This window comes from Helianthus annuus, chromosome 4, assembly GCF_002127325.2.
Source record: "Helianthus annuus cultivar XRQ/B chromosome 4, HanXRQr2.0-SUNRISE, whole genome shotgun sequence".
NCBI lineage: Eukaryota > Viridiplantae > Streptophyta > Magnoliopsida > Asterales > Asteraceae > Helianthus > Helianthus annuus.
The window spans coordinates 51131104-51203192 of record NC_035436.2 but is presented as its reverse complement, the minus strand read 5'-3'; the positions used below and the strand labels follow the sequence as shown (position 1 = coordinate 51203192).

General features: G+C 38.9%; 1 protein-coding gene and 1 long non-coding RNA gene across 9 annotated transcripts; one reads left to right on the top strand and one right to left on the bottom strand.

The window, feature by feature from the left end:
• The first annotated feature begins 22301 nt into the window (after positions 1 to 22301).
• Positions 22302 to 24856, top strand: LOC110936675. Of its 8 annotated transcripts, XR_002590193.2 has the most exons (6): positions 22305 to 22681; positions 22765 to 22839; positions 22923 to 23808; positions 24166 to 24198; positions 24325 to 24495; positions 24590 to 24852. It is a non-coding gene; the product is annotated as an uncharacterized LOC110936675 (long non-coding RNA). The 8 variants fall into 8 exon arrangements; XR_004891097.1 differs by having other exon boundaries at positions 22302 to 22681; positions 22923 to 24198; positions 24590 to 24856; XR_002590192.2 differs by lacking the exon at positions 24166 to 24198 and having other exon boundaries at positions 22306 to 22681; positions 24590 to 24851.
• Positions 24857 to 62919: 38063 nt separating this feature from the next.
• LOC118491490 lies at positions 62920 to 63588 on the bottom strand. The gene has a single exon (XM_035989310.1). The coding sequence runs from the start codon at positions 63586 to 63588 to the stop codon at positions 62920 to 62922; it is 669 nt and encodes a 222-aa protein (XP_035845203.1).
• Between the last annotated feature and the right edge of the window lie 8501 nt (positions 63589 to 72089).

Below are 72089 nucleotides of genomic sequence, written 5' to 3'. Positions count from 1 at the left end.
AAATAAAGTATTTTGAACTATGTAACCTGATCAGAAAACTCAGATTTCCTGTTTAACCCGGAAATCGCTTAAAATGGCTTTTTACGCGTATTAAACGCCTAGTATAGGTTTAAAACCATTTTGTCATATAAAGACTTATTACCTACTGATGTAACTTGTTAAAGTAAGTGGTTTTACTGATCACTTCAGACCCAAACATCAGAATTATAAATAAACTCTTTTATAACCTTTAAAATGACCAAAATACCTTCAGCTACTCCTGCTACTACTAGCGAAAGCAAAAGAAAATGGGATGGAGATTCCAGCAGGGGTTCAGCGACTGTTCAGCCACAAGCTCAGCAGCAGAAGATCGACCACTATCAGAGTCCCAGTCAGCAATCCTCTGGTGGTCACAGACAGAGGAGATATCAGGGAAGTCAGCCTAAGTGCCACAATTGCCACAGACATCACAATGGCCCGTGTAACAAGGGTCGTTGTCAAAGGTGTCTTAAGATGGGTCACGAGGCCAAAGACTGTAGGAGTCCACGGCCTGCGAATCAGAATCAGCAGCCTCAGCTACCAGCTCCACAGAACCAGCAGCAGCAGCAGCAGCCACAGCGTGGAAACCGGGGATGTTTCCAGTGTGGGGCTGAAGGTCATTTCAAACGCGACTGCCCTCAGTTGAACCAGAATCGCAACAACAACAACCAGGGCAACGGGAATAACAACAACGGGGGAAACAACAACAACGGCAATGAAGCTCGTGGTCGTGCATTCGTACTAGGTCGAGGCGACGCAGTGAACGATCCCAACATAGTTATGGGTAAGTTTCTCCTCGACAATATTTACGTTACTGTTTTGTTTGATTCGGGTGCGGATACAAGCTATATGTCTGTGAAAATGTGTCAACTGCTAAAACGTGCACCAACACTTTTACCCACCAAACATGTAGTAGAGTTAGCTAACGGTAAAAGTCTAGAAGCCACGCACGTAGTTCAGGGTTGTAATCTTATCCTAGCTGGTCAAGCTTTCTCTATCGATCTCATTCCCATAGTTTTGGGTAGCTTCGACGTCGTGATTGGGATGGATTGGTTGTCCCAACACCAGGCAGAAATCTTATGCAGTGAGAAGGTTATTCGCATTCCTCGTTCTGGTCAGGAACCTCTCGAAGTCTAAGGCGACAAGAGTGGTGCTGTGGTTGGCATCATCTCTTTCTTGAAGGCTCAGAAATGCTTACGTAAGGGTCACACTGCCATTCTGGCACTCGTTACAGAAGCATCGACGAAGGAAAAGAAATTGGAGGATATTCCAATTGTACGTGATTACCCTCAGGTGTTTCCTGAAGACTTACCTGGCTTACCGCCTCATCGTCAGGTCGAATTTCAGATCGAGCTCGCTCCAGGAGCAGCACCCATAGCTCGCGCACCATATCGTCTAGCTCCATCAGAATTGGAGGAACTGTCAAAGCAGCTGCAAGAGCTCTTGGAAAAGGGCTTCATTCGTCCAAGCTCTTCGCCTTGGGGAGCTCCAGTGCTCTTCGTGAAAAAGAAAGACGGTACGTTCAGAATGTGCATCGACTACCGTGAACTCAACAAGGTGACGGTGAAGAACCGTTATCCTCTTCCGCGCATCGACGACTTATTCGACCAGTTGCAAGGGTCGTGCTACTATTCGAAGATAGATTTGAGGTCGGGGTACCATCAGCTGAGAGTCCGGGATGAGGACATCTCCAAGACAGCCTTCAGAACTCGTTATGGACACTGCGAGTTTCTTGTCATGCCGTTTGGGTTAACGAACGCGCCTGCTGTATTTATGGATCTTATGAATAGGGTGTGCAAACCCTATCTTGACAAGTTCGTCATAGTTTTCATCGACGACATCCTGATTTACTCTAAGAGTCAGGAGGAACACGAGCAGTATCTACGCCTTATTTTGGAACTCCTTCGGAAGGAACAGCTGTACGCCAAGCTTTCTAAATGCGACTTCTGGCTTCGTGAAGTCCACTTCTTAGGCCATGTGGTGAACAGGGATGGGATCCATGTCGATCCATCCAAGGTAGATTCGATCAGAAACTGGCCTGCACCGCGTACGCCAACGGAAATACGCCAATTCTTGGGTTTGGCAGGTTACTACAGACGGTTTATCAAAGACTTCTCCAAGATCGCGCAACCACTTACGTTACTGACACAGAAGGGTGTCACCTATCGCTGGGGAGAGCCCCAGGAGACTGCTTTTCAGCACCTAAAGGATAGACTTTGCAGTGCACCTATCCTCTCATTGCCAGAAGGCACAGACGACTTCGTAGTTTATTGTGATGCATCCATTCGGGGACTTGGATGTGTGTTGATGCAGCGCGATAAAGTTATTGCCTACGCCTCTCGTCAATTAAAGATTCACGAACGGAACTACACGACGCACGATCTAGAGCTGGGAGCTGTTGTTTTCGCGCTTAAGATATGGCGACACTACCTGTACGGTACCAGGTGCACGATTTACACCGATCACAGGAGTCTCGAGCATATCCTTAAGCAGAAGGATTTGAACATGCGTCAACGAAGATGGGTTGAATTACTGAATGACTATGAATGCGCTATCAAGTACCATCCAGGCAAAGCCAATGTTGTGGCTGATGCCCTCAGTCGGAAAGACACCGTACCTCGACGCGTGCGAGCGCTACAGCTTACGATTCAGTCTAGCCTTCCTACACAGATACGAAATGCTCAGACAGAAGCACTGAAGCCCGAAAACGTCAAGGCTGAAGCCTTACGCGGCTCACGACAACAGATGGAACAGAAGGCAGACGGCGCCTACTATGTAACGGGGCGTATTTGGGTCCCACTTTATGGCGGTCTACGCGAACTTGTGATGGACGAAGCACACAAGTCTCGCTACTCGGTACATCCAGGGGCGGACAAAATGTACCACGATATTAGCACTACTTATTGGTGGCCTAGTATGAAGGCCCATATTGCTACGTACGTAGGAAAATGTTTGACCTGTGCGAGAGTCAAGGTCGAATATCAGAAACCAGCTGGCCTACTTCAGCAGCCTAAGATACCGCAATGGAAATGGGAAGAAATTTCCATGGATTTCGTTACAGGCCTACCTAGATCCCAGCGGGGAAATGATACTATATGGGTTATCGTAGACTTACTCACCAAGTCTGCGCACTTCCTACCTATAAAGGAAACGGATAAGTTCTCCACTCTCGCAGACGTCTATCTTAAAGAAGTTGTTTCGAGGCACGGGGTGCCCATCTCCATCATTTCGGATCGCGATGCACGATTCACGTCAGAACTATGGCAAGCGATGCATAAATCTTTCGGCTCACGGTTAGATATGAGCACAGCATATCATCCTCAGACGGATGGGCAGTCTGAGCGAACGATTCAAACTCTAGAAGACATGCTTCGGGCATGCGTTATTGATTTCGGCAACGGCTGGGAAAAGCATCTCCCTTTGGTGGAGTTCTCGTATAATAATAGTTATCACACCAGCATCCAAGCCGCTCCATTCGAGGCATTGTACGGGCGTAAATGTCGGTCACCTCTCTGTTGGGCAGAGGTGGGGGATAGTCAAATTACGGGTCCAGAGATCGTAGTGGACGCCACAGAAAAGATTGCACAAATACGACAACGCATGGCGGCAGCACGCGACCGTCAGAAAGCCTACGCGGACAAGCGTAGAAAGCCATTGGAATTTCAGGTCGGGGACCGGGTTTTATTGAAAGTCTCACCCTGGAAGGGTGTGGTACGTTTTGGCAAACGGGGCAAACTGAATCCGCGGTATGTCGGACCATTCGAAATCATAGAAAAGATTGGCAAAGTAGCCTACAAGCTAAACCTACAAGCTGAACTCGGGGCAGTTCACAATGTCTTTCATGTGTCGAACCTAAAGAAGTGCCTATCAGATGAAAACCTCATCATTCCTTTCAAAGAACTCACTATCGACGAGCGGTTGCAGTTCGTCGAGGAACCAGTTGAAATCACGGACCGGGATGCGAAGGTCCTCAAACACAAGAGAATCCCTCTTGTCCGAGTTCGTTGGAACTCCAAACGTGGCCCAGAGTACACCTGGGAACGCGAAGACAGGATGACAGAAAAGTACCCCCAGTTATTCGAAACCAATGCAACCACTACTGAGGCTGAAGCTACTACTTCGGAATTTCGGGACGAAATTCCAGATCAACGGGGGGAGGATGTGACACCCCAGGAAAATCAGTGAACAATACAGTTTACCTAGCTTCCTCAGTGAGTGCATACCAAATTTCGGGACGAAATTTCAAATTAGTTGGGGATAATGTGACAACTCGAACTTTAGACCTATTTTGTGTAACGTTATGAACACGACACAACTATATAAACTTGATTGATTAAGTGAATATTTATTGAATGTTATGTGACATGTGTGTTTTAATGAATGTTTCGTTATTGAGTGCATGATGTAACGTATGTATGTATGTAGTAAACCGATCGCACAACATCACACATCCACTCGACCGCTCAAGGCCATTGGGCCATATCACTTGTACGCGGACCAATAGGGCAGCCCATGTAAGGGCCGACCCACCCCTCTATACCGTGTAAACACCTTAGGGACTTGGTTACTTTCTCATTTGTTACACAACACAAGAACACACACACACCAAGAACCCTAGACGACTTCTCTCTCTCGTTGCTTGGAAACCGACGGCACAAGAACATCTCCATTCGGATCACTCTTGTTTCTTCTCTAATCCGGTTAGTACTTGTTATGTTAGTTGTTATTTTGAATGTTGTTGATGAATCGGTTGTTATATGATGATGTTCTTGTGAGTATTGTTGCCATGCTTGATTTTGATGTTAATTGATAAGTGTTTTGTTAAACCGGCTCACATGTGCACCTTATATTAAATCGGATGTTACAATTAAGAACAACCGAATAGATGTTAAATCTGTTGTTATGATATGTAATTCGGATGGTGTGATGCTAATCGGCTGCCATGTATTGGTTCGGGTTGTTAGATTGAGTATGAATGTTAATGATGTTCTTGTTGATTGTTGAATCAAGATTAGGGTTCATAGGAAATTCAAAATAAAAACCCTTGTTTGATCTGATATTGTATAAGGTAGTAGATGTTAATTGATAGAATGATAAGTTTGGAAACATAGGAATAATTGTAACCGAATGCATGATTCACGGAATCTGTTCACCGATCGCACAAGGGTTGATGCATCGAACAAGTTGTCCAATTGTTCAACTGTTGGGCTTATCCTACCGGTTGGGCCGTAAGGCCCAAGACCCACTCGCACAAGCTGTTACCAGACGCACAAGGTGCCCGAGTCGCACAAGTGAGTTGTTGGTCCGGGTGTACAGTTTGGGCCGGACTACCTTAGATCGCACAACCCGTTTCCTGATCGCACAACCCAGCTGAATCGTACAAGATCAGCTGGATCGCACAACGTCATTATGTGTTATATTGGGCCGTAGGTTGTAATTGGGCTGGGTATTATTGTTGGCTATTTCTATCAGGTCGCACAACATGAACTGGATCGCACAAGATGCTTGTTACTTGTTCTATTTTGGGCTGATTGTTATTGGATCGTTTATGAATATTAATTGGGTCGGGATTGTGTTATCAGTTTGTTATAATATTTGGGCCGTGAATGTTTAAATCATTTAACGATATGATAGGCCGGGTATAGATTGGGCTTAGTCTTATAATCGCACAAGATGGTTGGGCTCGCACAAGCTCTTTGGCCCAACCATCCGAATCGCACAAGTGGTGTATTTAATGTGTTGACTGTTTACGTGCATACGTGTTTGCCATGATGTATACGTGCACTATTTGAACCGAACCTGACTTGTGTGGTAACCCTGTTAGGACGTGGTTGACCACCCTTAGTTCAAGAGTCTTTTATTTGTGTATCTGCCGAGCAAACCAAGGTGAGTTCACACAGCCAAGGCATGGGATTCCCGGGTTGGGAATTGGGTTGGATATGTTGATATTGAAAGAGTTACTCGTACTTACGCAATCACTAGACTATAGACCATCGTCCTCAGGATAGTCAGGACACGTTACGTAAAGCCTACGTAACCCAGTATTTGCCATTTGTCTCCCGGGTCGGGAGGACACGTTACGTAAAGCCTACGTAACCCAATACCTTCTACTGTCTTCCGGGTCGGAAGGACACGCTGCGTAAAGCCTACGTAGCCCCCGCGCGTACCACTGTCCTCGGGGAAGGGCACGTCACGTAAAGCCTACGTGACCCAGTACGTATTCCTGTTCTCGGTAAAGAAGAACACATGGTTGGAAGTTAGTCTAGTAAGTACCACTAATGAGAAGCCCTCATTAGCAAGGATAAACGTGGGAAGCCCCCACCGATAATATAAACACAAGGTTTGGGAAGCCCCCACCTTTAGTACACACACTAGTATGGGAAGCCCCCACTAGTTATACTTATGCACTATGTTATGAACTTACTTTCTGTGAACTCGCTCAACTAGTTTGTTGATTATTTGCCGCATGCCTTGCAGGACCTTAGGTATACTTGGAGCTTGCACCAGAGGAGAAGCGGGTCGTTGTGGACAAGAACACGTGAATGCTTATTAAACACTTTTACATTCACACATTGATGCTTATGTTTTGGGTTTTACCTTTAATGCTTCCGCTACATATATAACGTTAGGTTTTGAACCTCAGTCGTATCTATTATTATTATTAAATGCTATGTTTGATATGATTGATGGCTTGATCCTGGTCATGTCACGCTCCCAAGCGGTGGTACTCCGCGTGTGGGATTTTGGGGGTGTGACAATAACCCTCTGTGACTGGTTCATTGATTGTCCGCTTCTTTTACAAGTTTCCGTTAATTGCCTAATGTTTGACCATAATGCCCTTTTAACCATAGAACGAGAATTTTGGAAATGTGAAAGGACAATAATCTTCGTCACTGATTATTAAGAATGTCCCTAAAGTTTTATAGCAGTTCGAGGTCCAGAATAGGAGTTATGCTAAATAGCGCAATTAAGAAACTTTTGTTAATTAAACGGCGCACTTAGCATAAAACCTATCTAAACCCAACTTTTGGCACCAAACCTTTTACCCACTGATGTAATATAATATTTTGAGATTTTTTAAAGATTTTAAATTATTTTTAAACTGCTCATAACCTAAGGTTATGGCGTTGATTCGGTAAATACCGATTATACCCTTTTCGGGCATAAAATGAGTTCTACATAGTATTTTGACGCAAATCCAATTGCTACTAATTTTATATAACAAATAAAGTATTTTGAACTATGTAACCTGATCAGAAAACTCAGATTTCCTGTTTAACCCGGAAATCGCTTAAAATGGCTTTTTACGCGTATTAAACGCCTAGTATAGGTTTAAAACCATTTTGTCATATAAAGACTTATTACCTACTGATGTAACTTGTTAAAGTAAGTGGTTTTACTGATCACTTCAGACCCAAACATCAGAATTATAAATAAACTCTTTTATAACCTTTAAAATGACCAAAATACGCTACGGGGCTTATATGGAGATTAAACTCGTTTTGGGCATAATGGAAGGTATCCTACTGATATCACAACATATTTAGGGCATATTAACTTAGGAAACCTGTAAATGACTCTCATGGTTACCCGTTACGCTTCCTACGCGTTCGGTTCGGTTTATGTAACTAGTTTACATAAATTAGCCGAAACGGGTCAAGCCTTATCGTTCTTATCTCAAAATCCAGAAGGTGTTTAGTTCACCCATATTATACAAGTCTTTAAACTTGTCGGGACTAAAACACATTCTATTCCGGTCTTCGCCTAATCGTGCGTTTGAACCGTATCTTTCGTTAAAACTAACCGGTCTAAGCTTAGGCTTAATTAAAGACCCATTAGGATTCTAATAGGTTATTATAAACCTTCGTTCCAGAATAGGAGACCCGGTAAAAGCTACACGCACTTGCTATTTGTGATTGATACTTGCAAAGGTAAATACTTTTAACTTAATTTTCCTTATACGGGCTTGGGGTACGGTATATAAAAAAAATACCGCTTGGTCCAACATTGATTATTTAATCGAATATAGATTAAATCATTGATATGCTTCATTTTGAAATGTTTTGTTTGCTTAAAGCCTTTGATGGTTAATGACCATGTCTCGGATATCCTTGGCATCATCTTACGAGATGGCCATGACCTGAGCACGGGGTGTAGGCGTACACCCGTCAGTGCGTAAATGAATAAATAATGTGGTGTGTCTATTGATCTTTAACCCAGTCTACGGACCGGGCTACTGAACGCATAAGAAACATGTAATTCGTTTACAAGTATTATATTCAAATAATTATCCCAAGTTATAAAAGTTTGTGCCACGTGCATCCAAATCAATTTTATTAAACTTTTCAAACTGAGTCGGTTGAATGTATTTACCAGTGTAAACTGACGTATTTTCCCAGAAAGGTTAAGTGCAGGTACTACGCGAACTAGGCTGGCTTTCTCCTAGCGTCCACAATAAGTCTCGCAAGCTTGGATGTCAAAACCGTTGAACAATGTCTCCTATTTATTTTTGATTAACCTGTGGATTATTTTCAACTATTGTGATACTTGATATTACAATTATATTCGGTTGAAATATATCTATCTTTTGCTTCCGCTGTGCATTTAAATATTGTGTTGTTTGACTGTAATGTTACCAACTACGTCATGATAATCCTCCACCGGTGAAACGTGGAAATATCGGGGTGTGACAGGTTGGTATCAGAGCCAACATTGAGTGAATTAAACACTAGCCTTATGTGTTTAATCTCAAAGACACAATTGCACATACTCGAGTCTAGACAAGAACTTAGGGCGAATCCAAATTATTGCTTTAGTTTGTCCTTTATTGTTTGTTATTTATTTCAATTGTTTAATCAGGAAATATGCCACCGAGAATCAGAAGAGGAGGAAGAGGCAAAGGGCCAATCACTACCCACAACGATCACGAGTCCGGGCCTTCTCACCTGCGAACTCCTTCCACTACAATGAGTGCCGAACCTCAGAGAAACAGGAGGAACCTTTTTGAGCCCGCTAGACGGTCTATCTCGCACAGTTTAACACCTTCTTACCGTCACTCTTTTGGGCTGCACTCGGAAAACGAGCCCGATAACCCTCAACCTTCATTCATACCTCTCCAGCGTACCGTTTCGCACCGTTCCTTTGGCGACCCTACTCCTGTCTTTCACGGCCGGTTTAACCCGGCAAACTTTATCCAAGAACTAGTGGGTTTTAACCCATTGGGACCGGAGGACCATTTCTCAGAAGACAATGCAATGGACATGGACGAGGACACGGATCCCGCCGAACCTGCAAGAGGTACCCCCAACCATCCCATCGAGATCTCTGATGGATCATCCTTCCATGGAACACCCTATCAGGGTCCAGACAGTTACCAAGCAAGATTCAACCAGTGTGAGTGGTACTTTACACCCTCTCACCATTTATCGCCTCATGAGCAGCAATAACAGCAGCAGCAGGATCCCTCCGAGGATTCGCGTTTCGTGGCAGTCACGCCACCGCCTCCACCGCCGCCAGTTCATCAAGCACCTCCAGAACCACCAAGGCGTAGGAGAACAGGTGCACGGATATCCGCACGAAGAGGGGATTTTCACTTTAGCACCCCTCGACACTCCAGTGGCAGTCATTATCCGCCACTGCATGAAGACCCACAAATGGGTGGACCTTCTAGCCCAACTGCAGAGGTGAATTCTGCACCAGTTGCACCACCTCCGCCACCATTTGGTTATGATAACCCGATACCTACATACGCCGGTTCCACGGCATATAACCCATTTGAGCAGCCAGCTCACACTCACTATAATTATATTGATGCCGACCCATACCTAGTAGCGGCGGCAAACTACAACGCCCTTCATCCTGAAGGACCACATGGAACTCCCTGGGGAATGGGATACCCAGCTCACGGGTATCAAACACCTGTTCGACCTCTGATTCCACAACAGTCGTAGCCGCCACGTTTTTCCCCACCGGAGCAAGAAGAGATCCTTCACCGGTTAAACAGGGTGGAACGAGATTTTGAAGAAGAACGTAAGAACAACCGTGGATTCCTTAAGGGCCTGGCAAACCTGTTAAAGGGAAAGAAGAAGCGAGATCATTAATCTCTATATGTATTATTGTAATTCCTATTTCAATCAAGTCCGTGCGTGGACATTTATATGTGTATTTAGTCCCTGCGTGGACTTGTCTTTTAGTCCCTGCGTGGACCTATCTTTCAGTCCCTGTGAGGACATCTATCCTATTATTGGTCCCTGCGTGGACTTGTTTTCTAGTTTAACCTCTGTGTGGGTAATTCGTCTATTAAAAGTCCCGTTTAGGGCAGTGTGTAATCCTTTTAATAACTAATGGAATGTTAAGTTTATAATCTTTGCCATTATATGCATAAATACGTTATATATGAAATAAACAAATCAAAATCATTCCTTTTAAAATAATCTGCCTATCATATATTAAATAAGAATCTCAAGGGTATAACCTAGCTTACATGTCTTCATAAGACTTGGCCAAGATGGTAAAACCTGTTTAAAAGATTCAAATCCTTGTTAACCTCTAAAAATATGTTAACACTCCTGGCAGACGTGATTTGTTAAAAATCACACACGTCATTCTTATATAAGGATCCTTCAAAGGATTCCAAAACCTCACTTAATGATCTATAAATCAGGGGTTTAAATCATCAATTAAGATGATCATATGTTAGTAGTATAGTGCCTACGGGCCATACTCATTGTCATATAAGACAAAAGACGGTAGTAGTCTATGACTCCCTGTTAGAAAAGGTAAAGAACTATGTTCAAACCCTAATGTTTTGATTCTCTGAAATCATGGCTTATGAATTGAAATGTCCCTGTGACTAGGCCTTTTGTGCTAATAATACTATTGTTGTTTTGTAATTAGGATAAATTATAATAAAAATCCTAAATAAATGTGAGTAATAAATTAACCAAATATGGCATATGTTTACCATGGTTAATGAATTGCCCAAAAGGCAAATTCCATAATAAACTCCCAAATAAAACTTTGCCGATATCTTATGTAACAGTTCAAGATACAATGGCTAATTCGGATGAAATAAATAGTCACCCAATGGAGAACCAGAATGATGCTCGGATTAATATAGCGGGTGCTTAACTGCAAGCATTAATTGACAATGTTGTTACAAAAGCCTTGGGCAGGCAGTATAGCGAATCGAGCGGTACTCGGAGTAGGACCCTATCCGCACCGCATTCTAAGCCCAAGACTCATTCTGAGGCGCATAGCAAGCCTCCCTCCAAGAAGGAAGAACTAAAGAAAGATGATGACGATCGTCACTCTTCAAACCATCATAGTGTCCCATCTCGAGGTATCGTGCTGAATCAAGGACCCCGTGATAAGGGTTGCTCCTACAAATACTTTGTGTCATGCAAACCCAGGGATTTCACCGGGGAAAAAGGGGCTATAGACTGCATGACTTGGTTGGATGAGATGGACACAGTGGTTGATATCAGCGGGTGCGCTGAGAAGGATGTAGTAAAGTTTGTGTCTCAATCGTTCAAGGGTGAGGCCTTAGCCTGGTGGAGATCGTTGATTCAGGCTACTGGGAAGATTCCACTGTACAGTATGTCATGGGAACAATTTGTTGCCCTCATCCGAGAGAACTACTCCCCTCAGCATGAGGTAGAGAAGATTGAGTCGGATTTTCTGTCATTGGTTATGAAGAATCTGGATTGCCAAGCTTACCTTACGAGCTTTAATACAATGTCAAGGTTGGTTCCTTATCTGGTGACCCCGGAACCCAAAAGAATAGCTCGTTTCATTGGGGGCTTAGCCCCGGAGATCAAGGCAAGTGTGAAAGCCTCACGGCCAGTCACATTCAGATCTGTGGCTGATATATCTTTGTCCCTCACACTGGACGCGGTCAGGCAGAGATCGCTGAGGAACACGGATGCCGAGAAAATAAAGCATAATGATGACAATTTACGTCGGTCAAACAAGAAGCACCGAGGAAACAATGACCATAAGAAGGGATTTGGTTCAAAGAAGGATGGGCATCAATCTGGAGATAAGCCAAAGTGTAAGACTTGTTAGAAATACCACTTTGGGAAGTGCAGACTTGACTCAAAATCCCAATCTCAGTCGAGACCTTGTGGGATTTGCAAATCTTCGGAACATAAGACCCTGGAGTGCAAGAAACTGAAGGACGCAACGTGCTACAGTTGCAACGAAAAGGGGCATATTAAGATAAATTGCCCAAAATATGCAAAGAAAGCTGATGAAGGAAATAAGACCAATGCTAGGGTCTTCAGAATGGATGCAAAGGAAGCTGTGCAGGGCGATAACATGATCACAGGTACCTTTCTTATAAATGATGTTTATGCGAGAGTGCTATTTGATTCAGGAGCTGATAAATCATTTGTAGATAATAAGTTTTGCAAATTGCTGAATATACCTGTTAAAACCTTAAGTGTGAAGTATGAAGTGGAATTAGCAGATGACACCTTAGAAACCGCCTCAACCATATTAGATGGATGTTTCATATCCATTAAGAACCACTCTTTTCCGTTGTCCCTACTTCCTTTGAATTTAGCCGGTTTCGATATAGTTTTAGGCATGGATTGGTTATCTCATAACCAGGCCCAGATTGTCTGCAATAAGAAGCAAGTGGTGATCAAGACTCCGTCTGGTGAATCACTTACCATTCAGGGAGATACCCAGTATGGACTGCCTGAGCAAGTGACTATGCTCAAGGCCTCTAGGTGTCTGAAGAAGGGTTTTGTCATCTACATGGCACACGTAACTATTGATGAGCCGAAACCCAAGATTGAGGATATCCCCGTCATTTCTGAATACCCTGAAGTTTTCCCTGAAGAACTACCTGGGTTACCCCCAGATAGGCAAGTGGAGTTCAGGATTGATATTATTCCTGGGGCAGCACCTGGTCAAGAGCACCCTACAGATTGGCACCGACATAGATGAAGGAATTAAGAACACAATTGGATGAATTACTAGCCAAAGGTTTCATTAGACCCAGTTCGTCTCCTTGGGGAGCACCAATCTTATTTGTCAAGAAGAAGGATGGATCCATGCGTCTGTGTAATGACTACCGTGAGCTTAACAAGGTCACTATCAAGAATATGTATCCATTACCCAGGATCGACGATCTGTTCGATCAGCTTCAAGGGGCAAGTTACTTCTCTAAGATCGACTTAAGGTCAGGTTATCACCAACTGAAGGTTAGAGGTGAAGACATTCACAAGACTGCATTTAGGACCCGTTATGGTCACTACGAGTTCCTAGTGATGCCTTACGGGCTCACTAATGCTCCAGCGGCATTCATGGACCTCATGAACCGTGTTTGTAAACCATACTTGGACAAATTTGTTATCGTCTTCATTGATGACATTCTGATTTATTCAAAGAATCAGGCTGATCATGAGAAGCATCTTCGATGTATTCTTTCACTACTTCAACAGGAGAAGCTTTACGCCAAATTTTCGAAGTGTGAATTCTGGCTTCGAGAAGTCCAGTTCCTTGGACATGTGGTTAGTGAGCGTGGTATCCAAGGGGATCCCGCTAAGGTGGAAGCCGTCATGAATTGGCAAGAGCCTAAAACGCCCACAGAAATTCGCAGCTTCTTGGGATTGGCAGGATATTACAGGCGTTCTATTGAAATTTTTTCAAGGATTGCGGCACCCCTAACTTCTCTGACTAGGAAGAAAATTAAGTTCGACTGGGGACCGAAGCAACAAGAAGGTTTTGATATCCTTAAGCAGAAGCTAAGCAATGCACTAGTGTTAACATTGCAAGATGGAATAGAAGAGTTTGTGGTATATTGTGATGCATCACACACCGGGATGGGATGTGTGCTTATGCAGAAAGGCAAGGTTATTGCCTATGCTTCACGTCAGTTAAAGGTGCATGAAAAGAATTACACCACCCATGACTTAGAATTTGGTGCCGTGGTATTCGCACTGAAGCTATGGAGGCACTATTTATATGGCATCAAGTGTGTGATCTATTCTGATCATAAGAGCCTCCAACATCTGTTTAACCAAAAGGACTTAAACATGAGGCAGCGACGATGGATGGAAACTTTAAATGATTATGATTGTGAGATAAGATACCATCCTGGCAAGGCGAATGTAGTCGCTGATGCCTTGAGTCGAAAGGAAAGGGTGATGCCTGTAAGAATCAATGCCAAGAGCATTGAGATAAGGAATAGTTTAAATGAAAAGTTGTTAGCTGCACAGAAGGACGCTGTGCTGGAAGCTAACTACCCTAATGAAAAGCTAGGAGTAACTGAAGAACAGTTATCCTATGGCAAGGACGGAATTCTAAGGTTAAATGGACGAATATGGGTTCCAGTTTATGGAGGACTTCGAGATGTTATCCTCCAGGAAGCCCATAGTTCCAAATACTCCGTTCATCCTGGAGCTGACAAAATGTACCAGGATTTGAAGGCAAACTTTTGGTGGATAGGCTTGAAGAAGTCTATAGCTACCTATGTAGCTAAATGTTTGACATGTGCGCAAGTCAAAGCTGAACATCAGAAGCCGTCAGGTTTGCTACAACAGCCCGAACTTCCCACGTGGAAGTGGGAAATGGTGACGATGGATTTCATCACCAAGTTGCCAAAGACAAGAAAAGGAAATGATACGATATGGGTGATAGTTGATAGGTTGACTAAGTCAGCACATTTCCTACCCATTAAGGAGACTTATAGCTCCGATATGTTAGCCCAATTGTACGTAGACAAGATTGTATCTCTACATGGCGTACCTGTGTCTATTATCTCTGACAGAGATACTAGGTACACATCTCATTTTTGGAAAAGTTTCCAACAATCTTTGGGCACGCGCTTAAACTTCAGTACGGCTTACCATCCTCAGACGTACGGGCAGAGTGAGCGTACAATCCAAACCTTGGAAGACATGATTCGTGCATGTGTGATTGACTTAGATGGTAATTGGGATAACCACCTGCCATTAATCGAGTTCTCATACAACAATAGCTATCACACCAGTATCAAGGCCGCGCCTTTTGAAGCCTTGTACGGTAGAAAGTGTAGAACTCCCGTGTGTTGGGCGGAAGTTGGAGATGTCCAACTGTCAGGACCAGAAATAGTCTTTGAAACGACGGACAAGATTGTCCAGATTCGTGAACACCTGAAAGCTGCCAGGGATAGGCAGAAAAGCTACACAGATCTAAAGCGTAAACCTCTGAAATTCGAGGTAGGTGATAAAGTGTTGCTTAAAGTATCACCCTGGAAGGGAGTGACACGATTTGGTAAGAAAGGTAAGTTAAGCCCGAGATACATAGGACCATTCGAGGTCATCGAATGTGTCGGATCAGTTGCTTACAAGTTAAACTTACCTGAAGAGCTTAGTGGTATTCACAATGTATTCCACATCTGCAATCTGAAAAAGTGTGTCGCTGATGATTCGCTAGTCATACCACATACAGATGTGCACATAGAAGAAAGCTTGAAGTTTGTTGAAAAACCCGTGTCGATCGAGGATCGACAGGTTAAGAAGCTTCGAAGGAAGCATGTACCGATTGTAAAGGTTAAATGGGATGCCCGTAGAGGTCCCGAGTACACATGGGAGGTAGAATCCTCAATGAAAGAAAAGTACCCTCATTTGTTTCAATAAATCTCGAGCTCGAGATTTCTTTTAAGGGGGTGAGGATGTAACACCTCGAAAATTTACGTCCTATAATGTATTGACACGTGTCATAAGCTTGAACGTGAGAAAGAATACTCTAGAAGGACTAAAGTTGACAAACATGGAAAGTATGTGAATATAAGGGTTCAAAATGTCAACGATGGATAAATATACTCTAGAATGGCCCTACAAAATGTATATACCTTCAAACAAATAAATCATGGATCATACGGGGCTAAATATGAAAGAAGGTGCGAGATTACAAACTACAGGGGTTAAATGTGTCAACATGTTTAAGTTATACCTCTGAGTGACCTTTTAGCAAACCCGAAGCTTTGTAACGATTAATTATGCTCACTAGAATGCATGATAAAAATTTCATAAAGTTTCGTTACGATATGAGAAAATTATGATCAATTTCGTATACGAGGGGTTAAAGCGTCAACGTTGGAAATTATTACCTTTCGGGTAATAACAAAGTGACCAAGGACTTATCAAAGTGGGTAAAAGTCTCGAGGCCCTTATACGTAAATAAGAAGGGCTCATAATGCAAAGAATACCCTTTCGAAGAGCCAAGAGCCAAGCTGTAATAATTGAAAGATTTGAAATCTGACAGCAGGTCTCAGGCGGGCCGCGTAAGACTTAACAGAATCTTACGCGGGCCGCGACAGACGCCCAGATACAGATAACGTAGACAGCAGCACTGTTCAGCCTGTTAACCGACTTTAACAGATCTTTTCAGCAGCATGGGCGACCCCTAACAGTTCCTAGGCACTAGGAAACACTTGTAATGATCTGGGATCCATGCTAGACTTGCTTGTCATGATCATGATGGATTAAGAACACTATAAAAGGCCCTTGTGTTGCAACATTGTGTTCACTCATTCCATCTGCATTCTTGGAGCTTCCTGGAGCATAAGAGCAGACCCTAAGCATCCCAAATCGTGCATAGGACTTCAGTAAGTATGCTTGACCTTCCTTAATTGAGTTTTTCTTAGTTTATAGCTTAGAAGTCAAACCGTCGTAATTAGCGGTTGACTTAACGATTAATCATTAATGGTCCAGTGATTAGTTGAATCAAAGGTAGTTATAAGTTGGCAATTATGTGGGCATTAAACCCTCAAAAGGGCACCCTCTGATTCCCGCTCTAACTAGATCAAATGTCGGGTCAAAGTTGTTTAGAAAAAGTCAACAGAATGCTAATTTTTGAATTAACGCATAATTAACAATGTAGAAGGCATGTAACCTATTTTATCACTCATATAACTTGGTAATAAATATAAGAACTGGTCTAAGCTTGTGTGATCCGACAATTTTCTGTTTTGACCCGGTTCGGAACCGAAAGTCGCAAAACTTTGACTTTTGCTTTGACTTCAGTTCTGACCCGTTTTAGTAGAGTTTAGAAATGCCTTAGGACTTTCTTAGGACCAGGTTACACGATAGTATAACCCTCTGTGACTGGTTCATTGATTGTCCGATTCTTTTACAAGTTTCCGTTAATTGCCTAATGTTTGACCATAATGCCCTTTTAACCATAGAACGAGAATTTTGGAAATGTGAAAGGACAATAATCTTCGTCACTGATTATTAAGCATGTCCCTAAAGTTTTATAGCAGTTCGAGGTCCATAATAGGAGTTATGCTAAATAGCGCAATTAAGAAACTTTTGTTAATTAAACGACGCACTTAGCATAAAGCCTATCTAAACCCAACTTTTGGCACCAAACCTTTTACCCACTGATGTAATATAATATTTTGAGATTTTTTAAAGATTTTTAATTATTTTTAAACTGCTCATAACCTAAGGTTATGGCGTTGATTCGGTAAATACCGATTATACCCTTTTCGGGCATAAAATGAGTTCTATATAGTATTTTGACGCAAATCCAATTGCTACTGATTTTATATAACAAATAAAGTATTTTGAACTATGTAACCTGATCAGAAAACTCAGATTTCCTGTTTAACCCGGAAATCGCTTAAAATGGCTTTTTACGCGTATTAAACGCCTAGTATAGGTTTAAAACCATTTTGTCATATAAAGACTTATTACCTACTGATGTAACTTGTTAAAGTAAGTGGTTTTACTGATCACTTCAGACCCAAACATCAGAATTATAAATAAACTCTTTTATAACCTTTAAAATGACCAAAATACCCCTACGGGGCTTATATGGAGATTAAACTCGTTTTGGGCATAATGGAAGGTATCCTACTGATATCACAACATATTTAGGGAGTATTAACTTAGGAAACCTGTAAATGACTCTCATGGTTACCCGTTACGCTTCCTACACGTTCGGTTCGGTTTATGTAACTAGTTTACATAAATTAGCCGAAACGGGTCAAGCTTTATCATTCTTATCTCAAAATCCAGAAGGTGTTTAGTTCACCCATATTATACAAGTCTTTAAACTTGTCGGGACTAAAACACATTCTATTCCGGTCTTCGCCTAATCGTGCGTTTGAACCGTATCTTTCGTTAAAACTAACCGGTCTAAGCTTAGGCTTAATTAAAGACCCGTTAGGATTCTAATAGGTTATTATAAACCTTCGTTCCAGAATAGGAGACCCGGTAAAAGCTACACGCACTTGCTATTTGTGATTGATACTTCCAAAGGTAAATACTTTTAACTTAATTTTCCTTATACGGGCTTGGGGTACGGTATATAAAAAAAAATACCGCTTGGTCCAGCATTGATTATTTAATCGAATATAGATTAAATCATTGATATGCTTCGTTTTGAAATGTTTTGTTTGCTTAAAGCCTTTGATGGTTAATGACCATGTCTCGGATATCCTTGGCATCATCTTACGAGATGGCCATGACCTGAGCACGGGGTGTAGGCGTACACCCGTCAGTGCGTAAATGAATAAATAATGTGGTGTGTCTATTGATCTTTAACCCGGTCTACGGACTGGGCTACTGAACGCATAAGAAACATGTAATTCGTTTACAAGTATTATATTCAAGTAATTATCCCAAGTTATAAAAGTTTGTGCCACGTGCATCCAAATCAATTTTATTAAACTTTTCAAACTGAGTCGGTTGAATGTATTTACCAGTGTAAACTGACGTATTTTTCCAGAAAGGTTAAGTGCAGGTACTACGCGAACTAGGCTGGCTTTCTCCTAGCGTCCACAATAAGTCTCGCAAGCTTGGATGTCAAAACTTTTAAACAATGTCTCCTATTTATTTTTGATTAACCTGTGGATTATTTTCAACTATTGTGATACTTGATATTACAATTATATTCGGTTGAAATATATCTCTCTTTTGCTTCCGCTATGCATTTAAATATTGTGTTGTTTGACTGTAATGTTACCAACTACGTCACGATAATCCCCCACCGGGCCTACCGGTGAAACGTGGAAATATCGGGGTGTGACATTGCAGCTAAGACCACTCCTATCTGAGAACAAGCTCTGGTGTCGGTAACTGCAAGTTGGTACCAATATAGTTGTTGATGTTATTTTGAAATTACAACATTTTTGTCTTCTTAAATTTCTACAGATACATTTTGGTGGATGATAACAATGGGCTGGGAGTAAATTTTAGTCTTAAAAGTAAATTATAATTGTTGTATGACTCCATGTCTTAATTGGTATTTATTGCTATTTTAACGTATTTGATAGTTAAATGATATGTTGTTTTTAAAAACCAAACGTCTTACTTTTAACCTTCAAATTTAACCTTCAAATTAGCAACCAGAAGTATTATGGTTAAAAATAAAAAAATGACATATGTGTTAAACTTCATTGTCACCGTCCTCTTGTGCGTGTTTCACCTATCTATCTAAATCTTGGTGATTACGATAAGCTATTACATCTTCATAGCACCTCTACCAATGATAATAGTGCCGAAGAAGAGCCGACGGTATCCATGTCTCTAATCATACATTTAAGGTGTGAGTTAAAAGTTTCAAGCTATATAGTTTTGATTTTATAACACCAACTTTTGTAACAAATAGTTATGTAATGTACCATATATTATATTTTATGTCTATTACGGTTAGACTCAATTTCAATTTCAAAATGATAATTTACTTTTTTATTTTTAGTACTTACCATTAAATATTTTCCTTATATTATATTTTTAGTGCTCAATTACCATTAAATACTTTCCTTATATTTTATTTTATCTCTATTACGGTTAGAGTCATTTTGAATTTTAGAATGATGATTTATTTATTATTTTAGTAGTTAATTACCATTTAATACTTTCCGTATTTTAAATTTTATGTTTATTACGGTTTTACTCAATTCGAATTTCAAAAATGTAAATTATATTATATTTTAGTAGTTAATTGTCATTCAATACTTTCCGAATTGACTATATTTTATGTGTATTACGGTTTGACTAAATTCAAATATCAAAATTATGATTTTATATTTTGTATTGGTTTAACATGTGATGATGAGATTCGATTTGTTGTGAAGAATGAATATAATAATGTTTAATGTCTTATTACAAGTCAATTACATACCGGAAATATCAAGCAGTAAATGCTATACCGGAAATGTGATATCTAATTTATTTTTAGTTTAATGATATTACGATACTTTTTTCCTAAACATATGTTAACATTTAATTCTTAATTGTTGCATACGTTTACAAAATATTTTTTCATTATAATTCAGATACATTAATACCTATAGTATAGATACAAAATACATGACAAGTTTGTGTATAACATTGTAAGACCCGTATTAAATAAACGACAATTGTTTTATAAAAGATGCATTACATATTACTAACACCAAAATGTATAAGTATAATTCAAAGTTATTTAAAGCTTCACGAGTTCTGAAACGGAGGTCACTACTTAATCGCCAATTTGCTCCCCGGTTTTAACTCCATCCATATTGTATGTTAACTGAAAATGTATTTTTGTAATTTCAAGTTAACATACAAGATCCAAGTACCCTTAAGTTATACTTGAAACCAAACGATTAAGTTATACTCATCTTGCTTTTGTATGTTTTTATGGCTCTTTATAACTAGAAAAACTTTAAGAAACCGAATTAAAAATTTGTGATGGAGATAAGGGAAAGAGGATATTTTAGAGGTTAAAAATGTTATTTATAGACTTTTATTTATTGTAAATTAAATTTTCCTACCTGGAAAGTTTTCGGGTTATAACCTTGTAATATATACTAATATATACTAAAATTTTACTGGTGTTAAAAATGTAAACTTCTACCAATGATCTAAGTGATTGTTAGGCTGCACGATATGGAGGACTATCCTCCACCGTCCTGGACCGGCGACAAACTGCCCTCCACGCTGCCCCCCTCCGTCCTCGTCCTCGGCGTCCTCTGCTCGACGTTGGGGACGATCCTCCCATTTCACAACAAGAGTCAAACCACCTCAACACTTCAACTAAAAATGCACTAAAAGTAGAGAAACAGAAATTAAGGTTAACTAGATACCTTAACAACAACTGTAGCAGGTGTACGAGGTATGTAACTGTAATCAGCCGGAGATGCAACGGAGAATTCGAGATCTAGAAAGATTTCTTCGATGAGAGAGAGAGAGAGGAGAGAGAAGATTGAGCTTGAACCCGGTAATTGAATTGGACTGTAATCAGCCGGAGATGCAACGGAGAATGCAACGGACCATAGGGTGGTTAGTTGGGTGGTGGGTGGTTGGTTGGGTGGTGGGTGGGTGGAGAGGCGTGCCGCAACCCATAGAGCCGCTTGGTTGGTTACTACTAGGGTTAGGTGTATTCGGACCTTTTCTTTTCTTCTTTAATGTTCAAATTATACTTTCAAAATTATCAAAAACAAATATAAAATTATAAAAATAGTTATTATTATTATTTATTAGTTTAAAGGGACTACTTTTTACTATTGTACTTTTGAAGGTGTCCTGGATTAAATACAAGTTGAGGATTTTTGACATAGCATAAGTGTGGCTGTGTGGGTGAAGGGAGTGTTACTTATTTAGAATTGGTAAACTCTCTATTCATACAAGTCAATTTACCTAAATTATTTACCTAATGCTTAAAAACGTTGGCGGTGGTTTACCTAATAGGGTTTAGGTAAACTATTTAAAAAAAAATGTGTGATTGGTTGAGAAGAAATGAACCCCACCACACACCCTCTCTATCCCCCTTTCCCTTCCTCTCACCGAGTCAGTAAACTATTAAAAAAAATGTGTGATTGGTTGAAAATATTTTGTTAGTTTATTTGTTAAATGTTAAAAAAAAAGTAGAAGATTAAAAAAATAAAAAACATAAAAGTGGCGGGGTAGGGCCATCCTCCATACCCTCTAGTTTTGTGGGATGGACCATCCTTGGGAGGACTATGATGTGTCGCCTACGTGGCGGATCATCATCCCTTGAAGGACCATCACCATACCCTCTAGCCTTAATGAGCAAAATTGGTAATATGATATGGTATTTGTTATTTCACAAAAGGAGTACGGTTTTAAATATTTACAAGCATAAAATTAGGTGATGTTTATGTGTAAAACTTAATATTGTAAAAAAATCATTGACTTTCGTTTGGAACTAAAATCATATAAACTAAACACGATACATGAACACTTATTTATACTTCAGTCATCTCATTCAACATATATATACATCTTTTCCCTTAACTAGATCTATACCGGCATTTGGTAAAGTGGTTGGTATGTTGTGTTTGTTAATCAAAGGTGCTGGTTCGAGCCTGCTTTCTGTCTTTTTTTTTTTCACTTTATTTTCCCCTTCTCAAAATAGCTACTGTCAGTCTGTCACCCAAACGATAGGCCAGAGAAAGTTGTTGACGGTTTCAGGTCGACCACGACAGCCTCACCAACGATAGGCCAGAGAAAGTCGAACCCCAGGCGACCAAAGACCACCACGGTGGCCAAAACGCTGGTGGTCGGCGGGTTATTACAAGAGATGACGACTAGGGTTTTTTTATTGTGGTGGTGTGGGTTACAGTAGAGGCGAGGAAGACGATGAGCGATGATGGTAATAGCAGAGATGAAGGCTTGAGGAACTAAGCATACGGCTTATCTTAGCGAGATTTCCGGTAAGATTAGCTTAACTTGCATGTCCTTTTTTTGAATAGATCGGCTCATTGGGAGATGATTGAGACTAATTTAAATATTTCAGCTTCCGGCAAGGTTTCCGGCTACCTCCAGTGCGGTGTTTGAGTCACAATTATTTCTTGATGCTAGGTGAATACAGGTAAGTCAAGTTATTAATTGTCAATTTGATAGAATTATTATGATGTGTTATAGAATTGATCTAGGATATCTGATGTGTTATAGGTCTAGGTAAATTGTTTGGGTGTTTTGATGTGAATGCTTTGAACACGAGTTCGATTCTGCAGCAACCTTTTTGCGGTGGCTGACGGTACGAGTGGCGATTTCTTGATGGTTGTAAATAACTTCCTTCTCAGATCTCACATGTTATCTCTCTCTCATTCGCTCACATCTCTCTAGTTTTGGTATAGCACCACCGTCACCATTGATCTCCGCCGCCACCGCCTAGATGACATTACTTCCTTATCAATGGTAGCGGCTGATGAAGCCTTATGGTGGTTGTCGTGACGGTACGAGTGGCGATGTCTTGATGGCTGTAAATAACTTTATCCTTTTTCGTTCAATGATGGTGACCGGCGGCCTTTAAACATTGATGAAGATGCTTTTAATGTTACTGGTTTCTTGATGGATTTTACGGTTATGGTTACCTGACGCCTTGAGAAATCGATGATGAAACATGGGATGTGAATAGAATTTAGAATGTTAGTTTTTGTATGACTCTGAGATAGTTTAGAGCCTGTGTTGGTGTTTATTTCATGCTTTGTGCATGATGGTGTTGAGTAGCCGCGCCGGCATCGGTGCATAACCAACATCTTCACACCGTTTGCAACCAGTGGTTTGTGCTTGATGTTTTTAAGGTGTCGTTGCCGGTGACAGTACCGATATCGACGAATGTGGTTGTGATGAGGTGTGATTTTACTTGCACATTCATGATAGTGGTATGGCATTGTTGGTGGATGGTAGGTTTTGAACCTGCAACCACTTCTTTCGACACTTCTTTTGAGCCTAATTTTGCGATTATGATTTTCATTTTAGTTTACTTTTTGTAGCCGTTTTCCCAGGTTTGATTGTTGCGTAGGGGCTGGCTGTTGCTGCTTTGATGAGGCTTAAGGTGAGTTGTTTGTGCATTTTGTTGCGTACAGAATATGTATTCTCTAAGTGAAACCGACAGTTTTCAGTTACGAGTTTGTATGAGTTTCTATTATTTGTCAATTTAGTTCATGTAACTTCACTTCAAATGAGATATTATTGCCGATCAATAGACTAACAACCCTAACATGAGATGATATTCCACAACAATAAGCATCTCCTGTTTAGCATATGTGTGATTGTGGTTGTCGTCTGATGTGAAATCTAGACTTTCTAATTTGAAGATTGTAGGAATTTTTGTAGTGATTTCTCAATTGTTTTGTTCAACAATTTACCCTCTTTCCAAAAACGTCATTTGATTGTTTGTAATGGTTGATAGATTCAAAGCAGATAGATGTTTACCTTCTGATAGGTACGGACAACATGAATTTCCACTTTATTTCGTTTTTGGTTCCAGAACTTATGCCTACCAGGTGTTTGGCGTTATGCTCTTCATTTTATTTGAAGTTTAAAGTGGGTAAATTAATATGTGTGATAGGTTGAAGGAGCGGTACCGGAAGACGGACGGACGTACAGTATTTAGGATACTTTTGCCCATGCATGTAATGCCATTAGATTGGATAATGCATCTTTTTTGGTCCATGCAGAACTGGTTAACTTTGTGCAAATGTATTTAGGGGTGTTTGGATGTGTGTAAAGCGGTATCAAGGTGTGTACATAAAAAATATAATGGTGTTACCAAACCAACAATCACATTTGAGTACGTGTAGTTGAAAAGTTGCTGACTGATTGCTTTACTGTAGGTATCCTACAAACCAACATGAACAAACTTCTTTTAGCGCTGATATATGGATGAGTCAAACAAACTGATATAGCAACTTATGACGAATATAACGAGGTCGTATTTGGCATTAGTTTACTTTATATTTTGGCCTCAATTTATTTTCGTTTTATAAGCTATTTTAATATTTTTATGAAACTTAGTATAAGTAGATGTATAAAGGGACCAGGATTACCCTTCTATTGAGAATAAGAGTGAAAGACCTAACCCTTTTTAGGCTTTCTTTAGTCAAATATCTACAAAAATGCTATCATTACACTGAACATTGATTTTTTAATATTTTTGTTATGTATAATCGGGTATAGTAATAATAATATAATTAGTATTATAGTAATAATAGCAATGGTAACACTAACAATTATTAACAAATATTATAGTGTGTTCAGGGAATGTTTTAAATCTAATTTTTGGGACCAGTAACAAAGAAAAGGTACTTACTCGAATCCATGTATGTTTTTGGCTACAATTTACTTGCCAATTGATGCCACCATTTCAACCAAAGAAAGACTCAAAAGGCATTTCATGTCTACACTATAAAGGACGGGTGCTTGACCTATTTGGGAAGTGCTAAACGCCGAATTTGAGTCTCCGTTTAACAAACACGCAACGCGCGTTCGTGAATACACCTAGTTTATTTAAATGTTAAACGGGTTGTCTAACTTTAAATGATTCGATGTATGGTAATAATAAAGCTGTTAATAAGGTAAATGTAGTTTTAAACGGGTTAACGACTTAAAAATATAAAGAATACTTTTATTAATAAATAACCTATCTGTCTATTATTATAGTACCGATCACTAAAAGACTAGCAAAAAATTTAATTATTTTGGTGTCCTTTGTATTTACTTTTTTTAATGATAAATTTGTATCATTGACGGACCTCCAATTCATGTGTTTTATTTATTGAAATATATTTTGGTGTCCTTTATATTTTCGATTCGATCTCTCCTAGTCCACGTGTAACACATATCAGGTCAACTGTGTTGTATGATTAAAACAACATTAAAGTCTTTAAGCAATACCACCAAGGTCTATTATCGACAACTTGTTCGAGGATAGGGCATATTCACCAAGTATAGTGCTTGTTTTATTGACTCATCTATTCACTCACGTATCATCAGCAAAACATATGTTTATCTTACAAAATTCAACACATTAACAAAACTTGCATAGTGCTTGTTTTAGTCACTTATCTATTAGTCTTCCTATCTAATACATGAAATTTAGGCACTTAGAAAAACTAATCAATAGCTCATTTAACATTATATAGACGGATATATTGCTATACTTTAATGATATTTTATCTGTGGCGGTGATCCAAGCGTATGAAAGGTGTTTATAATCATAAGACGAATCAACCTTTTTAAAGGTTAGAGGAGTAATTCCGCTTCATAGCATTGACATCTTATGGAAGAGGATAGGGTATATGCACCAAGTATGATACTTGTTTTTTTTAAGTCTTTAGTTTTTATTTCCTTAATTTAATTGAATTTTGTTCGGTTAGGGTAAATGCGCTTGTATATTCCTAACAATTTGTACATTTTCAATAATTTTTACGTCGAACATATTGTTAGCATTCATACCTCCCCACCTTCTCGTATGTTGATAACGAAGTTGATTTCATCTTCTTAATCTTAACGTAGAAATTCATGTTAACATTAAATTGCAACTTTGGGCCTACTGTCCTTATTTATTTTTTCGATAAAAAGATGTTGGGGGAAGAAAACCAAAAAATCACTTTTGTAAGGGTCTGTATCTTGTCAAAATAAATTGGTACATACACATTTTCCGCTAAAAAGAAGTATTAAATTTGAAACTTGTGCTACCGCCTACGGGGCTAAACTTATGAGAACAAGCACAGATAACACCAGGAAGAGAACCAAAAACATGTACTAAAAATGCTTAGTTAAAATGATTTTTTTTTAAGAGTGAATTGCAAGTTTTGTTCTTTATCTGTATACTAAATTTCAGACAGTATCCTTTGTCTTTAAAATTGACAAATTTTGTATTTATTGTTTTAAAATCTTACATGGTATGTTTTAAGATCATAACCTAGTTAATTTTGAGTGAATTACAAAAATCGTCATTTATGTTGACACTAGATTGCAATGTGTGTCCTTTATCTTCAAATTCAAAAAGTACAAAAAACGTACTCAATGTTTGCAAATTCATACACATCATGTCCTTTATCCATAACTTAATTATTTTTCATTGTTAAGTGGGTGTGAAATGATCTAAATACCCTTACTGTTAAATAAATAACTAAAAAGTAAAAATAAATATAATTCCTATTTAAAAATTTATGTGGGACCCACCATCCACCCCACCCTCTTCATCTTCCCCAATCTTCACCACTTCCACCTTTCACCACCACCACCTCACCCCGTCGGAAAAACACAAACCCTCTCGGAACCTTATCCGAAAATAAAAGATTTGATCCTAGTGGAAATGAAGTTATTAATGATGTTTTGAATCTGAGATAACAAAGTCGACCAATGGTGTTTACGAGATTGAAGTTCAAGAAAAAAAGAGGGACCCCACCTGCGCTATCCCTGAGAGTGTGCCAATTGCAGGGTTCATAACTAACGCCACATCACCCGTAGACCTGAAGAATTTTCCAATCTCATTAGTTAACGACGAGAATATGAACCAAAGTTCGATCCCAAACACTGTTGATGGTAGGTTATCTCCAGTATCATTACCTGAATGTAATAAATTCGCAGATGAAAAGAAGCTTATGCAAGTGAAAACGGATCTATGCCTGATCCCGAAACAAAATTCAATAACAAGTCAGGTGTCAAGCGAATCATGAGGCAAGCTAAAAGACATAGGCATGATGACATGGCGTATGAGGGGGACGCTTATTGGGACACATTGATTCATGAACATAACTTTTATGTGGATAATGAAGATGGAGAAAAGGTTCAGTCAGTTAAAACGAAAGGGAAACTAGATTTCTTGCAAACAATTGCTACAGAGGCAGAAAGTGGTGGCATTGCAGCCGTCTCAATGGACTTAAAGCTCGTGCTACGAGTCCCATTGAGAAGATGAAGTTCAAGGAATTATTTAAAACATCATTAATAACTTTATTCCCGGTAGGATCAAATCTTTCATTTCTAGATAAGGTTCTGAGAGGGTTTGTGTTTTTCCGGCGGGGTGAGGTGGTGGTGAAAGGTGGAGGTGGTGAAGATAGGGGAAGATGAAGATGGTGGGGTGGGTGGTGGGTCCCACATAATTTTTTAAATATTAATTATATTTCTTTTAACTTTTTAGTTATTTATTTAACAATAAGGGTATTTAGGTCATTTCACAAATGAAAAATAACTAAGTTAGGGATAAAGGACATAATGTGTAGGGGTTTACAAACATCAAGTACGTTTTTTGTACTTTTTGAAGATAAATGACACACTTTGCAATTTAGTGTCAACATAAAGGATGATTTTTGTAATTTACTCGTTAATTTTTTCTGTTAAAACAAATCATGTGCAAGACACATAAGGGTATAATTGTCTTTTTACCTTATTTTTAAAAAATCATTTTAAAGAAAAAAAATTAAAACATTATACGTAGACTCCATCTTTTTCTCTCTCTAAACAAACAAATACTCCTCTCTCTACTCCATCTCTCTTACCACAACCTCCTTCCACCACCACCCCCACCTCCATCCACCACCTTTGAAAAGTCTTAATTAGTAACCTGTCTTGCCATTGTAATCCTACATCACACATACTCTCCCTTTCCACCTCATAACACATTAGAGACATTTGTACTCTTTTCTTAATCAAGACACCCTCTCATACAAACCCTGTAAAATCTCATCAAAGTTTCTATTTTTTTCAGATTAAATTCATTAGTTTTTTTTTCTTGTACCCATTTTTTTTAACAATTTCACACAATCTTGTAAACTATGATCACCCAATTTGTGCAATGTCAAGACAGAGTAACCAGGTCATGGACTTGTTGATCCTGGGTTATGAAAATATCGGGAAACGAAGGTGTGCATCATCACCATCTTCATCTTCTAAGGTGCATCGTTACCGGTTTAAACGAGCAAGTATGGTGGGTAAGACCTGGGTAGGAAGTGGGTCCAGATCTAGTGACTGAACGGCTTTTCAATTTTCTTGTTGTTTTATTGGCTTGGTTTATTAGATCAAGGATGGGATATCGATCGATGGGTAAAAAATTTAAAATACAGCCCCATGCCAGATATTAGGAATTTGAGGAAATGAATTGAAGGAAATGAATTTAAGGTTTTGCAGGGGTGATCTGACTTGCGATGATATGGATGATGCAAGTGGGTTTCTTGTTGTAGATGACGACTTTAAAAAGAACTAGGTAGGAAAGAAATTTATCGAGCGCAAAGACCACTGGCAGGAGCTCTTTCTTAGTGGTGGTATAATGCTCCTGGGCGTCATTCAGGGTCTTGCTCGCGTAGTAAATCGGATGAAATCGTTTCTCTCTACGCTGTCCTCGAATAGCTTCAATCGCGAAATCGCCCGCGTCACACATAATCTCAAAAGGAAGACTCCAATCGGGAGCAATAAGAATCGACACACTCACTAATTTCTCTTTAAGAAAATCAAACGTCCTCGCACACTCCTCAGAGAAATCGAAGGGAACATCCTTCTCCAACAATCGGGTCATAGGCCTCGCGATCTTAGAAAAATCACGGATGAACCGACGGTAAAATCCCACGTGGCCTAGGAAACTACGAATAGACTTCACAGAAGTTGGCGGTGGGAGTCTAGAAATCGCGTCGATTTTAGCTCTATTGACCTCAATACCCGCCCGTGAAATCTTATGACCTAACACGATGCCCTCCTTCACCATGAAGTGGCATTTCTCCCAGTTCAGCATCAAATTTATCTCCTCACATCGAGCTAACATACGATCAAAATTTTGCAAACAAAGATCAAAGGAACTCCCAAAAATAGAAAAATCATCCATGAATACCTCCATCGAGTCCTCGATCATATCATGAAAGATCGCCACCATACAACGCTGAAATGTGGCTGGAGCATTACATAACCCAAAAGGCATACGGCGATAAGCAAAGGTACCGTACGAGCATGTAAAAGTTGTTTTCTCCTGATCCTCTGGTGCAATGGGGATCTTGAAATAACCTGAGAAGCCATCAAGGAAGCAGTAGAACTGCTACCCTGACAGACGCTCCAGCATCTGGTCAATGAAAGGAAGAGGAAAGTGGTCTTTCCTCGTGGCGTCATTAAGTCTGCGATAGTCGATGCAGAATCTCCAGCCTGTAATAGTCCTGGTGGGAATCAACTTATTCCTCTCATTCGGAACCACTGTCATGCCTCATTTCTTAGGCACCACCTGGACTAGACTAACCCATGCAGAATCAGAGATTGGGTAAATCAGGCCTGCATCTAACAATTTTATCACCTCCTTCTTTACCACATCCTGCATGTTTGGGTTTAGTCGGCGCTGCGGCTGAACTACGGGCTTAAACTCATCCTCCATCAGAATCTTATGTGTGCAGAACGAAGGGTTGATACCCTTTATGTCAACGAGCTTCCACGCGATCGCTTGCTTATGTACCTTAAGCACACCCATCAACTTCGTCTTCTCCTCATCTGTCAACTCTAAAGAGATGATGATAGGTAACTGAGAATCCTCATCTAAAAAGTCATACTCCAGATGAGATGGTAAATCTTTCAACTCTAGGGATGGGTGACTCTCTACAGACGGCCTCTCCTCAGGCTACTTACTCTCAACGACCTCAAAAACCTCGGAATGACTCTCGAACCCCCCATATGATGTAGTAATCATCTCAACCTCTGGGACAAACGTGTCCAGAATCCGCTTGTCCGAAGCATCACACCCACAAACCTTACTTAAGCAACGACCCACATGTGACCTGATTGTTGGTGCATATGTCTGTTGACTTCGTCTTAGGTCATGTCGGTAGCTTGTATAGGGGTCTAAACGTAAATTTATGTTGTTTTGATGTAATTCCGCTTGAAATGACACATGGTCATTTCAAGGAAAATTAGAAATGTTAATTCCGCTTGAAATGACACATGGTCATTTCAAGGGAAATCAAAATTTGATGTAATTCCGCTTGAAATGACACATGGTCATTTCAAGGGAAATCAGAAAAGTTAATTCCGCTTGAAATGACACATGGTCATTTCAAGCGAAATCACATGCCTATATATAGGTTATGTATGTTTCTCATTTGGCACGAAATCACAAGTTGTAAACCGAATTGCTGCCGGATTTTCTAGTGAAATATTAATGAGAAACGTGTATTAAAGTGATATTCTCTGTTTTTCTACTCAATTCTCTCTGATTCAACACTGTTTGTTTGTTTCCACCACTCAAACAGTGGTGTATTGACTTTAATTGACACACTTGATCGTCAAATCGGTCCTACAATTGGTATCAGAGCCAGTTATGAGCCAATACACCTGAATCAGGGCATTTTTGTACACTTTTTTTGGATGTCTGGACGTTTGAACGAACAAAATGGACTGAATTTCTAGTATTGTGTGTAAAACTGTGTTTTAACAAACCCTTGAGAGAATCAGATCAAAATTTGAACTAAAACTACTAAAAATGGACTGAAAACCTTATTCCGCTTGAACGAGACAGTTTGATTCCGCTTGAAAATTGAGGTAATTTCAAGCGAAATTACTGATTCCGCTTGAGTTATACCTGATTCCACTTGAAAAGATCTGTTTCCGCTTGAAAAATACATCTGATTCCGCTTAAGTAGGTGATTCCGTTTGAAAATAACACCTGATTCCGTTTGAAAATCAACCTGATTCCGTTTGTAACAAGCTATTCCGTTTGAAATTACTTATCCGCGTGAAAATGATACTTGATTTCGCGTGAAAGTGGTATCTCGTTTGAAGAGTTGTTTCAATTTACATCAGACCAGTTTGAAAAAACCAACAGTCGTCACATGTATTATAGTCTACGGCCCAATCAATTACTTGATTCTCTGAATTCTCACGTGGCACATGTGATTTGGTAGTGACGTATTTTGAATTGAAAAGAGAATCAGTCGTATTAATTAGACTCTTTAATCGATAAAAATTTGAGGTCCAATAGACTTATCTTGTGAAACACAATTGCATTAAGTGTAATCGGCCTTTGCATGTGAATCATTAATTGCAATTCAGTATTAGGTTTTCACGAGAATCATTAATTGCATTTGGTGCTATGTTTTGACGAAGTATAATTGAATCATAAAAGTTGTCGGTCACGTTGAACAGTAATGTGATTTACAAATGAAGGCCCAATCATATTTTTTCAACAATTAAAAATGTCGGCCATCTTCTATTAAGTTTGCATGTGTTGATTGTCTAGTCCATTTAAATTGATATTAGTAAAACAATTTGAGGGTCAAATAGAATTGTGAATTGATTGTGTCGGCCACTGTTTAAATAAAGAAGATAAAGATAAAATTGTTGTCAAAGTTTTGAATTGAGATAAATTTGGGCTGTGAATTAATTGATTTTGATAAGTGGGCCGATAAGCATCTTGGTAGAGTTTGGGCTCAACTTAGTGTTACAAGTTTGTTTTGGGCTATAAAGAATTTGGTTTGAAATTGGGTTGTTATAAAGTGTTTGGGCCACAACTTAATCAAATTGTCTGTTTAAAAGTTTAAAAGTGCAACAAATCGAGAGGAAATCTGAACGGATTACTACCCGATCCTAATCAGTTTTGTTTGTCCGTGTTTCAGGTGATTTGTCAAGCATCAGATACTTGCCCGAGCGAATCCTCACCGGATCTGTTGTCACCGGATTTTTGTCACTCAATCGGATATTCATCTGATTCATTTGGTTTGATAAAGTGATTGAACTGATCTTAGATTGTGTGAATTTTCATATCGTTTGAAAATCTGTCTTTGTAAATCTTTCAATACCGAAAAATGGATTCTGAGGTTTATATTGCACAGAATAAGTTTGATAGTTTTACGGGTATCAAGGGAGAGTCTACAAAAGATTTGATCGAGAGGTATTGCAAGTTGCATATAGAGATGAGAAATTTGAACATTAACAAAATGGATGAGACGTGGGTTGATAAGTTGGCAAATGCTTTACCAAAGGATGTGTGGGGAACGTATTTGTTGGATTGGAAGAATAGCTTTGGATATTTTGGATTCAATTTGAGCACGTTTGTTGAGAAGATTCAAGCTCAAGAACTTAAGTTCCAAAAGATTAGAAAATTGAAGTCTAATTCAGGAGAAAAGAATCATAAAGCAGCAACTGTTGAAGTACAAGTAAAATCTGAGGAAAATGCTCAAGTGGTAGAGAAGCAAGTTGAAGAAATTTCAGTTATCAAGATCGAGAAGAAAGCTGAAGCTGAAACGATGACCGAGAAGTGCTTAAACTGTGATAAATCTAAAGCAGACAATGTCAAACTCTTAAAAGAGATGGAGAGTTTGACATTGGAAATCAAAATTTTGAAAGAAAATGAAAAAGTTTTTGAAGATAAGATAAAATCTTCAGAAAACAAAGATCTTTGGGTAAAATTGGAAAACAAAAATCTGAAACAAAATGAAGCAAAATTTCAAGAACATATAAAAGTTTTAGAAAATGAAAAATCTGTTCTTGAAAAAAATATAGTGGAAAATGAAAATGCAATTACTTCTCAGCTTGAAAAAATCTCTCAGCTTGAAAATGAAGCTAAGAGTGCAAGAAATCAAATTAATGATCTTGAGAAGAAATTGCAAGGTTTTGTGACCACTGCAGCAATGATTGACCAATTATGTCCAAAACCGATCAATTCAGATTGTGATGAGAAAACTGATGATGAAAATGAAAAAAATGAGAAAAAGAAAATCTTTTTGAGATTAAAAGAAAAATTTCAAGAAACTGTTCTGCAATCGACTGAAAAGGGTGAATGCTCTACGCAAAAACCTTTGAAGAAGAAAGTGGAACAGAAACAAAAAGTTAAAAATTCAGAAAATGTTCAAAACAAATATAAAAGCTCATCAGTTCAATCATCCAATCGTGATAAAAAACCACAAAAATTGAAAAATCAAAACTCACAGAAAATTGGTAATGAGTGGTGCAGGTTTGACCACAGTGCTTCAAAGCCAAATCCAGCTTTCGGGAGGAGTGCTGATTACCACAAAGCCAGACAATGTTATGATCTGAGCGTTTGGTGTGAAAGTGGTGAATGGTACGATAACAGAGTGTGTTACACTTGTGGTGTTCAAGGGCACATTGCTATTAACTGCCAGAATCAGTGGTTTGAGATGAGGAGATGCTATAACTGCCAAATCAAAGGACATATTGCCAGAGATTGCCCAATGAGATCAAATGAAAGATCGAGGGCTGCATCTCAGAAAAGGGTGATGGATTCAGTCAAAGTCAAAGAAAAGCCCAAGGAACTGAAAGTTTCAGAACAGAAAGTGAAAGAACAGAACGTGAAGCTTTCACAAGGGCAAAAAGACAGACTGAGAAAGAAAAGGAAGAAAGCACGAGAGTATCTCGAAAGGTTTTTTCCTCGGATACAACAAGAAAATCAGAGAAGAGTTCTGATAAATCGTCTTGCTCTCCAAAGAATGACAAATCAAGCAAAACGAATTCATCAGATGCAAATCTGAGGACAGAATGGAGTGTGAAGAAAGGAAAAGTTCCTGGTGATGAATTTGTTTCTTCTGAAACAAAAGAGCCAATTGTTGGCAATGATCTTGACTCATCAAAGTCAAAGGAGCCATGTTCAGGTAATGAATCTGGTTTGTCAAAACCAGAGAAGCCATTGGTTGAGGTAAAAAGTGGTGATTCCGGTTTGACAATGAATGATGAAAATTTTCCATCATTGTCAAAAGGAATTTCAAAAGCACCCAAGGACCGTCAAGCTTGGGTGAAACCGTTTAAATGAAAAACCTGACTTGCCGGAACTCCCAGGTTGGTAATTGGGGAGTAGGAATCGGCATCTTTCTTGAGAAATTCATAGGTTGGTAACTGTGATATTTCGACTTACAAGTGGTTAATCAAGGACATTAAGTTGTACTTGATTTGACTATCTTACAAGTGGTATGATTATTGAAAACTGTTTTTTGTGATAAACCTACATGTGATTGAAAACAGTGTGATGAATTAAACCCCATGTTTGTGAAATGGCAGACAAGACTAATTTTTCGGAAAAACCATTTTGATTAAAACAAACTTAAGTGTTTTGAAATCATAATGGGAAAATAGTTTGTTGTCAGGGGGAGTTCTGACTGTTTAAGACAAGTGGATGGCGAATTGAGGCAATTCTCATCAGTTTGTCATTTTGTTTATATAATTTACTGCTTTATTTTTCAAATTTTCCCAGAAAATCAAAATTTGAAATATAATTTTGATTTTAGGGGGAGAAAAATTTTAAAAAATTAGAAAATTTGAAAAATTCATAAACATTGGAAAATTTAAAACGAGTTTTGTTAAGAAAAAGAGGAAATGATAGTACATCAGTGGACTATCGCAACATGCTAGAGAAATGGAAAGTCAAATGATTTTAAACAAGTCTCACTAATGATGTGCCAGTAGGCTTCGCACAAATAGTAGATTGTATTCGAGATATAAACCTAAATATCAAAACTTACTTATCTCATGGGGAACATCTCTCGGATATATGGGTAACCCCCGAAATCTTGTTTGAGAGATCCCTCTTTCTGAGACACTAGGTCTTTATACTTAGTGATATCTGGGGTATTATCCCGGGACTTCTGATTTTGCGGAAGCAATGGCCTAGTCCCCGAATAATACTTTTCGCTTGCTTTATTCATAAAGCTCACCCTCAGCATAAAAAACGATGAAACATTGCAAAATGCTAATCATGTGCTGTTGAAGAAAAGATTCTCTAAAGGGAACACACCAAAAGTTGAGCCATCATCTCTTTGCTGAACGGAAGTTCTGACCTGAGCTCTCATGGCCTCGCATTTAACCCTTTAACAGATATCATCTAGGTATACTCACCTGTAAGACTGAAAATAGGGATCTGGATACGAGAGTATATTCAGAGGTGGGACACTCGAATAAGTTCAAGTGCTTAAAACATTTATTTCGTATCTCGAATCATTTGAACCTTGTGTAGAAGTTTAAGTGGATAACAATACTGACAATCAAAAGTTAATTTTGTTTAAGATTTAAAGTTAAATCCAGATCAACGGTGTTGGTGATTTGTCTCAAAAACTGATATGATCCTCTTACGCAAACTCACAAAAATATGTCTCTGAATAGTTTATTTCCCAAAATCCAAAAAGATTTTAGTGTGTTTTAGCATAAAATTTTGAAAAAAATTCAAAAAGGTTTTATTTCATCTTATTTTTCGGCAACTGATGTTGAAAAGCTGATATTCAAAATTCCAAGTGCTAAACATGATGAACAACAGGATTGGGAAAGTTTGTTGAAATAAGAAAAGTTTTTTTATGTCTAAATGGCTCATTAATTTGAAACCAATTTTAATCATTTTAAATTCAAGTGGTAAGCATAAAGTCAAATCTTACTGTTGGTTAGAGTGTATGCTGGTATGCAGCTAGTGAATTCCAGACTGCGATCCCAGCTTGTCGAAAGGGGGAGTCTGTAGACGTAAAAGCCAGGTTCCTGATCTTGTTGCTACGGAAAGCCAAGAGATGGTCCTGAATCTGTGAAAGCTGCTAATGCTGAGAAGATAGAGAGTGCTATATCAGATTGCGATCACGGAACAACTTAAGGGGGAGTCTGTTAGCAAAAGGGGAGTTTGAAGAGTGAAAGAACCAGACTCAGAGTCTGAAGAATAGCTGATGATGGCGATTGAAGAGAAAGAGAGAGTAGACTGATCAAGACTGAAGTTCTGATGTACTAAAGTCTCGTACTGAAGACTCCGTCAACATCCAAGGGGGAGACTGTTGGTGCATATGTCTGTTGACTTCGTCTTAGGTCATGTCGGTAGCTTGTATAGGGGTCTAAATGTAAATTTATGTTATTTTGATGTAATTCCGCTTGAAATGACACATGGTCATTTCAAGGGAAATCAGAATTTGATGTAATTCCGCTTGAAATGACACATGGTCATTTCAAGGGAAATCAGAATTTGATGTAATTCCGCTTGAAATGACACATGGTCATTTCAAGGGAAATCAGAAAAGTTAATTCCGCTTGAAATGACACATGGTCATTTCAAGCGAAATCACATGCCTATATAGAGGTTATGTATGTTTCTCATTTGGCACGGAATCACAAGTTGTATACCGAATTGCTGCCGGATTTTCTAGTGAAATATTAATGAGAAACGTGTATTAAAGTGATATTCTCTGTTTTTCTACTCAATTCTCTCTGATTCAACACTGTTTGTTTGTTTCCGCCACTCAAACAGTGGTGTATTGACTTTAATTGACTCACTTGATTGTCAAATTGATCCTACAATGATGGTGTCAACAAAGTAGAGAGTATCGTCGTGCTCTCTAGGATGAGTCATCTACCTATTGATATCAAAGATGACCATATCATCCTCTACGCGAAGTGTTAGCTTACAATCATAAACATCAATCAATGCTCTCGCGGTAGCTAGGAATGGTTGATGTGTGTAAAATGCAACATATAAATTACATCAAATGAGGCATAAAACTAACCCTTTTTAGTACTAATGTTGGAAAAAGTGTGCTTTTGTCTTCCTTTTGTATTTTCAGGGATAAATGAGCTTAAATGAACAAAAGAAGCAAAAATGCAGCCAAATCTAACAATAATACAAGAAAAGGAACAAAACGTGACATGCCCGACTCCTCGACAGCATCTTCCCAAGCAAAAACAAGAGAACAAAAGGCTGAACACGCCCCGTGCTCATTGAGCACGGGGGCGTGCCCAAGTGTCTGCAGAAAAGACAAAGTTGTAGAAGCTTCTATTTCCCAACACGGGGGCGTGCCCACCGGACATTGGGCCGTGGTCAACGCTAAGATTCGCAGAATCTAAGCAAATCTGGATAGTACAGATACGCTTCTGCACACGGGGCCGTGCCCAGCAGACACGAGGGCGTGGTCAACTAATACAGATAAACTGCATTTAATGAAGAAAGAGAAGAGGGATGGACACGGGGCCGTGCCCAATGGACACGGGGCCGTGTCCGGGCTTCTATGCAGGCTATAAATAGAGGTGCTTGGTTCACTTCAAAGGCATCCCTTGGCAAACCACCTCTCTCACACTTCACCCACCCACCACCACCATCACAACCCACATCCACCACCATCATCCATCATCCATCATAGAGTGTGTATAGTAGTCTCGGGATGAAAGATTGATAGTAAGAGTTCTTGACAATCAAAGGCCATGTTTGCCTAAGTCTCTCACATCACTTGGTGAAGACAAGCATTTAGTGTATTACTTTTTATTTTTAATCTTTTCGCACTTTTTATTTGGTTATGTATTAATGACTTTAATAACTAGTTTCTTATGTTGAAGGTGAAACTTCCTTATCATTTGTCCGTGGTGTCTTGGCGTTATTTTACAGTCTATATAAAATAAAAGATTTACACCATTCATATCTCCACGATCTATATGGAGACATGTTAGCTACCTGGTCGGGGGTTAAGGGAATGGTTTGGTAAGTGTCTTGCCTTGTTCAGTGTATAGATCCTGCAAGGACCTGGGTCAAGCTTAGTAGGACCTCCTTCAATACCCACTGGTATTGGATGGCGGGGGTTCGAATTTCTTGATCCCCTCATATGTAAACTACTATTAAAACATTAACCCGACTACTTAGGATTGTATTCCTGCTGACTCAAACTTCTTAGCCGAGGGTAACGTCACCTTCAAAAGAGGGGCCTACCACATTACACATTAATAACTTAATTAATTATCTTTCAATAATCCAACCCTTTAGGATTGTATCCTTGCTGACTCAAACTACTGGGTTGAGGGTAACGTCACCTTCAAAAGAGGGGCCTACTACTATAACTAAGATAATCTCTTAAAAAGTGCAAAAGTGCGAAAATAATCCAAGGTTCACTAAAGGCGAGTCGGATCCAAGTGATTCATCTTGTCTATCTGTTTTTGTTTTATTTTTATTTTCAACATTTTTAGTTTTTATTTTCATGTTTAAACCTTTTCCTCAAATTTTGATTTGATTAGACATTGAGGATAAACCGGTACTAAAAGCTCTTGTGTCCTTGGACGACCTCGGTATCTTACCAACGCTATACTACGCTCACGATGGGTGCACTTGCCCATATGTGTGTTTAGTGTTAGTAAAATATCGTGTTTTATAAATTAAAACTTGACTAAAGTGTAAAAAGGGCTTAAAATATACATAAAAATATATACACACCGACACACATCAAGTTTTTGGCGCCGTTGCCGGGGACACAAGGATTTTAAGAAAGTTAGGAATCAACGGCCTAATCGTTTTTCTTATTTTTCTGTTTTTTTAGGATTTTTCTTAAATTTTCAGCTTCTACAGAACTCAGCACGGGCTGTGCCCGCTGAACACGCCCCGTGCCAATCTTTGGTCTTGGCAATCCTGTTTTAAGTCAGACAGTAGCTGAACACGGGGCCGTGCCCAATCAACACGCCCCGTGCCCAAGTTTTTGATATTGAAAACAGAACCTTAAGATCCCGACGGTTGGTAATTTCTGACACAACCATGAGTGATACTGATATTTTTACTCTTATGGTACGTGGTGTCAAATATGTGGTGGAAATCATGATGATTTAAAATGTTATTTTTTAAATTACAAGCCCCACTATATAGACCCATTGTTTTCCTGTAGCCTTAAGAGGGGCGAAAGTAAAAATAATCCCTATCTCTCCCTTGAATGCTCTCAATCATCCCTTCTAGGAGAAATGCTTCTTGATGAGTTATTTCAAATGGAAGATCTTATTCTTAATTGGGTAAAAGAACTTGAGATGGATATCATTAATTCACCTCAAGACGATACCCAAGAAGAATTATTGAGATCGCATTCGGATAAAAACAACTTCGTTGTTCCCGAAATCACCTCTAACTCTTGCGAAGACTTGAGCGATAGTCGTCCCTGTGTCGATTGTGACGTAAAGGACTCCCCATCGACTTCTTTCGATGCATACATAGACCTGAGCAATTCGACATACACCTTCTTTAACGAGAGCCCGGGAAAGGGTTGGACTTGTCCACCTACATTAAGCATAGGAATCACCCTTACCGATAACCTCTTGCGTTCTCGTCTAAATCTAGAGCAATTAAGGTATCTCAGGCACTTCGGTGTTGTTCCGTCCAGTAAGGAACCACCCGATCCGGATAAATTCCTTAAAAATAGACGAAACTTCATAATCAGCCTCTAGGCACGGGGCCGTGTCCAGGTCAGCACGCCCCCATGTCCACCAAAAGATTCCTGTCTGACTTTCGGTCAGAATACAGATAAAATGTGTCAGGATCTTGTCTGCACACGGGGCCGTGTCCAACAGGTTGTCGTTTTCTATAAATGCAGCCAAGATTCCTGCACATTTGGACCACTCCAAAGACAGAGATTTGGTGGGATCTTCACACATACCACCCTTGCATTACCGGGTATGAGTGGTTTTGTTGCAGAAGTGCTAGTATTTTTAGGAATAATTACCAGCCAAAAATATATTTTAATGCCCAAAATTGCCATCACTTTTGTAATGGCAATTGGAATGATATTAACTCCTATTTATTTTTTTTATCTATGTCACGCCAGATATTCTATGGATACAAGTTATTTAATACTCCAAACTCTTATGTTTTTGATTCTGGACCGCGCGAGTTATTTGTTTCCATCTCCATTTTTATACCCGTAATAAGTATTGGTATGTACCCCGATTTTGTTCTTTCACTATCAGTTCACAAGGTTGAAGGTATTCTATCTAATTATTTTTATAGATAGTTTTCTAAAAAAAAAACTCCTATTATTTTTAGAGTTGGTTGGCTAATGAAAAAAAGAAAAAAAAGAAGTATTTTTATTCTCTTAAATTAAATTTTAAATAAAGTCAAAACAAACTATGAATTTAAAATTTTACCCAATGTACTCGGTCTTTGCGAGAACCGCGTGAATCACTATACTACTTGATTCACACGGTTCTCGCCGGTTGAGACAAGATGCTTTATATACACCGTATTGCATTCTATTTGTATTCTTAAGAACTTTTCTTGAATTTAACTATAGGTTAACATGAATGAACCATAACTATGTAGCCCTATTCCTAATAGATTGACCCCAAAATAGCATATCCAAATGATAAGAAAGCCTAGAGTCGCCACAATTGCGAAATTTGCTCCTTGCAAATTTTTATTTGTTCGAGTATGCAAATAAATTGCGAATACGATCCAAGTAATAAAGGCCCAAGTTTCTTTTGGATCCCAACTCCAATATGATCCCCATGCTTCATTAGCCCATACTGCTCCTGAAAGAATACCTATGGTTAAAAAGATAAATCCTAGGCTAATCACACGATAACTCCAATAATCCAATTGTTGAATAAATTGGGCCTTGTAATAATTCTTATCAGAAAAAAAGAAGATTTTTGAAAAATATTGTTTCTTTCATTCTTGTATTGGATTTTGTTAGGAAACTTTATTTGTAAGTATTGAAGAAAATCTTAATCAACTGGATCTCTGAAGAAGATAACAGTCCTGAAGAACACAACAAGATGAAGAAAATCAGTTGGGACAACTGAAAAGCAAAGTATCTACTACAAAGAATCACAAGTTGATCAAGAGTTGATTTGGATTATCAGAGAAGGTCGTTTCTGATGGATCTGATGATATTTCTGATGAAATATCATCAGTTTCTGACAAATTCTGATCATCAAACTTTCTGATGATTTGTTCACCAGAATTTCTGATGAAGTGGTTTATCAGAAATTCTAATGAAAGACCCACTTGTCTAAAAATCACAACTCTATCCTGCCACCAATGACCGAAGCATGACATTATTGGTTTTCATGATTACAAATGCAACATGAATGATGGATTCAATGAATATGTCAAATTGCTACTTTACGCAGGCCTTATGGCATGAATAAACAATTGTTTATTCATGTCCACAGCCGTCTATAAATAGAAGGCTCGAGAGGCAGAAGATACTTGAGTTTGAAGCTTAGCATTCACATACAAACACCCAAACTCCACTGCTCTTCTCACCCACAGAAATCAAGATTCTTTTGTATTAATAATCTTACAATCACCTTGTTAAACTAATTTGTTTCAAAGTGATATAAACTTGATAATTCTGTAGGTCTTGTTTCTTGAAAGTCTGATTTCCATTTCCACACATCTTTTTCACATATACTGAAATCACTTGCCATATTACGTAAAAAAGAAGTTGTTAAGGCCATACTGGGTCCAACAATTGGTATCAGAGCCGATTGAATAAATTATTTTCAAACGATCAATCGCTCTTCTTCTTTTTTCTAAATATGGTCAGCTTTCAAACCTGGAATAATGCTTTCAATATTGGTTCTATGTCCAAACCTCCAACTCTGGTCAGGGAGGAATACCCCCAATGGAAAATCAGGATGGTCTATTCTCTTAATGGTCATGACCGAGCTCTGTTTAGATCCATTGAAAGAGGTCCACATATACCAATGACTGAAATACCTGCAATTCCAGCAACTGACCAACTACCTGCTATCCCTGCCTCCCGAGCTCCCAAAAGTGAAATACTTTGGAGTGAGGAAGACAAGGAACTGGTAGCAGGGGATGAAAGAGCAAAATCACTCTTAATAATGGCCATCCCCAATGACATATTTTCACAAGTTGATGCTTGTGCATCAGCTAAGGAAATATGGGATCAGTTGGAAAATCTTTGTGAAGGAGGAGAAAGGATGAAAAGAAATAAGAGAACAAACAACGTATCATCCTATGAAAGGTTTAAAAGTTTACCTAATGAAAAGTTAAATGACATATATCAAAGGTTCACAAAACTTTTAAACGAGCTAAAGAAATTTGGAATAACTAAATCAAATGATGAAAGAAACATAAAATTTCTTGATGCTTAGCCTAGAGAATGGAGGAGTCTCACAATGACTTTGTCCTCAACCTTAGAACTAGGAAACATGAGTCTTCATGACTTATATAGCATCTTGATCCCCAGAGAGGAAGAAATATTTGAAGAAACCATTCGAAGAGGGGGATCTTTAGCTCTTATCTCTAACTCACAGAGACAAACAACTTCTAATGATCCACAACCATCAAACAGCCAGGCCTTTGAAACTTCTGATTCATCATCAGATTTTTCAGCCTTTGCTGATGCAATAGCACTGCTCACCAAAACATTTGAGCAGAGGTTGAGAGGAGGAGGCCAGAGGTACCAGAGGAGTGATAGAAGGAGGATGGATGATAGATCTAAAGAAGAAGTTAGATCTAAGGATAAAGGAAAGGCTGAGGTGGTGTGTTACAAGTGCAAGCAAAAAGGTCATTATGCATCTGAGTGTAAGACCAAGAAGCTGAAAGATGTTGCTTACTATGAAAAGAAGCTTGAGGAAGCTAAGAAGCAACAACAGCAAGTCAGCTTAATTGCTGGAACAGATACATGGCTATCTGATGATTCTTCTGATGATGAAGAAGAAGAAATTGCCAACTTCTGTCTCATGGCACTTTCTAATGACATACCAGAGACTTCAGGACAACAGGTAAGTTTAAACAATCTTGATCTTGAACACAAGCTAAATGAGCTCATGTCAGATTTTTTAAACTTGCAAGTTAAACATCAATCAGATGGTAAAAAATCTGATGAGTTGCAAAGGACCTTGAATAAAATCATTCTTGAAAACCAATTACTTATAGAACAAAGTTTAGATCAAAGAGCTAAAATTGAGTTCTATGAAAATGAAAGAAGAGATCTTTACAAGAAAATCAATGATAAAGAAATTAACGTAAGAGGTTTTCAAGAGGCAAAATAATTCATAAATTTCATAGAGTCCACTCCAAAGAACAAAGGAGAAGGGTTGGGTTATGTAAGAACAAATAATAACAAACCCACTGTCTTTGTAAAAGCAACTGAACAGACTTCTGATAAATTCTTATCAGAATCTGATTCTGAAACTTGCAAATCAACATGTTCTGAATACTCCTTTGATAAACCAAATTTTGAACCAAAAAGAAGTGAATACAGTCAAGAGTTTGTAAAAACTCAAGAAGCAGTTCACTTATCTTTTCAAAACTATCCCTTCATTCCATCACAAGAAGGAAAATCAGAAATTTCTGATGATTCCTGTATGTGTGTTGAAATACTGAAGCTTGTTCAACACCATCTCCAAAAGAAAAAGAAAAATTCTGTTAATGGCTCAGCATTTAACAGAAATTCTGATGAAAGGTCATCTAGAAGAAATAATAGAACCAGAATATCATCAGAAAGTGTACCCAAGCATGCCTGGGTACCTAAAACCCTCTAATCATTCCATTTCAGAACCATCATGTGCAGCAGATCTGGTACTGCGACTCAGGAAGCTCCAAGCACATGATTGGAGATAGGAGCTTACTCAGCAACTTTGTCTCAAAGCTGAGTAAAATGGTGAATTTTGGAAATGAAATAAATGAAAGGAATATCTGACCATTAAAGAGAGTAGCCTATATAGGCTCAAGGTATATTATGCTAAATCATGGCCAACATTGTGATAAAGTTCTCCTTGATTTGTAACTTGTTTAAATAAAAAGAATAAAAAAAAATGCATTTATGATAAAACACCAGAATATCTGATAAATTATAAGAAAATCTGATACTTCATTAGAAAAATCTAACAAACTATCAGAATTTCTGGTAACAAATCAGAAAACTTCTTAAAACAAAATTGTTGAATAATTATTTGAAGAAATTCATACACTTCATCACCTTTATCCATAACTCAAAATTGACAAATTCATAATTTAAACTTGTATATTTTTTTTAAATTTTTAGTTTATTTTTTTTTTGAAAACGTCATATGACAAAAGATTTTCTGGAGATTGTCAATAGGTGTAGAGGTTTTTTTCTTCTTCATTAAATACACTGAAATGACAACAGTAGGCAATCATGATAGAAAACTGAAAAATAGCCGCCTAAATCATTTAATGAAGAGAGTTCAATCTGGGTTATTCTTAATGTCACTTGAGAAAACAATAAAATAACCAAGATTGTGGTAGACAAGATACAGTGGGTAGATAACATTTATGGCAGTTCTTAAATTTACTATATATGTCTACCACATTAAGCAAAGACAATCAGCTTCATCTAGAAATTCAGAAAATCTCTTCATCTCCTTCTTCACAGATACAAATCTTCAACTTAAAAAAATGCTTACCATACGAGCTGATCGTTTTCCACTTCTTTTACATCCATACCACAACCTCAAACTCAGAACCAGTTTTGAGGGTCCTCTCTGGGATGGATGTCAAACTGTGGTAAACATGCTTATGGCAAGTAACCTAGGAAATGCTCTCACTGCCAACATAACAATATTCCCTGAAATCCTTCAAACATTCTGGCAAAATGCAACATTGTCAAAAAGTCAAGATAGAGGGTGGATATATGTTGAAAGTAAAGTTCTCAATCAAACCATCAGAATAACTGAAAATACCATCAGAACAGCTCTTCAACTCAATGATGACAACAATGTTCTGATGTTCTCAGACGATGAGATTGAAGAAACTTTGGAGCACATGGGGTACAATCCTGAAAATGATCCCAGAGCAATCAACAAAAATGGCTTTATCAAGCCATGGCAGTTTCTGATCACTCAACTGGGTGCATGCTTCTCGAGGAAGACCATAAATCATCATGAAGCATGTAATAAGTTGTTAGAAATTTGCCGAGCTGTCACATTGAAAGTTCCTTACAACTTCTCTTATTATTTAATGAGAGACTTTGCAAGCAACATGTGGTCAAGCAAGCCATTTTTGATGTATCCTCGCTTTCTGATGAAGATAATCCCAAGTCAACTGGGCTTTGGTGGAACTCCTGCTGGTTATCAAAGAGCAGAGCTGGTTCTTCAACAAAATACAAGCATAGCTTTACTTAGACCAACACATAAAAATTTTGGTTTAGTAACCGAACAATGGGTACTTCTTGAGATTGAATATGGAGATGGAATAGATATTGATTAAAACCCTTCATGAATAGATCTTATTTGTGTAGATGGTATATAGTATATATATGTTTATATAAAATACTACATGTTTTGCTTTAAATCTTGCTTTATAAGTAAATTTTTTTTAACTAACAAGGAAAATCTGGTAAGAATCAAATGAAATCTGATAGGATATAATAAATCATCAGAATCTGATAAAATTTATCAGAAACTTCATCAAATCATCAGAATATGATTCAAATTCACCAGATAAAACTGAAAAATTTGATACAAAACATCAAAAGTAATTTAAAAAAAATGACAAATTTAGGGGGAAAAACATATCAAATTCTGTTGACTTCTGTTGACTTTATTTGATCAAAAAAAAAAGAAAGGAGGAGGATGATCAAAGGAAATACATATTCTTCAACAGAAATTTTTTTTCTGAAGACTTGGAATTTTGACTTGCAAGAAAAGAAAGGATGAAGATGAAGAAAGCTAATTGGACCTCCTCAAAAGAGTAGGGTCCACAAAGATGGAAAGGTGTCATACAACCGATAATGTTTTTCAAATCTAAATTCAGATGAAGCACTTCAGTGAAACTACAAAAAGAACAAGTTGAAAGGGCACAACCACGATTACACGATTAATCATCATTAAAGTCTTCATACCCATGATCTAACGGTTATATCATGAATCAAAAACTGACATCCCATGATCAAACGGTATAAAAGACAATTAATGATCCTTTAACCGCCACTACATGACACGTTCCATATCCTCTCAACTCCATAAACACACAACACTCTGCTAAAAATCTTCACTATATAGCCCTTAGCAGAAAATTAAAAAATCATACCTTTCTCACAAATTCCAAACCAAAGCAAACTTTGTTCCTCACTTAAAAATCCCCAAATTTCAAACCCTAATTCACAAACTTCAAAAATGGCCGAAGTAAACCTCAACATCCCAATTGTTCAACATGATGTACCTTTCATTGAAGACAATAAATTTCTGCCAATGAAAGAAAACAATTTGCTGATGAATACAGAGCATTCAGAATATGATGTGAGATGTCAACTTCTGATAGAATATCTCATGAACTGTCCAATTTCAGGAGTTCTAACAAAAGAGAAAGAAGTACCAGAAAATCTGCTACAACAATTTGTTCACACCTTTGATGAAGTTGAAGAAAACCAACTCTCTGCCCATGTATGGGAAAATGTTTTCGTAACATTAACTTTTGCAAGGGTAAGAGAATGTCTTGAACTACCTATTCTTGATAACTATGTTGAAGCACCAAGCAAGAAAGAGCTATTAAGCTTTATTGTTGGGCTTGGTTACAAGAACAAGAAGATCAACAAAATTGGTTTAATCAGAAGAAATGAACTACCAGCAATATGGCAAGTGATGATGGAAGTATTAAACAAATGTCTCACTTCAAAAATTGGAGGAACTGATCAGATTAATCAAGCTATTCTAACAATTATGTATGGACTCATAACTGGGTTCAGAATTGATTATGGATTAGAAACTTTTAATTTGATCAAAAGGTCAATCATCACCAAAAATGGAAAAATAATCTCACATCTGCCATATCCGAGATTAATTTCTATTTTCATTTCTGAAACGTTTGCTGCAAGAGAAATGGAAATTCCAATTCTGGAAAATCTGTGGAGATCAATGTAACACCCCCAAAATACCACCTGCGGAAACCCCGCGAGGCGTGTTACACATCAGAGTCTGAGCCACCAATCACATTGAACCAATAGTAAATACTTAAATATAACACGACATTAATAGCCAAGATTAAATGTCAAACACAATATTAATTCCCAAGAGTTATGTAGCGGAAGCATATGATATATCGTTTAGTAAGTGTTTCGAAATAACTTAAAACCAATGTATCAATTATAAATAATCCAGTAGCTTCGATCCATGACCACTCCAGCCCGCCCAGATAGCAAGTCCATGCTCCAAAGTTAACGACCTACAAGCATGCAAACAAGTGTGTCAGACTACGCTGGTGAGTTCAAGGTTTTGTTAACGTGTTGAGTTACCAGATGTATGTTAATGCGATTCCATGTTGCGTTACAATGCTGCTCATGTTAGATACCCTAGGGAGTGTGCCCATGTGTATCCGGGGAGTGGTTACCCCTTGTTTGCTATGTTGCCATCGTTAGATACCCTAGGGAGTGTGCCCATATGTATCCGAGGAGTGTGCCTCTAACAACCATAGCCCTATCCAGATAATTAGTTCACGCCCGTCCTTACGGCCCGGTGTGAGGTTTCCCACCTAATAGCGCTATCAACTAATTACCCCCATTGCCCTCCAGGCAATAACCAAAACCGATTAAGTTGTTTACCCAATGTTTCCCTTCCAAATGTTTACCAGTTGTCCCAAACCACCGGGACGCATGCTTGAGAAAATGCAATGAACTCACCTGGGATTGCTCGGCAGGTTATACCAAAGTTACTCGAACTAGGAGTTGTCAATTTCGTCCTAACAGGGTTATTATACAAATCAGGTTTTTGGTTTCGAGTTGTACACATAAACATCACATAAGTCAACGGTTATAACACATAGCATGTAACACTTTGATCAACTAATAGTAACATGAAGTTCATATAAGCATGACCCCTAACTTGTGCGACTGTGGGTGATTGGGCTGTTATGGTGGTGCAGGCCCAATCCCCTTGTGCGATCCAGAAAGACCGAGCCCAAAAAGGTAGCCGGCCAAACATAATAACAGCCCAAAACATATTGGCCCAAGTAAAATAACACATGGTGACTTGTGCGGTCCGAACTGGGTTGTGCGGTTGGGGTCTTTGGGCTTTAAGGCCCAACAGCTTAATAACATGTGCACGTGAGGGTGAGGCCCAACATCTTGTGCGATCAGCTGCACCTTGTGCGATCCACAAAATGTTGTGCGATCAGGCATAATCAGACATAATGTGCGACCGGTCTTGTGCATCCGACTTGTACGAATGGACCTTTTGTGCGATAGGAGGCCTTGTGCGACCGGGAGCCTTGTACGAGTGGCTCCCTTGTGCGATCCGAATCAGACTTGCGTGATTGTTTTAGTTACCAAATATTATGCAAGTCAGTTACAAGTTTCCTTCATTCACAAAATTAGTTATATTGTTTCCAAGTTACCAACTAATTAACAAATCAATCAACACCATCCTAACAAATCTGATAACACAAAATCGATCAAACATGTGTAATTCAAATGCTTTCTCAAGAGCCTTAACCGAACCATTCATGAACATCTCTTATAAACATAACGATTTACATGAACACGTGCCACACATACAATCCGAATATAAGATTTGTGCACTTTCAAACATCGAGATACATAAATCGATCAAAACCCTAGTAGCCGACTAACATTCAACAGTTTCTAATTCATCATGTAAGCAATTCGTGAACAAGCTAAGCTAGCCGATTAACAAGAACATCACATACGGTTCCTTATCATGTCTACTATTCTAGCCATAATATCAAAACACGAATCATAACACCTTGTAACAAAACATGATTCACTAACCGATTGAGAGGGAATGAAATCAAGAAGAACTTCGAGGGATGGGGAGGTCGCCGGCTTCTAGAGGGGAGTGCTAGGGTTTGTGTGTGTTGTGCTTTGGTAACAATTGTGAGGTGGTTACAATATCCTAGTGCTAATCAAACAACATGATGGGCCGAACCCAACATGGCTGCCCATTCGGTTCATGTGGAGTCCATAAGGGCTTGTGCGACCGGCCCACATGGACTTGTGCAATCAGGTAATTCAATTGATATACATACCATATAACAAAATCATGCATTCATTCAATTTAAATAATTCATTTAAACACGTAACGTTACACAAAAGTAGGTTCGAGTTACGAGTTGTCACAGTATCCCCAACTAACAGGAAATTTCGTCCCGAAATTTGGTACGCACTCACTAACGAAAGCTATATTGTTTACTAGTTTTCCTGGGGTGTCACATCATCCCCCACTTGAATGGGAATTTCGTCCCGAAATTCACCAGTTGCATCAACAGTGGGTTCGCTAGATTTTGACTGGTCATTGGGGAACAGATGTGGATACTTAAGTTTCATCTGGTCCTCGCGTTCCCACGTAAACTCTGGACCACGTCTTGAGTTCCAACGAACTCTCACAATCGGTATACGGCTGTGTTTACGAACTTTAACTTCCCGATCCATAATCTCAATTGGTTCTTCGACAAACTGCAATTTGTCGTCTATCTTCAGCTCTTGAAATGGTACTACCAGTGTTTCGTCAACCAAACACTTCTTTAGCTGTGATACGTGAAATACATCATGGACATTACCCAACTCAGCAGGTAACTCCAACCTGTAGGCCACCTTTCCAACCCGTTCTAAAATTTTGAATGGTCCTACATAACGAGGGTTTAGTTTGCCGCGTTTCCCAAAACGCACCACACCCTTCCAGGGTGAAACCTTTAACATAACGCGGTCATTAACTTCAAATTCCAGCGGTTTACTACGCTTGTCAGCGTAGCTTTTCTGACGATCGCGAGCTGCGGCCATACGGTTTCTGATCTGCACAATGCTTTCTGATGCTTCAAGAATAAACTCAGGGCCTGTGATTTGGCTATCACCCACCTCATGCCAACAGAGAGGTGAACGACATTTCCGTCCGTACAGTGCTTCGAACGGAGCTGCCTTAATACTTGAATGGTAGCTGTTGTTGTAGGAGAATTCTATCAACGGTAGGTGCTTCTCCCATCCTTTTCCAAAGTCGAGTACGCATGCCCGAAGCATATCTTCGAGTGTTTGGATGGTGCGCTCGCTTTGACCATCCGTCTGTGGGTGATAAGCGGTGCTCATGTCGAGTTGGGAACCGAACGATTTATGCATTGACTGCCATAACTCTGAAGTGAAACGCGGATCACGGTCTGAAATGATAGAAGTTGGCACTCCATGCCTAGAAACCACTTCCTTAAGATACACTGCTGCCAGCTGAGAAAACTTGTCCGTTTCCTTGATTGCTAGGAAGTGTGCTGATTTCGTGAGGCGATCAACAATCACCCAAATAGTGTCATTCCCCGCCTGAGTTCTAGGTAATCCTGTCACAAAATCCATAGCGATCTGTTCCCACTTCCATGTGGGTATCTCTGGTTGCTGCAGTAGACCTGAGGGTTTTTGATGTTCTGCTTTGACCTTAGCACAAGTCAAACATTTGCTGACGTAGGTTGCTATATGAGCCTTCATGCTGGGCCACCAGTAAGTAGTTTTTAAGTCATGGTACATCTTATCTGATCCAGGATGTACGGAGTAGCGTGATTTATGTGCCTCTTCCATTACAAGTTCTCGTAAGTTGCCAAAGAATGGGACCCAAATGCGTCCAGTTACGTAATAAGCACCGTCTCCCTTCTATTCTAGTCGTTGTCTCGAGCCACGTAAAGCTTCAGCTCGAACGTTCTCTGGTTTCAACGCTTCCAACTGAGCGTCTCGTATCTGGGAAGGGAGGTTGGACTGAATCGTGAGTTGTAATGCTCGCACCCGCCTAGGTGCATTATCCTTTCTGCTGAGGGCGTCAGCTACAACGTTCGCCTTGCCCGGGTGATACTTGATGGCACATTCATAATCGTTCAATAACTCCACCCATCGTCGTTGTCGCATATTCAACTCTTTCTGGTCGAAGATGTGCTGGAGACTCCTATGGTCGGTGTAGATGGTGCATTTGGTACCGTACAGATAGTGCCTCCAAATCTTCAACGCAAATACCACCGCTCCTAACTCCAAGTCGTGCGTCGTGTAGTTCTTCTCGTGCACCTTCAGCTGACGAGAAGCATAAGCTATTACCTTCTCGCGTTGCATCAACACGCAACCGAGACCCTGAATTGACGCGTCACAATATACCACAAAATCTTCGGTGCCCTCTGGTAAAGACAAGATCGGTGCACTGCAAAGTTTCTGTTTTAACAACTGAAAGGCCTCTTCCTGCTTCGTTCCCCAAGAGTACGCCATGTTCTTCTGTGTCAGTGAGGTGAGAGGTTGCGCGATTTTCGAGAAGTCTTTAATAAACCTTCGATAGTATCCAGCGAGACCAAGAAATTGACGCACCTCAGACGGAGTCTTTGGTGCTGCCCAATTCTTAACTGCATCCACCTTTGCAGGGTCCACATGTATCCCATTCTCGTTCACAACATGCCCAAGGAAGTGCACTTCTCGAATCCAAAAGTCGCACTTAGAAAATTTCGCATACAACTGCTCCCTTCTCAAGAGTTCCAAGATGAGACGTAGGTGACGCTCGTGATCTTCCTTGCTCTTGGAATAGACTAAGATATCGTCAATAAACACTATAACGAACTCGTCAAGATATGGCTTGCACACGCGGTTCATGAGATCCATGAAAACCGCTGGTGCATTGGTCAATCCAAACGGCATGACCAAAAACTCATAGTGTCCGTAGCGCGTTCGAAAGGCTGTCTTGGGAACATCCTCTTCCCTAACCCTTACCTGGTGATAACCCGACCTTAAGTCGATCTTTGAATAGAAGCTTGACCCTTGCAACTGGTCGAACAAATCGTCGATGCGTGGTAACGGATAGCGGTTCTTAATGGTCACCTTGTTGAGTTCTCGATAGTCGATACACATACGGAATGACCCGTCTTTCTTCTTTACGAACAGAACTGGGGCTCCCCAAGGTGAAGAACTGGGTCGAATGAAACCCCTATCCAACAACTCCTGCAATTGATTGGACAGTTCCTGTAACTCTCCAGGTGCTAACCGGTAAAGAGCTCGAGCAATTGGAGCCGCTCCCGGTGCAAGATCAATCTGAAATTCTACTTGACGGTGAGGAGGTAACCCTGGTAGCTCCTCTGGGAATACATCAGCGAATTCTCGCACCACTGGTAGATCCTCGATCTTACTCTCTTCAGACTGAGCGTTGGTAACTAACGCTAACAGTGCAGGATATCCCTTTTGTAGATACTACTGTGCACGCATCGCCGTGATAATTCCAACCATCGTCCCACTACGATGCCCTTGAACTAACAGTGACTCTCCATCAGAGAGAGGAATACGCACAATCTTCTCCTTACATAGAATTTCTGCTTGGTGCTTAGACAACCAATCCATGCCTACCACTATGTCAAAACTACCGAGCGTAACGGGAAGGAGGTCAATGTCAAACACCTGACCCACGAGATCTAGTTTGCATCCAAAAAGGACATTTGAGGCTTCTATCGTCTTACCATTTACTAGTTCTACTACTTGTCTAACCTCTAAGGGTGTTGGGGTTATCCCTAATCGTCGACTAAACTCTAGGGACACATAACTCCAATCGGCACCCGAGTCAAATAATACAGAAGCAATACGATTGTTAACAGGAAACGTACCAGTTACAACGTTGCCGTCATTCCTGGCATCCCCTGCTCCAAGCTGAAACACTCTGCCCCGAGCACCATTACCCCCGTTGTTGCCATTGTTGTTGTTGTTTCCAGCATTGTTGTTATTCGGGCGGTTGTTGTCGTTAGCGTTCTGGTTTAACTGAGGGCAATCCCGCTTAAAGTGACCCTCGTCACCACACTGATAGCACCCCTTCCTGAAACCCTGGTTCTGCTGGGGCGGTTGTCCCTGTTGTCTCTGGTTCTGCTGGTTTTGTTGCTGCTGGTGTTTGGGCTGTGAGGCCCTACAATCCCTGGCCTCATGGCCCGCCTTACCACACCTGTCACACTTCCGAGTACACGACCTGAAATGATGATAGCCACACTTGTTACATCGTGGCTTCTTCCCTGCATACGAACCCTGGCTGTGGCCACTTCCCTGGCCTTGATTGACAGAAGACGACTGGCTGATGTTGCGGTTGCTGTTGTCTGGCCTTTTCTGAGTCTGGCCAGCAGTGGATGCTTTGTCATAATCACTCCACTTCCGCTTGTTATCATTAGCGGACGCAGTGGCAGTGGCAGTGGGGGTAGCAGTAGCAGTGGCCGAAATACGCGGGGGTAACGAATCACTTTCCACCTCTTGATCCACAATCTTGTGAGTCAGACGAACGATCTGTGTCAAATCATTGAGATGGGCTGCAGTGACCAAGCTCTTCACACGCGGAGGCAACCCTTTGATGAATAACTCAATCCTCCGGGACATAGGCCGAGACAAGTTTGGGCACATGTCGGCCAGTTCATACGATCGCTTCACATACGCTTCGACTTCAGATCCAACCATCTTCAAGTCGTAGTATTCGTTTTCCAACTTCTGGACCTCGTCCCGAGGACAGTACTCCTCCCTGATCAGTTCTTTAAAGTCTTCCCAAGTTGTGGCATTCGCTGCCTCGATGCCCAACAACTGTACTTGGGCGTTCCACCACGTTAGGGCACCATCTGCCAAGGTACCCGCATCATATTTCACCCTGTCCCCAGCGGGACAGTTACAGATAGCAAACACGGACTCTGCTTTCTCGAACCATCTCAGAAGTCCCACAGCCCCTTCAGTTCCGGTGAAGGTCTGTGGCTTACAGTCCATAAACATTTTGAATGTGCACGCAGGCTGGTTAGGTTGTGGTTGCACTTGTTGACCTAAATAACGGGAGGAAACACATTATAGGAATGAAAAGACGTGTACGTGGTATAAGAGTAAAGAGTACTTGGTACATTCCGTACCAGCTTGATAGGCTGCTAGAGCCTCAGCCACGCGGGTATTGATTAGGTCAGTCAACTCAGCCTGAGTCATGTTGATGTTGCCACGTCCGTGTCCTCGTCCACTCATGATTCTATATATGGAGAGGAACCGATTCAGGAAATCGAAACGAGATGGAAATCAAGTATCATGCTAGTATCTACGTACTATCAAGTTTACACATAGTAAGGCAGAACCCTTCTCACGCTCGATAAGCCTCACTGGGACTTGCATGCACCCCGCGTTATTATTAAGTGTGCACCCATAATAATAAGGCAATTTGCATGCTTATCTCAGTGCCTCTTAGCTTGCGCTCAAAGTTTCCCCCGTTCAAATAACACAACAGACGGTATTACAGGTCAATGATCTACATGAGTCGAAGAGTAGTGTCACACTATCAAGTCACTATGGTGTTAGATGTTTCAGTTGATATACGTTGTGAGTGTGCGACTGCTAAGCAAGTAATGTATGAAGTGAGAGAGACGAACCTTGCAATCTGGAGCTGAGTGTCATGATCGATTTCCGAAGTTGTTCGGTTATAGTCTGGTTTTACAAATCGTTTTAAAACCTAGTTCACTATAACCAGTGGCTCTGATACCAAACTGTAACACCCCCAAAATACCACCTGCGGAAACCCCGCGAGGCGTGTTACACATCAGAGTCTGAGCCACCAATCACATTGAACCAATAGTAAATACTTAAATAAAACACGACATTAATAGCCAAGATTAAATATCAAACACAATATTAATTCCCAAGAGTTATGTAGCGGAAGCATATGATAAATCGTTTAGTAATTGTTTCGAAATAACTTAAAACCAATGTATCAATTATAAATAATCCAGTAGCTTCGATCCATGACCACTCCAGCCCGCCCAGATAGCAAGTCCATGCTCCAAAGTTAACGACCTACAAGCATGCAAACAAGTGTGTCAGACTACGCTGGTGAGTTCAAGGTTTTGTTAACGTGTTGAGTTACCAGATGTATGTTAATGCGATTCCATGTTGCGTTACAATGCTGCTCATGTTAGATACCCTAGGGAGTGTGCCCATGCGTATCCGGGGAGTGGTTACCCCTTGTTTGCTATGTTGCCATCGTTAGATACCCTAGGGAGTGTGCCCATATGTATCCGAGGAGTGTGCCTCTAACAACCATAGCCCTATCCAGATAATTAGTTCACGCCCGTCCTTACGGCCCGGTGTGAGGTTTCCCACCTAATAGCGCTATCAACTAATTACCCCCATTGCCCTCCAGGCAATAACCAAAACCGATTAAGTTGTTTACCCAATGTTTCCCTTCCAAATGTTTACCAGTTGTCCCAAACCACCGGGACGCATGCTTGAGAAAATGCAATGAACTCACCTGGGATTGCTCGGCAGGTTATACCAAAGTTACTCGAACTAGGAGTTGTCAATTTCATCCTAACAGGGTTATTATACAAATCAGGTTTTTGGTTTCGAGTTGTACACATAAACATCACATAAGTCAACGGTTATAACACATAGCATGTAACACTTTGATCAACTAATAGTAACATGAAGTTCATATAAGCATGACCCCTAACTTGTGCGACTGTGGGTGATTGGGCTGTTATGGTGGTGCAGGCCCAATCCCCTTGTGCGATCCAGAAAGACCGAGCCCAAAAAGGTAGCCGGCCAAACATAATAACAGCCCAAAACATATCGGCCCAAGTAAAATAACACATGGTGACTTGTGCGGTCCGAACTGGGTTGTGCGGTTGGGGTCTTTGGGCTTTAAGGCCCAACAGCTTAATAACATGTGCACGTGAGGGTGAGGCCCAACATCTTGTGCGATCAGCTGCACCTTGTGCGATCCACAAGATGTTGTGCGATCAGGCATAATCAGACATAATGTGCGACCGGTCTTGTGCGTCCGACTTGTACGAATGGACCTTTTGTGCGATAGGAGGCCTTGTGCGACCGGGAGCCTTGTACGAGTGGCTCCCTTGTGCGATCCGAATCAGACTTGCGTGATTGTTTTAGTTACCAAATATTATGCAAGTCAGTTACAAGTTTCCTTCATTCACAAAATTAGTTATATTGTTTCCAAGTTACCAACTAATTAACAAATCAATCAACACCATCCTAACAAATCTGATAACACAAAATCGATCAAACATGTGTAATTCAAATGCTTTCTCAAGAGCCTTAACCGAACCATTCATGAACATCTCTTATAAACATAACGATTTACATGAACACGTGCCACACATACAATCCGAATATAAGATTTGTGCACTTTCAAACATCGAGATACATAAATCGATCAAAACCCTAGTAGCCGACTAACATTCAACAGTTTCTAATTCATCATGTAAGCAATTCGTGAACAAGCTAAGCTAGCCGATTAACAAGAACATCACATACGGTTCCTTATCATGTCTACTATTCTAGCCATAATATCAAAACACGAATCATAACACCTTGTAACAAAACATGATTCACTAACCGATTGAGAGGGAATGAAATCAAGAAGAACTTCGAGGGATGGGGAGGTCGCCGGCTTCTAGAGGGGAGTGCTAGGGTTTGTGTGTGTTGTGCTTTGGTAACAATTGTGAGGTGGTTACAATATCCTAGTGCTAATCAAACAACATGATGGGCCGAACCCAACATGGCTGCCCATTCGGTTCATGTGGAGTCCATAAGGGCTTGTGCGACCGGCCCACATGGACTTGTGCAATCAGGTAATTCAATTGATATACATACCATATAACAAAATCATGCATTCATTCAATTTAAATAATTCATTTAAACACGTAACGTTACACAAAAGTAGGTTCGAGTTACGAGTTGTCACAATCAAACACAATGAAGGCCCGGAGTTCTAATCATGGATGTGAATCTGACAAAGATATTCCTATATTACCAGAAAGCATGCTATGTTTTATTTCACAAGATTCACAGTTCAGAATACAGCATGAGACTCTTCTAACCAAATCAGACTCCACAACAGAAAGAGTCAGCAGAGAAGTTTTCAAATGCTCTTCATCACTGGAAGGAGATGAAGAACAAAGGTCAAGATCATCAAAAGAAGCAGGAGGAGAAAGAATTCTGATGATTACCAACTCACCAGATGATGCTGAAAATGATCAAATTCATGAAGGAAGAATTCATCCAGATTTTGATATACTACAAGAGACAGCACAAGAACATCATGCAGAATCACATATTGCTGGAAGAATTCATGAAGAAGCTCAATTTGGTGGCACTGAAATTGAAACAACGGAAGTAATACATCATGGTGAATCTCATATCGCGGGTACATCTTTCTCAAGAACTGTTTTAGTTGATACTCACTCAAAACAAACTAACTCAGAAAGTTCAGTAAATGTTTCTTACAACTTAGAACATAAAGAAACTGATATTGATAAAGAGGTTACTAGTGCTTTTAATCTCAACTTTGAATCAGAAAATGAGGAGGAGTATGAGGTCTTAACAGATAGAGATCAGGAAACTGATCAAGGAAATATGGAAAAAGGTAATATGTTTACCTTAAAAACTTATGGAGAATCACATCTTGATGTGATTCAAGGACATAAGGAAATCCAGGATGAGAGTATGTCACTCACCACTGGTGGAGATGATACTGGTAAACTTAATGCTGCACCAAATTCCGGTAAAGCAAAAAGTGACCCTATCATTTCCAAAACAGCAGCAAATGTGTTTGCAGCTGGAATGTTAGCTGGAACATCTGTTGTTCCAAATATCCCTGAAAAACCCATGAATCAAGAAAATCTGGAAACTATGTTGGAAAAAGTTTACAAAATCTGCAAAAGAAATCCAGTGGAAGAAAAACTTGATATGTTGCTGTTAGAGATACAAGGTCAAAGGGCTGAAATGAAGACATTATCAGAATCAGTGGAAGCAATAAAGAAACAAACGGATGATAACACTGAAGCACTAAAATCCCTTTAGAAGATGAAAGAAAAAGCACCAGAACTCAACATTTCTGCATCAGAAATCCAAATGATTCTCACAGAAATAGAAAAGATCAAAACACAAGTTGTGAATGTGATGGAGTTAAGACAGTCAAGCAGTGGAAATAAAGTTTTGGAAGAAGAAATTACCATTCTAAGGGCAAGTAATAACAGTATCACAGATGCCCTTGAGAAGCTGTCAAAAGAATGGGCTGAAAATCAGAAGAAAACACAAGCTGAATTCAACCAAATTCAGAAAAACATGGCCAGCAACTCAAAACTGGTAAGAGAAACACAACAACTAATGGAGAAAATGCAATTCAATGTTGCAAGTTTAGCCAAAGTGGATCCTCAAAAATTCCTGAAGGAAATTCCGGTTTAAAGTTCACATAAGAAAGCTCCAAAGTCAACTCCTCAACAATCATCAACCACACCAATCACCAAAGCTGATACCACAATGATGAGACCACCTCCAAATATTCCAAAAGAAGAAATGCTGAAAAGACTAGCAGCTGCAAAACCTCAAGTCATTACAAATTTGAAAATGCTAGCTGCTGTTCCAAATCCAACAATATCTGATGACTCAGCAATAAGCAAATATATGAATATACAAACAATGAAGGAATGGGAACAAGAAGGTGAGTCAGAGGCAAAGTCAAAGATTGTTAAGAGAAAAATCTCAGAAACCAAGTCTGTCATGGTCAAAGAAATTGCTAGAGATGTAATGATGTTTCCTGAATACAATCTGGTAAGTTACTACTTGACAAAAGAAGATGAAATACCAAGATCACTATCTCCTACCAGACTGGGGTTAAGAGAAGAAAGAATGAAAAGAGGGCCATACAGCATTCACAAGCAAAATGAGAATCCGGTAAGGGGAATTTTAAAGGTGGATGAAGTGAAAGTTGCAACTGATGATATAGGAGGAACTTATGTACAAAACAGATACACACTTCAAAGAGAAAAGGGGGATGAACAGAAGGTGACTGATGAAGAATTAGCTGACCAGTTGCATCCTTTGGACATCTTGTTCATGAAGGATCACTATGAAAAGGAAAAGAAAAATAACCAAGAGGTCAGAAGGGCATTGAATGGCATATCAAAGGCTGGAATATCACTATTTGAAAGAATGGCTTTTTATCTATGCATCAATTATGAACATGTGCACAACAAAAAGGTGTACTTTAGATCACCTAAGACAAAAGTTCCCTCAGAAATACTGGATGATGCAAGATCTGGAGACGTCATTATACAGACAAGCAAAGATGGAGAACAAGAAAATGGTTTAATCTTCAGAGATCAAGACAATTACAAAGCTCGGTTCAGAAGTGTTGACATCTGTAAGTACTCAAATCAAACTCTGAGGTATATCTTAAAAACCATGAACAAGAGACAGGAACATCTTCAGAAGATAGAGAAGAACTTGGAGGGAAGCAGGAAAGAAATTGAGCAAATGATTGAAGAATGGATCCAAGCAAGAGAATGGTACAAAGACATGTATGATAGCTGCAACAAATATATCTCCTACAAAAAGAAGATAAAGAAAGGAGATATGCATAAGAGAGTGAAGCTGAATTAAAATTTGTTTATTTTTCATCTTTTATGTAATTTGTTTTTCAAAAAAACTTTAGCAACTGGTTTAAATTTTGCAAGTATTAAGTTTCCACTGTTTGGAAATTCTATATTCATGAGATAGTTCATTTTCTTACAATACTTAGGGGGAAACTGTTAGGAAACCTTATTTGTAAGTATTGAAGAAAATCTCAATCAACTGGATCTCTGAAGAAGATAACAGTCCTGAAGAACACAACAAGATGAAAAAAATCAGTTGGGACAACTGAAAAGCAAAGTATCTACTACAAAGAATCACAAGTTGATCAAGAGTTGATTTGGATTATCAGAGAAGGTCGTTTCTGATGGATCTGATGATATTTCTGATGAAATATCATCAGTTTCTGACAAATTCTGATCATCAAACTTTCTGACACCAGAATTTCTGATGAAGTGGTTTATCAGAAATTCTGATGAAAGACCCAATTGTCTAAAAATCACAACTCTATCCTGCCACCCATGACCGAAGCATGACATTATTGGTTTTCATGATTACAAATGCAACTTGAACGATGGATTCAATGAATATGTCAAATTGCTACTTTACGCAGGACTTATTGCATGAATAAACAATTGTTTATTCATGTCCACAGCCGTCTATAAATAGAAGGCTCGAGAGGCAGAAAATACTTGAGTTTGAAGCTTAGCATTCACATACAAACACCCAAACTCCACTGCTCTTCTCACCCACAGAAATCAAGATTCATTTGTATTAGATAATAATCTTACAATCACCTTGTTAAACTAATTTGTTTCAAAGTGATATAAACTTGATAATTCTGTAGGTCTTGTTTCTTGAAAGTTTGATTTCCATTTCCGCATATCTTTTTCACATATACTGAAATCACTTGCCATATTACGTAAAAAGAAGTTGTTAAGGCTATACTGGGTCCAACAGATTTCACCAAATGAAAACGACTCATTTAATTTTAATAAATTATTACTTTTAGAACTATAAAAAAATCTTTCTAAATGTAATGACTAGAAGTGCTACTGATAATAATGATCCACAAAGAAGAGCCGCATAGCTCAATATCATCATACTTACGTGCATTATTAACCACTCCGATTGTAGAGCAGGTACTAATATTGTGGGTTTGTGTATTTCATTTAAAAGACCCGAAGTAGTAAAGCCTGAGGCAGTTATTGGTTAAATAATTTTTTCTTATTTTGAAATAAGGCGCTATATGAATAAGGGAGAAACTCTATGAAAGAAAAATTAATGATTCACATAAATCACTTAGCGGGAAATGGCTTGAATAAATCCAACGAGTGGTTTCTGTTAGACATAAAAAAGTAGCTATCATCCCCTTTTCTGACGAATCATATGGTTTTATGATTTCATTGCCCAATAAGGTTATCAAATGAAGTGTGATTACAATTGAAACAATAGAAAAAAAAATGAGTTAATATATGCTCTAAAGTTGAAAATATCATAAAAATGAAAAAAAGGGTGGGAATCCCCTATATTAATTAAGAAATAGAAACAAGGAATTTAATTTATTTTTATTATAAGATCTATTGGATCTCTTTTAGAAGATGGCATGCCGCCACTTGGATTCAAACCGAGATGCTCTAGCGCTGCTAGCGTGTCTACCGATTTCACCATAGCGGCTTGCTCGAACTCATAATACCCTATTTATGTTCAATCGTCGAGATTGAACAAGTCAATTCAATCAAATAAGTTTTTTTTAGTAAAGATTCAAATTGATAAAAAATGAGTTCAAAAGTCAATTTGAAGGTTCATTAGTTTCATTTGTTACTTTTATTGTCATTCTTTCTGGTTTATCTGATTTTATAAATTTGAAACAAAAAATCAATTTGATCAATTAATTTAAAATATGTCAATTTTGGATTATTCCAAATTGACACATTTTTTGTACATAACATAGCAACAATTAAGTTCTTTTATTGATATTGATTGGGCTGAGAATTGGAGATATATAGAAAACTCATTCCATATAGTAAATAAATTAAGAAGTCAGAAAGTTATCCAAAAATTTTTAACACGTAATCAATTAGTTTAAACACTTCATTAATTTGAACTAAAAATATTATATCTAGCCTTCCCGAGAAACATAAGAATTTGTCATTCTTGTAAAGGTCGATGGGGAAAAGAAGACTCCCCACCACCAAAATTTGAGTGAAAATATACTAAAAATAAAATCAATAAAAAATTTAAAAATTAAAAATAAAATCAATAAAAAATTTTGTATTTTTTCTTTCTTATTTTTTTTAGAATTCAGAAAACAGAAGAATTCTTTTATAAAATTCAAATTAAGGGTCTATTTCATATTGAGTTCATATTGATTAGAATAGGTACTGCCAATTATTCATTTTATATTCACTTTGATATTAACAAATTAATGAGCCGATTTTTTGATCTGATTATCCCGATATTTTAGGACTTATTTGTTTGTCGTACAAAAAGACTTTTTGAACTCCCAGTAGAAAGAGATTTCCCTAATGACAAAGCTTTTAACGCCGCCCCATATCCTTTCCTTTTCCAAATATTTTTACGAATACGCTTTTTTGATATCGAAGTACGTTTTTTTGGAACTGCCATTTAAAAGTTACTCATTGTTATAGTTGGATGTGAAAGACATCTATTGTTCAAAACGAATTCTTATTTCTTATTCATTATATATTTTTTTTTATCTAAATAAGATTCTCTTCATATATCTAAATAAGATTTTCTTCATAAAAAAGAAATATAGATATGTCAAATATCCGTTAAAATTGGATCAAAAATTACTCGAAATAAAAAAAATTTTGTTTTGGAACTTTTAGTTCTCGTTGTTTATCTCTCAAAGTTCTATCTTTAGAGTCTGCTAAATCAAACTTAATAAAAGAAATAAATAACCTAAAAACCCTTTATTTTCCTTATTCTATACTTTATTTACATGTAATAAAATACCTCAAAGGATTGTAAACTTTTGCCAAATAAATGGAGTCTTTTTTTAGTCAAACTTGATAAAAAAGGTTCATTTTTTAGATCTATAATCTTCTAAACTTTACTTTTTTTTTGAAAGATCAATTTCATTCAAACACCAACGCCAGCGGCAACCTGAAACAAGATGAAGCAGGAAGTCGCGTTCGCAAACAAACAGCCAATTACATCAAGTTAAGAGTACACGAACTATTCCAATCGACACTTTTCTTTTTGAACCTATGTTTGAACCACAAAAAGCTGATAGACTTCACGTCCGCCACTATGTTCGCCACGTTGCTATCTCGCTGAGAAAAAACCCGATCATTCCTGGTTTTCCAAATCTTCCAACACGTCACAATAACCACTCCTCGAATAACTTTAGGTTTAATCTTTGAGCCTCCAACGAACTTATGAATATCCAAAAGATCCCGAATAGAAAAAGCAAAAATTTGTGGGATCTGACACCACGCCGAGATCGCCTGCCACACTCCGGTTGTTATGCTACAACCGGTAAACAAATGTTCAGCCGTTTCCTCCTGATCACCACACAAACTACACTCCGCGCTTTCCAACGCAATGTTCCTCTTCCTAATCGCAACTTTCGTAGGTAGACGATCACGTTCAGCCCGCCACATAAAGATATTACACTTTATAGGAATCCATTTACACCAAACAAACTCGTCTTCATTAAGGACTAGATCATCTTGCATCATTAATTGCTTAACAGCCGCTACAGAGAACTCCTCATCCTTTATCCCTAACCAGCGCCAACCATCTGTATCTTCTGTCGTAATCGCCTGATCAATAACCGCACAACAATCTTCGAACTGCTGAAGTTCTTCCACAGACATCACCTGATGCCTCCAATTCCAGCTAAAACGGCCCTGCATCCTTCGCTCCTTTATCCTATCAAAGACACTACATTTTTTTTTGTTTCCAGGAGAAACAACAAGGGGAACAAGTTTTTTAACGGTTCCGTTCCGACCCAAACGTCCAGCCAGAAACGAACTTCTTTACCATCACCAATTTGTCCTTTGATTCTTTCAGTAACACGTTTCCCACCCAGCTTCAGCGATTTTTCCATCCTAACAATCGTGTTCCAATTCGATGATAAGCGTGTATTAGTCGGAAGCACCTCCCACCGTCTCTTCCCCCCATGGATAGCATCAACCACAATTTTCCACAACGCGTCTTTATCAGTACGATACCTCCATATCCACTTAGCCAAAAGCGACTTCAATCTAACCGAGATAGCCCCAACCCCCCACGACTTTTTGGATACGTAACCTTCTCCCACGCCACCCAATGAACCTTCTTAACTCCATCAACATAACCCCATAAAAATCATTTTATCATTCCTTCTATATCTCCCAAAACTTTAACCGGAGCTTTAAACAACGAAAAATAGTACGTAGGAAGGCTTTCTAAAACAGATTTGATTAACGTGTACCTTCCGCCAATAGACAACGCCAATGCTTTCCATTTAGACAACCGATTCTTTACCACCTCAATGACCGAATCCCAGTTATTCACTCTATTCATATTTGCCCCCAACTTGATACCCAAATACACGAAAGGAACCGTATCCGTCTTACAACCCAAAACTTCCGACATGCCCTCCACCTCCGCGTTTGACACTCCCAACCTAAAAAGATTAGACTTCAACAAATTAATCTTTAACCCAGAACAAACGTTAAAAACTCTTAAGAGTCTTGTGACCATTCTAACATTTTCCAACGACCAACTCCCCATCATCAAGGCATCATCAGCGTACAGAAGGTGTGATATATCGAATCCTCCATTTGGAAGTTTTATGCCCTTAAAAATTTTCAACGACACCGCCTTATTAATCATACTAGCAAACGCTTCCATGACGATGATGAAAAGAAATGGTGAGATAGGATCCCCTTGTCTAATTCCTTTCGAACAACTAAACATATACGTAGGCGAGCCATTTACCAAAATAGATGAAGACGCCGACGCTAGCACCCCTTTTATCCACTTACACCATTTTTCTGGAAACCCCATCTGTCTTTTAATATCCAAGAGAAATTCCCAATTGACGTTATCATAGGCCTTTTCAAAGTCTATCTTCATCAAGAAAATTCGTTTGTTATTCTTCTTTGCCCAAGCCATAATCTCATTAATAATCAATGGGCCATCTAAAATGTATCTACCCGATAAAAACGCAGACTGAGTTACTGACGTAATACTACTCATAACCACTCTCAACCGATTTGCCAACACTTTCTAAACTTTACTAATAAATTGTTTTGATTGAAATAGAAAACAATCAATCCCATAATGAATTAGTTAATGAGTTTAAATAAACTAACGAAAATCAAGAGGTTTTTTCATTAGACCAATGCCCTTAGTTAATCCTATAATTCATATCAGGATAAAGTATTCTTTTTAGCCTAAATTTTTATCCTTGCTATATTTTCATTTTCCTATTATAAGTATTCGTTTTTATATGTCACTTAGTAATATCATTTGACCAACTGTAACTTCTTGTTTTGAATATTTGAACGATTTTGAAAAGACTCAGAATAAATACTAATATAAAATTATTCAATAACTTAGTGCATATCTTGATTTTTTATTGACTTTTTTCGAAAGAGGTAAGATCCGGTGAATCAAAAACAATTAATTAAGAATAAAAAACTTTTTTTTATGGAACAGACATATCAATATGCGTGGACAACTACGTGAATCATTTAAAACTTAAAATGTTTAAAGCTTAACGGTGTTAGTGATTTCTGTCATAAACTGATATGATCCTCTTACACAAACTCACAAAAATATTGTCTGTACATATTTCTTTACTGCATTTCATTAAAAACAAAAATCCAAAAAGATTTTAGTGCGTTTGAGCATAAAATTTTGAAAAATCAAAAAGATATTATTTTATCTTGTTTTCAATAACTGATGTTTGAAAAGCTGATTTTCAAAATTCCGAGTGCTAAACATGATGAACAACAGGTTTGGGAGAGTTTGTTTAGAAATAAGAAAAATTGTATTCTTACAATCATCAGAGATTGTAAATGTAAAATCATTTTGGGTGATATCTACAAGTGATGTTTTGAAGATTGATTTTACAAGTGGTAATCAAAGACTAAAATTATTTTAAATAAAAATTTATTTTGAGGTAGAGATTGTGCAGGTAGAAGCAGCAAGGTTTCGACTCCTAAGGATATGCAGATTCAAGCCAGGTTCCAGATCCTGTGGCTATGGAGAGCCAGGCAACGTTCCTGAATCTGTGAAAGCTGCAAAGCGTGAGCAGAGTTTAAGCCAGGTTTCCGATCAAAAGCCTGTAATTGTGAATTCCAGACTACGATCCCAGTGTATCGAAAGGGGGAGTCTAAAGACTTTAAAGCTAGAAGCTGCTGATGCTGAAAGAGGATAGAGCCAGGATTGAGATTCTATCATTCCTACCTGTTTAGATGTTTTTAGTGAAATCCTTCATTTTTGTCGACCAGACTTTTCATGATCTCTTAGTTTTAACCCATTCGGTTAACTTAGCGAAACTCATTGCTTTTATACAAATTTTACCTTTCCTTATTATTTTACGCGGGGAGTTACAACCAGTCTTCTCGCTTTACATTACTGACCCGAAGGTTCTCTCACTTAGCCTCGCAGGCTTTTTTTTTCCTTAGATTTCCACCCTTTTATGTTAAGAATTATTTACTTTTGCTTTTTAGATTTCATTTGACCTTGACCGTAGTCTAAGGCTACATTTGTTTTCTTTCAAATTATATTGCCGACTTTATGACTTCTAACGTCATTTACACGTCGGTTTGCCCTACATTTACTGTTACCCGGTTCTTACCTATACTTCTTTACGACCCATTACCCGGTTCTTTATCTTAATGTTTTTAACATTTTTGTTTCGCTAGTTTGCGTTTTCCTTACCATTTCAAGCGTTATTCCTTAATTAACTCGTTTGACTCATTTTGGGTGAACTTTCATCACTTACGAGTGTCAAACTTCATTCTTTCTTCGTCCCGTTCAATTTTGAAATAGTTGAACGTAATTATCAAAATTTATGTTTGCAAAAATCTTGTCATCTTTTAGTCATAACTCTCATTCCGAGTCTTCTGACTTTCAATTCGCATTCCCTTCTCTTGGTTTACGCGTTCACTCACAACCCTACCCATCCATCAGGTATCTTTACCGGAGTCACTATTTTTGCAACCCTTCCGTATGCATTAAAATTTCGTTTTGATTTATTCGGCCGTCTTAGCGAAATCAATCGCTTTTATTCATTCAAGTCATTTATTCTTTATTTAGATCATTTGACTTGTCCGTGTGAATTTCATCACTTGTGACAGTCAAACTTTTATCTCTATGCCTTAGCATTCTCATTAGTTGGTTTGTATTTTCATTTACTTTAATCTTTGTCCCTTCTCTCGGGCTCGTCATTCTTACGTAATACGCTTCCGTCGTCCGACTTGCGTTTACGTTTACTATCAAACATTTTATTTATTTGCTTCATTTGGGTACCATTTAAGTTAGTCCCATTCACCCCACCCTTACTACATCGGATGTAAATGCGTCCATCATAAGAAGTTCATGACATCATGTGTTCACTACTTACTTGGCCAGAGTAAGCGATCAACACATGACACACATGACCTTTTTATAATTTTCACATTACACCCATGTAAGTAACGCCTCTATTTAGTTTTCTTGGAAATAATATCCTGGATAGGTGAATCCCAGTTTAATCAAGTTTAAATGAAAACCAATTTACAGTATTGAGGGCACATCCGCAATTACATTTGTTTCCAAGATATAACAATTAACATCTGTGGTACTGTCATACTCAACTTGTGGAAATGTTACCACGCCAGTAACAAATTTTGTATACAAAACCCCAACATACCCACGATAATTGTATTCTTACAAATACTCAATAACTGCTTAGTATATATTTAATTAAGTGAGGTTTTGTAAAAACATTTAAAAAGGAGGATTACTCACATTGCTGTCTTAGGGTTTTCAGTAAGGATTTCCTGGGAATAATCTATAAATTACACAAATGCATGTGTGTTAGTATAATAACCCATTTCAACATTAGTAATACCCTCCCCGAGACGGCATTCCAACGACTACGTCGGGCAGAACCACGACAGCCGTTACGGAACCCTAGATCAATCGGGCAGAGTATCTAATATGTCTGTAGGGGTTATGATACTTACATCGTAGCAGAACCTCGCTATTTAGGGGGGGTATTAGACCCGCGTATAAAGCCTACAATTCGGAATTTGAGATTGAGAAATGATTTTTGGACGATTTCGACTGAGATTCGAGGCCATCTATTTATAGTTGCTGAATCTGGTTCCCTCGCGGCCCGCGTAACATACAGGCAAGGCCTACGCGGTCTGCGTTGACTCCGGTCAACTGCGTAGCTTAGCTGGGTCATCAACTAGCTTGTCCGGGTGTTGGGCCACGTGGCGGCCCAGGGCCGTGCCAGATTTTGGGACCCTCACGGCCCGCGTTAACTTAATGGGGGTCTTACGCGGCCCGCCTGAACTTAAGAAATCAAACGAAGTCAGGTCCTTGAAACCGCCCGCGTGAGGTTGGGGTGGGGTCCTACGCGGCCCGCCTCAACTTAATATTTCTTGTTTTTAATTTATTTTTGGGTAAATTACTTTTTGAGTCCCTGTGTTTTTTGGGTTTTAACTAGTTGAGTCCAAAAGCAAAAAGTTTAACGACCTGAGTCCCCATAAGCATTTTCTTTAACTATTTGAGTCCAAATTTCTAACTCCATCCACCAAGTTTGTTAACTACAAGGGTAATTTGGTCATTTACACACAAAGTACAAGTTTTATATGCATAAGAGTATAAGGAACAAGTGTTTAATGCATGGTTTTAATATTATATAAAATTAAATTATATATATAATAACACCTGCAACCTGCGCACACACAAACACACACTCTCTCTTCTCTCTCTCACTCCTAGACCATCTTACCACCACCGTACCATCACCACCCTCCCCAGTCCCCACAACACATCCACCACCCTCTCCAACTCAAGAAACTTATGCAAAGCTTGTTGGGTATTGCAAATTCAGACGGCGGAGATTGTCGGGATGGGTATTGCAGATCCAAGGGCAACTGTCGGTGCTGGGTATTGAAGATCCGGCCAAATAAATACCACCACCACCACCACCACGATTGGCGCAGTAGTGACGATGAAGATGATACGAGTGACGAAACCACTTTGTTTTGGTCTCGTTCGTTCCGCTCTGAATCATCAGGTTCTTTTCATAAAAACAGAGTATACCGAGTTACGAATTAGGGACATTCTGAAACTAGCAATTAGGGACTATGAGAGTCGTTTGGCTAAGAAGACATTCTGAAGTTAAAGACCGAGTTACAAAATAAATCTGAGGCCAGACTCGATGAATTAAGTGGTAAGTTCTTCATTTACAACTGATTTGTTTACTCGGTCTTTAACATTCATATTTGGGTGTCCACCAAACATGAAGTTAGTCATTCACATCTCTGTTTTATGAAACTACCTTATTTCTTGGTTTCTTGAATTACTTCCTTATAGGTATTATGCAATTTGTGATGTCTGCCGATGCTAAAGCGAAAAATGGATCAGATGTTCAGCAAAGCAGGGAGACAACAGTCTCTGAATTGGGTCCTTTTAAGGCAAAATTAATGATTTGGTTTTGGTTTGAATAATTTATGGGTTTTTTGTGAAATTGTTTTGTTTGCTGGTGTTTCTGAGATTATTCGATTGGGTGATCGAAATAAGAGATATGGTGGGGTTGATGGTGGGGATGGTGGTGGTGATGATGGTGGGGAAGGTAGTGGTGCAGCGGTGGTGGTGCGGTGCGGTGGGGATAGTCTGGTACGAGAAAGAGAGAAAGATAAGGAAGAGAAAGATATATTAGGTAGGGGTAATTTGGTCATTTAACAAATTTTAACAAAATAATTCTAACAATGTTAGAAATTTGGACTCAAATGGTTAAAGAAAATGCTTATGGGGACTCAGGTCGTTAAACTTTTTGATTTTGGACTCAACTAGTTAAAACCTATAAAACATAGGGACTCAAAAAGTAATTTACCCTTTATTTTTAATGTTATATTGTAGTTTGGGCTCGGTTTTCACATACGGGTATAATTTGGGACATATTGGGATATTTTAAAATATATTAGAGTGTCGGGAAAATAATCGAGGGTGTCAGTTTAGTTAGGATTGTTACATCCTCCCCACCTTATTTTAGAGCTCGTCCTCGAGATCTACTGGAATAGGTGTGGGTATTTCCTTTGCATTTCTGATTCAAGTTCCCATGTATATTCAGGTCCTCTTTTGGAGTCCCACTTCACTTTGACCAGAACTAATCATTTATGCTTGAGATTCTTAACCTTCCTGTCTTCAATCTGTAGAGGCATCTCTACAAACTTGAGTTGTTCATTTTCCTCTATATCCTTAAGAGGCACTACGAGTGATTCATCAGCTAGGCATTTCTTGAGATTAGATACATGAAATACATCATGTATTCCTGCTATTTCCTCTAGCAGTTGTAGCTGATAGGCTACAGGTCCTATTCTTCTAATAATCTCAAAAGGTCCAACATACCTGGGACTTAGCTTTCCTCGCTTGATGAATCTTACCACTCATTTCCAAGGAGAGACTTTTAACAATAAAATATCACCTATCTGGAATTCTAATGGCTTACGTCTGTTATCAGCGTAACTCTTTTGTCGATCACGTGCTGCTTTAAGTCGTTCCTTGACTTGAATGATCTTGTCGGTTGTTTCTTGCACTATCTCAGGTCTAGGTAGTTGCTTTTCCCCAATTTCTGCCCAACAGACTGGGGTTCTGCACTTTTGTCCATAAAGTGCTTCGAATGGTGCAGCATTGACACTTGTCTGATAACTGTTATTATAAGAAAATTCTATTAAAGGTAAGTGATCGTCCCAATTACCTCCAAAATTAATTACACAAGCTCTAAGCATGTCTTCCATTGTCTGAATTGTCCTTTCGCTTTGTCCGTCGGTTTGAGGATGGTAGGCTGTGCTTAGATTCAACTTGGTTCCCATTGCTTTATGGAAACTTGTCCAAAAATGAGAGGTAAAACGGCTATCCCTATCAGAAACAATTGATAAAGGTATCCCATGTAATGAAACAATTTCATTTACATACAATTTGGCTAATTGTTCCATGCTAAAAGTTTCTTTCATTGGTAGGAAATGGGCTGACTTGCTTAGCCTATCTACAATCACCCATATTGTATCATTACCTTTTCTTGTTTTGGGTAATTTGGTAACAAAATCCATTGTTATCAATTCCCATTTCCAAACTGGCATTTCTAGCTGTTGTAACAAACCTGAGGGTTTCTGATGTTCAGCTTTCACTTGAGAACAAGTTAAACATTTAGAAACATAAGCTGCTATATCCTTTTTCATTCCGATCCACCAGAAATTTTTCCTTAAATCCTGGTACATCTTATCACTGCCTGGATGCATCGTATATTTAGATTTATGGGCTTCTTCTAATATATGGTGACGTAGGTTTCCTAATTTAGGTATCCATATTCTCTTTTCACGGAATCTCCAAATTCCATCTGTTCCTTGTTTGAATTCTTTAATCATTCCTTTTAATTTTTCAGTATCATCCTTGATTACTGATTCTTGTGCTTTTCTTATTTGATCATTTAAATCTACTTGTAGATTTAATTTGAGAGAACGTACCCTTTTTGGCTTTTCATGATATTTTCGACTTAAAGCATCTGCCACTACATTTGCCTTTCCTTCATGATATTGAATATCACAATCGTAATCACTAAGCAATTCCATCCAACGTCTTTGTCTCATATTCAACTCCTTTTGCCCGAAAACATACCTTAAACTTTTATGATCAGTGAATATGGTAAACTTACTACCATAAAGATAATGTCTTTAAATCTTAAGGGAAAAAACTATAGCTCCTAGTTCTAAATCATGGGTTGAATAATTCTCTTCATGATTCTTAAGCTGCCTAGATGCGTAAGCTATAACCTTTTGACGTTGCATCAATACACATCCATAACCTAACTTAGAAGCGTCACAATAAACTACAAAGTCTTCAGTTCCTTCTGGTAACGCTAGTATGGGTGCATGGGTTAATCTTTGCTTAAGGATTCTAAAGGCTTCTTCCTGTTTTGGTCCCCAGTCAAACTTAATGGATTTACAGGTTAACTTGGTTAAGGGAATGGCTATTCTAGAAAAATCTTGAATGAATCGTCTATAATAACCGGCCAATCCTAAGAAACTTCTAACCTCAGTTGGTGATTCAGGGGTTTTCCATTTGGTAATTGCCTCGATCTTTGTTGGATCCACATGAATTCCTT

Excerpts from the sequence above, each read along its gene's own strand:
- LOC118491490 (XM_035989310.1), bottom strand. The coding sequence starts at position 63,588 with ATGTCTGTGGAAGAACTTCAGCAGTTCGAAGATTGTTGTGCGGTTATT.